Source organism: Euphorbia lathyris, chromosome 7 (assembly GCF_963576675.1).
Source record: "Euphorbia lathyris chromosome 7, ddEupLath1.1, whole genome shotgun sequence".
In the NCBI taxonomy this organism is placed as follows: domain Eukaryota; kingdom Viridiplantae; phylum Streptophyta; class Magnoliopsida; order Malpighiales; family Euphorbiaceae; genus Euphorbia; species Euphorbia lathyris.
Window position 1 is genome coordinate 29,905,446 of NC_088916.1, and position 72,089 is coordinate 29,977,534.

At 34.5% G+C, this 72,089-nt stretch overlaps 2 protein-coding genes, 1 long non-coding RNA gene and 2 pseudogenes across 9 annotated transcripts; 1 reads left to right on the top strand and 4 right to left on the bottom strand.

Moving 5' to 3' along the window:
* Nucleotides 1-13,860: 13,860 nt before the first annotated feature.
* On the bottom strand, nt 13,861-15,424 carry LOC136200870 (uncharacterized). The gene is made up of 2 exons (XR_010673578.1): nt 14,973-15,424; nt 13,861-14,110 (listed from the first exon to the last, which is right to left on the bottom strand). It is a non-coding gene; the product is annotated as an uncharacterized lncRNA (long non-coding RNA).
* A 6,896-nt stretch (nt 15,425-22,320) lies between these two features.
* LOC136200924 (pentatricopeptide repeat-containing protein At2g17140-like) lies at nt 22,321-34,159 on the bottom strand (annotated as a pseudogene).
* A 3,897-nt stretch (nt 34,160-38,056) lies between these two features.
* LOC136201282 (uncharacterized) lies at nt 38,057-49,909 on the bottom strand. Of its 7 annotated transcripts, none has more exons than XM_065991909.1 (16): nt 49,720-49,909; nt 48,902-48,988; nt 48,674-48,821; nt 48,307-48,434; nt 48,123-48,210; nt 47,586-47,737; nt 47,076-47,213; nt 46,899-47,006; nt 46,011-46,122; nt 43,751-43,897; nt 43,586-43,623; nt 43,409-43,501; nt 42,589-42,672; nt 39,783-39,923; nt 38,923-38,989; nt 38,245-38,384 (listed from the first exon to the last, which is right to left on the bottom strand). In XM_065991909.1, exons 2-15 carry the CDS (start codon nt 48,971-48,973, stop codon nt 38,924-38,926), a joined length of 1,515 nt encoding a protein of 504 aa, XP_065847981.1. In that variant the 5' UTR covers nt 48,974-48,988; nt 49,720-49,909; the 3' UTR covers nt 38,245-38,384; nt 38,923. The 7 variants fall into 7 exon arrangements, with proteins under 7 accessions (XP_065847979.1, XP_065847977.1, XP_065847978.1 ...); XM_065991908.1 differs by having other exon boundaries at nt 38,923-39,047; XM_065991907.1 differs by lacking the exon at nt 38,923-38,989 and having other exon boundaries at nt 38,057-38,384; nt 48,902-48,985.
* A 4,213-nt stretch (nt 49,910-54,122) lies between these two features.
* LOC136236057 (uncharacterized) lies at nt 54,123-55,066 on the bottom strand. Its single transcript, XM_066026167.1, has 4 exons — nt 54,962-55,066; nt 54,734-54,881; nt 54,367-54,494; nt 54,123-54,269 (listed from the first exon to the last, which is right to left on the bottom strand). The coding sequence occupies exons 1-4, from the start codon at nt 55,031-55,033 to the stop codon at nt 54,123-54,125; spliced, it is 495 nt and encodes a 164-aa protein (XP_065882239.1). The 5' UTR covers nt 55,034-55,066.
* A 6,218-nt stretch (nt 55,067-61,284) lies between these two features.
* Nucleotides 61,285-70,469, top strand: LOC136236058 (glutamate decarboxylase 1-like; annotated as a pseudogene).
* The last annotated feature ends 1,620 nt before the right edge of the window (nt 70,470-72,089 follow it).

Genomic DNA, 72,089 nt, shown 5'->3' on the forward strand with positions numbered 1-72,089 from the left:
TTAATTATTAAAATTAATATTTAATTAAGTTAAAAAAAAAAGGGTTTGGATAGTGAAAAAGACAGTTGAACTATCACAATAAGCAAGATTGGCCACCGTCGTGCATGCAAGCTATCACATCTTTATCCTCACTTTTAGTCTTTCATAATAAATAAATAATAATTTAATTTATACCATTTTTTAAAGAAAATAATCAAAATATTTCCCCTCGCCGGCTATATATTATTATATCAATATATTTATTTTATATAAGTCTTAAAATATCAACAAGTGTTACTGCAAATGAAGATATACTTATTTATACCAAAATCTTAAATACAATTAATATAACCCAATGAAGCTTTACAGCTATGCATTATTATTCATTCATTTGGAACATTTAACCAAGATTTTATGATATTATAATTAAGGATCGGTTTCATCTTCATAGCAATTATTTTAATGTATAATTTTTTATAAAATAATAAATTGAATATATTTGGAAAAACTAAATAAATATATAGTTTGAAATTTCTAGTGATTTTTAATCTAATATATCCCGCTCCCAACTACATAGAAAATTTTGAGAAATAAAAATTGAATCCCGAATTTAATTTGAAAATTTAGAAAAGTTAGTTCTTAAATGAATTTAGACGGAATTAAAGGATCGTTCTAAAAATTGGACTATATATAATAAATTTACATATAAGTTAACGTGTAATATATAAAAAAAAATTATAGTAACATACGGTAAGTTAGAGTAAATAAATAGAGATAAAAAACAGATGCATGCAATCCAACAAAAAGTATTTATGTATATTTTTTTTATATAAAAATGCATACATAATTTTATAAATAAAAAAATAGCAAGTCCAATAAAAAAAGTTAAGAAATAAAATATCGCATAAGATAACCAACAGAAAAACCAAAACGACAATCAAATTTAAAGACTAAACTGAAACCAAAAAAGATAAGTAACTCTGTAAATTCAAAATCAACCTAAAAATTATCTCTAATTTCTACTCGATTTGAGCTCCCATTTCTTAAATGTGTGATAATTACCCACAACCATCTCAATCTTTTCTCAATTTTTTAAGAATTTTTGAATTTTAAAAGGTATAAGGTGCAAAAATACCCCTAACGTTACATCCAGAAGCAATTTTACATCTGACATCTAAAATAGTGTAATTTTACCCATAACATTAGCAAGTTGGGTCAATTTAAGACATTATTATACAACACAGATTTTGTTCATTATTCTACACCAATTGCATATTTATTGTTTCAAAGAAAATTCATGCTTTTTTTATGATTTCATAATTGAATTAGAGATTAATACTTTTTCATAATTGAATTAGAGATTAATACTTTTAAATTTGGTGAAGTATTTGAATTTTTTTGTCCAACTCGTACATAATACAATATATTTATTAAATTTCTTTTGAATTCTTTTTCCACATCTAACCATATGTTTGTGGTTTGCTACTAATTAGTGATCAAAAAACGTATATATGAAACGTAGATGATAAGATTCATGATTGAGAAAACATTTTGATGAATTGTTTCTCAAATTGAGCAAATTTATCAATATTAGAGTTTAAATTGTTCTTACTGCCAAAGTTTTTTTTTTTTTTGAAGACAACATATCATTAATGAAGATCAATTGAGTCTACATCACGGCAAATTAAATGCCAAACAGGGGCAGGGCAATCCTCCATGAATATCATGGGGCTATCAAAATCCATCGCCCAACTAGCTAGTGAATGGGCTACCTGATTGCCCTCTCTATAAATGAAACGAATAGAGATGCTATTAAAAATAGAGAACCATGACGACACATCTTCATACAGGAATCTAAGAGGCGAGTTGGGGAAGCTTTTTGACTGAAGGCTTTGTACGACTGTTTGGGCATCTGTTTCGATTATTACTGCATTGAAGCAGCAGTCCCGCGCAAACAGAATACCCTCCATTACCGCAAGCAGCTCCGCCTCCTCCACTGAAGCACAGTCACCAATCGGAATCCCCGCTGATGCCATAATCTCCCCATGACAGTTCCGTGCAATCAGCCCCGCTCTACACGCATGGCCATTTTCTTCGAATTTGGCGTCACAATTGATTTTTATGACACCGCTCGGAGGAGGACACCATACTCTTGTAGAGGCATGGGTTGATCGGTTGGAAATAGTGGGCTGCTGGGAATTACTGTTTGTTGTAACTGCATCGATTTCGCGGAGGTAGTCCGTCGCCTTACTGATTAGCATCTCAGATTCTATCCAAGTGCCGTCGTGCACAAGTTTGTTGCGCCGGAACCACATCCACCACATCACAATAACTGCTAATCGTGTCTCGTTGGTGGATAATCTGTCAATTACATGCCTCGCCCAGCTTCCTATTGAGTCCACTCTCAGCTTGTCCATACGGGTTGAAATTGTCAACCGCTTCCACACCATCTTGGCTGCCTGACACCTGATAAAAATATGAGTTAAAGTTTCTTTGGAACAGCGACATACCTGACATTGGTTCTGAATAGGAATTCCCCTTCGTTCAAGCTCCGTTGCGCATGGTAGTAAATTTTTGGCTAGCTTCCAATAGAAATGTAGGATTTTAGCCGGCAACTTCAATCTCCAAAGCTTGTTGAACCAGCAGTTCGTGTTTTCGGAGTTTTCAGGCTTATCATTGTCAGCTATCCGAACGTTTTCTGCCAGATAGTATGCACTTCTAACTGTGAATCTTCCCGTGCGATCCGCCCCCCAATACAGTTCATCCTCCGGGCGTCTATAGCTCAGCCGGATTTTCTTAACTTCCTCCGCATCCGAAGGTATCAGATTCTCTTCAATCTGCCCGACATCCCATCTATTGCTGTGCGTATCAATTAACTCATGGACAAATTCAGGTGCAGGTGATTTTCTCATCAGTATCGGTCTCCTGCAATTCAAGCCCGGCACCCAATTATCCTTCATGATTCTGATACTCTTCCCGTCCCCAACCCGCCACATCATTCCTTTCTGAACCAGCTCCCGTGCCTTCCATGCACCTCTCCAAAAATAGCTTGGATTGGTTCCTAAGGTGGCGGACAGCATGCCTGATCCCGGAAAGTATTTAGCTTTCAGTATGCGCGCACACAGGGATTCCAGATTGGTGATAATCCTCCAACATTGCTTCGCCAGTAATGCCATATTAAAAGACTTCAGCCACCGGAAGCCCAAGCCTCCTCTCTCTTTCGCTTGACAAATGGCCTCCCAGGCAAGCCAATGAATAGCCCGTTTCCCTGGCTTACCATTCCACCAGAATTTGCTTATCATTCCCTGAATTTCACTACACAGTGAATCCGGTAGTAGAAAACACGACATAGTGTATTGAGGAATTGCTTGTACTACTGATTTGATGAGAATCTCCTTGCCTCCAGTTGATAATATTCTCTCTTCCCATCCATTCAAACGTCTATTGATTCTTTCTTTAATATTCCCGAACACTACTTTTTTTTATCTCCCAATTAGCGTTGGGAGGCCCAAATATTTCGGAAAGGCCCCCGTTTCTCTTACCTGCAGCATATTACAGATATCATTCTTCCTTATCTGAGGGACACCAGCACTAAATGAGATTTCAGATTTATCAAAATTGATAATCTGCCCCGACGCCTGAGCATATTCCCCCAGAATGCCTTTAATCTTACCAATTTCAGAGGTAGTAGCATTACCAAAGAGGATAGAGTCATTGGCAAAGAATAAATGAGAAATTACTGGGCTTGATCTGCAGGCTTTGACTCCGTGGAGGTGTCTCTGAGAAATGGCATGCTGTATGTTTGCAGATAAGGCCTCTGCACAAATAAGGAACAAGTATGGGGAGAGAGGATCCCCTTGCCTTAGCCCTCTAGCTGGCTTAATTGTCCCAGATGGTCGACCATTAATCAATACCGACATCGAGACTGAGGAAACACACATTAGAGTCAGCTTGATAAAATGTACAGGGAAACCCATCTTTGACATAACCTGTCTTAAAAAGCCCCATTCCACTCTGTCATAGGCCTTGCTCATATCAATTTTGAGTGCAAAGCTCCCCTTTGTACCCTTCAGTCTTGTCTTCATGCTATGGAATATCTCAAAAGCAATGATAGCATTGTCAGTAATTTGCCTACTAGTCTCAAGAATTTGAAGGATATGTTTCGTAACGCTCTCCCCGATAATATCCTAATAGGATTGGAAAAACAGTGCTGACATTCCGTCAGGCCCAGGCGCATTGTTGGGGTGCATCTGCTGCAGTGCTTGAAGAACTTCATCCTTGTGGAATCTGGACTGTAACATTCCAATCTGATCCTCCGAGAGCCTGGCGTCAACTTGTTGCACAAAAGCATCTCCTCCCGTAGGCTCAGATGATGTAAATAGTTCTGTGAAATAATTGATCGTTACTTGCTCAATCTGATCAGTATCCTCAACAATCATCCCATCTTCGTTTTGGATCGCAGTAATCCTGTTGTTCCTTCTTCTGGCATTGCACTTATCGTGAAAATACGCGGTATTTTTATCCCCGGCTTTTAGCCATTCTACCCGAGCACGCTGTCGCCATTTCTGTTCCTCCCAGAGCATAAGTTCAGCGATTTTTTTGCTCAACTCTACTTCCTGAACCTTGTTGCTTGGATTTGCGGCTTGTTGGATCTGATGCAGTTTCCTAGTGCATGCTTGTATGCGTTTAGGGAGCGCTCCAAACTTCTGTTTATCCCAGCTCGACAAAGCCCCCGCAACTATGTCAATACGCTGCTGTATCATATGTACCTCGTCGTTCGTACTATCCCAGATTTGCTGCACTATATCCCTACTTTCCGATTGCTGCTGCCATACCTGTTCGAATTGAAACCGTCTCCGTGTCTTGCTCATACACTGCTGCCTGGTTGAGGTATCCAGCAATATGGGATTATGATCCGAAGAGATGCGCGGAAGATGGCATACGACGGTAATTGGATGCAATACTTTCCAGGCTTCATCCGCAACAAATCTGTCCAAACGCTCCCAGATCGCGTCATTCCCGCTACGTCTGTTAAACCATATGAAACCACTGTCATCCGACCCCATGTCCTGTAAATTACAGCTCTCCAAACATTCTTGGAAATCACTCATTTCTTTGGTGTCCCTTACCCTTCCGCCTTGTTTCTCCGATGGCCAAAGTATCTCGTTGAAATCACCGAACCCAAGTAAAGGATACTGGTCAATGCTTTTAAGATATTGGATAAGGTCCCATGTCAACTGTTTATTTTGCCTCTCAGGCCAGCCATAAATAGCCATTCCTCTCCACAAAATCGCATCATCTTGAGCTATGAAGAAGTAAATACAGTGTTGAGAATAATGTCTGATCTCAAGGTTCATCTCTTTTCTCTAACCCAGAATTAGCCCTCCACTCTTACCAATTGAATCAACAGTAAAGAAATTAAAATCATGAAAGGTGTGACTCAGATAGCTTTTCTCCTTGTTCCTTATCCGAGTCTCCATTAGGAACAGGATGTCTGGGTTATTCTCCCTCACGACCTTCTTGAGGGCTCGGAGCGTCCAAGGGTTACCCAGACCTTGGACGTTCCAGCTTATGATTTTCATTGCTGGGGGCAGGGCTCCTCAGAGTCCCCCGCCCTTTTCTCACGCATTGTGTCTACACACTTCCTTTTCATCTCCTGAACCTCTGCCATGTCCACATCATCTGATATTCTTCGCTTGCTCATCCCTGCTCTTACAGAATTCTGATTGCCGCTAATCTGTTTGCGGCGCTCCCTATTAATTCGGACAGTGCAGGTCTTGGCTTTTGGTGTCTGGATTCCGGACTCTACCTGATCTGATGATATATTCTGCTGATTATTGGTAGCCGTGGTATTGTCATCTTTGGGGGTCTCCCTGCTTCCACTTCCTATTTTGGTCCCATCCTCCTGTAGTATCAGTTTTTTCCTGACACGTGGGATCCCAACTGAGCTTGCTTCTGTCCGTTGCTCGGAGTTCTGTCCCTCATAGGCACTAGACTTCGTCTCCCTGATGTTGTCCCGGGGACCTGTCGGGTTTGAGCTTTGCATTTTCATAGGGGAGGCCCTCAAAGAGGGTCCATGTGGCCAATCCTCAACTTCCGTCAGCTCCTCTGGCATCGTTTCGCAATCGTCATGTGTGTGGCCAAGAATACCGCACCAATAACAGTAATTCGGTAGCCGTTCATACTTGAAGAACACCCATACTGCTTCTCCGTTACTGTTTCTAACTCGGATCTTTCTCAGCAGTGGTTTGTGGATATCGATGTGTATCCTTAATCGCACATACTTCCCAATAGCCTTTGTTTCAGTATCAATTACCTGCATAACATTGCCTACCCTTGATCCAATTGCTTCAGCCATCTTCTGATTCCGTTGGTTAAGGGGCAAATCGTAAATCCTCACCCACATGGAGACGTGGGTTAGCGGTATTTCTGAAGGCTTCTCATGTCCGTGTACACCAGCCAGGAGGATCAAGTTACGTTCAAAAGTCCATGGACCTTCTCGCAGAATCCTATCTCTGTCCTTTCGAGTTTTGAATTCGCACACAAACCTCCCGTCTTCCCCTTCTTCGATTATAAACCTGTTTGTGCGCCATTGTCCTCTTAGTGCTGGCGTAAGAATGCGAACATTAAGAGGTTTCGGGGAGAGAATTCGCCCTGTGATGCACCATCGTTCATTCTGTGCCGTGTCATCCACGTTTTCTATGATGTCTTCCTCCCCATCGTTTAGCGTGACCTTTTCTAGCAGTCCTTCTAAATTTGCATCCATGATCAGTAGATTTTAACTAGAAAAATCAGGTTTTTTGTAGATCGGAATGGTACTCAATCACCAGTATAGAACAGTGATTGTTTTCGGTGTCCAGGATCGGCAGCACAAGACCATGAAGGAGGCGGCGGCTCTAACTCACCCTAGTCGGCTAGGGGGTAGCTCAGGGGGACCACTAGGGCGTCTCCTTACTGCCAAAGTTAAGAGTAAAATTACATCATTTTATATGTTAGGAGTAAATTTTTTTTTTTTTTTTGATAATTTGTTAGGAGTAAAATTACTTCTAGCTATAAACATTAGAGGTATTTTTACACTTTGTTCCATTTTAAAGCTTCAAACTTAGAAAAAAAAAAGAAATTTATGAATATACTCATATGAACATTAAAAGATATAAAAATCCTTGGCAAACCTACTAGACCGGAAATATCGTTTCCCCCTCTTATTAGTTTATTTTTGAATAGATGTTCTTTTCTTTTCTTTTGGTTTCTTCTCCCAAATCTCACGAAAAAAATTAAGAATTAAAATATAAAAAATATTACATGTTTATAACCACTCAAATCGCTTAATTTAACAGTTTAAGCACTTATTTTCTATATTAAATGTTTGATAACTTTAATTTGTCGACCACTTAAATTTTTTAATTAAATTTAAAATTCATTTTTTTTATAGTTTATTCGATTTTTCTCGATTTGAGGATCGTCATTTTAGGTGGATTCTCTCTCTCCCAATTAAAGTTTTCTGCATGCATTAGTACTAGAAATCTAGTTTAAGAGATTTGAGACTCTTAACCACTCAAGTCAACCTTTTTTTTATAATTTCATTAGATAAGAAAAGAAGTACAACAAGCAAAATGTAAGGAATAAAACCTTACATGATTACAGGAAACAAATACAATATCCATAAAGAGATGAAAATGACTACAAAGAGCAAGAAGACACCATAAAAGGCATAAAAAAACACAAAACAACAACACTAAATTCAGAACAGTAACATCATTTAATATTTTCAACATTTATAATATTTAACACTTAAAATTCAGTATTTATTTTTTCAGCACTAAATTTTCAGTTTTATTTTTCCACTTACCTTATTCCACAAAAAATATGGTTCTGTTTGGCAAATAGCTGTTAGTTGATTACCTTTTTGGTTAACTGATTTAACTAGCTGATTGTATAAACTTGTTTGGTAAAACTTAGCTGATTACTAATAACTGTTTGTGTAAAATAACAAATAAGGACATGATAAAATATTTATTTGAGGTTAAAAAGTAGTAATTAGGGGTAAAAATATCATTCAAAAGAGATAGAGTAGTAAGCTAATTAAAAAAACTTTTAAAATTAGTTTTTTCAAAATTAACTTTTTGAATCCAATAAACTCTTTTAAACCACTCTTCATCAAACACTAGAAGAGGTTTGATTATTCAAAACCTTTTAAAGTGGTTCAAATCTCTAATTTTATTCCAAAAAAACTATTTACCAAACAGGTTAGTATAACATGTTAATTGGAGATTAAAAAATATTAAATTACATTAACTTCCAAGATATATATTAAATAAAAAAGAATAATTATAATCACATGCAGACGCGCCTGCCAATCTGCAATGCAGACTTGGCTCAGGAATTTAGTTGAGCCTTGATGAGAATTTTTGCAACTTGACAAATATACAAGCGTAATTTATTTTAAAAAAATAAAAATGGAATATATTTTAAAACAATGATAAAAGAGAAGTAAAGATGCAGAGACAAAGGTCTGTAACGACTATTTTCGTAGTATTCTTTTCACATTTGTTCTCTCTACAACCATTTTTAATTTGCTTCGTTCGGCTTAACACATGCTATTCATTTTTCCTTTTTTTATTATTATTATTTAAACAAAATAGAAGAAGAATTTCACAAAGATTCTAAACATGTGAAGTGCATAAAGAAGCCCTTTTAAATAAAAAATATCAAAAGATTTTTTTTTTTTGGAAGAAATCTATCTGTTTCTGTTAAAAAATATCAAATGCGGAGGAAATTCACACCAGTCATTTCAATTTTCTTTGGAGTTACTTCCACTGCGGAAGGTTTTCATGACTTTGAAATTATTTTTGAGTAGAGGAGTACCCTCGCTGTTTCACACTGCGAAGGGATTGCAGGAACTCTAAAGATAATTGTCTTTGTAGTTTTATCATATGTTTAGCAGTTTGCTTTAACTGCGAAGTATTTTATGCTGATTTTGTTTCGCAGTGCGAAAGAGTTTATAACTTTGAAGTAGTTTTGTTTTCTTGTTTTCCTTACACCTAGTTCCATTTTTTCAATGATGTCAAGGTTTCAACCAAGGATGCTTCTAAAAAGGAATCCAAGAAGAGAAACAAAGAAGTACCTATTGATGATAGTCTTAAAGGCATCAAATTCAAGTATCCCTTCAGCTTAAATACAAAAACATCAATCACAGTGAGGGCTGACACTAAGTTAATGAATTAACTGAAGAGAAAATTGTCAAAAGACCAAATGCCATTATTTAAGAGGACTTCTTTCCGACATTTGGTGGATATGGAAACGTGCACATTATCTATTCCTATATGCTATGATGTAATAACTAGAAAGGTTACTCCACCAAACCCAAAACATATAAAGATGTGGTTCAACATCAAAGGAGTTAAACTCAAATTTGGAGATTGAGAGTTCAAACTAATCACCGGGTTGTGATTTGGCAATATGAAGCCAATTTTGCAAAGGATGAGTCATTTAAAGAAGAAGAAAAGATTGAGAGGTATGTACTTTCAAGGAAGTTGGAGCTTCACGCACAAACAAATATATGACGTTTTTTATAACATAAATTGGCACGACGAACAAGACGGTGAAGCAGTATCCATGGCGATGTTGTGTGTTATACATAAGATCTTTTTCACTACCGATCCATCTCATTTGGTGGATAACAATATCATCAACCTCATTGACTTTCCTAAGCTGTTTGATAATTTCCATGGGGAGTAATGGCTTGGGCAAAGGGCTATAATTGGTTTGTCTATAATATAAAAGTTTGAGAATTTCAGTCAAGGGAAGATCGATAGCGGTGTGCCCAAGGTTATAAAAAATGCTAGGCGCTAATCGGGCGGATTCTCAATTTCGAGCGTCTAGACGAGGCCTAGGCGGCCTTCGTTTCGAATACTGGGTATGCCATATCAACTAATTGGGTTAGCACAAGCATTCTAGGTATGTTTTGTATATATATTTGATTGATTTTAGATTTGTATCAACATACTTTAATTGAATTGAACTTTTGTACAATATTCTCCTTCTTCATTGAACAACATTCTCTTCATTCATAAGTCGTGTTAGTTGTGCATCTATTGCTCGTGGTTCAAAAGTAACATATAGTGAGATCACATCGCTTGGATTCATTTGGCAATACTCTATCAAGCACTCAACATCACTGGAATCAACAATAGGAACTACTATTCCAAGAACTTTGTTTGGACCATACATTGTTTCCATGGCCATACATAGGTCAAATGATGTTGAATCAACAACATATGTATAAGTGTAGACTCTCACTTGTAAAATTTGAAAGTTGAAAGGTGAAGCAACTTCGATTCACCATCCATGTATGTCATGGCTTCGCTCTGTTTTCCATTGACCGTTTCACGTGATCACACATAAAAATGATTGATTGGTATAATGTTACTCTTGAGAAACAAACACATTGTCAAAACAATGTTAAAGAAAAACAGTCAAAAGAAAATTGCTTCGCAGTTTAAACAACTGCGGAACAGGGTAGAAAACTGTGAAAGCTATGTGCTTCGTAGTACTTCGCATTTTACTGTAACTGAGAAGTCAATTTGTTTCGTAGTTCTTCGCAGTTAAGTTAACTATGAACCCTATTCTCATAAACCCTATACCTAATTGCGGATCACAATTTACAATTGTACGAAAGCAATTACTTTGTAGTTTATGATTCTGTGGAGCAAAATCATAAACTATGAACCCATCGACATTGGCAGAATGAGGAGGGCTAGCCGGGGCTGGAGCACCGCCTAGCTGCTGAGAACGTGAGAAAAATTATTAGTTTTCATGGAAATTTACAGAAACTTCAATACCCTAACCTTTCTTATGCTGAAGGCTCCATTGAAGAAGACAATTTATATTTAATTCCTGTCTTTTTTCCAATTCCTCACAAAAATGAAGCCGTTTCACTTAATGAGTAAAACGATGCCGTTTTATATAAAGGAATGGACAACAAAAAAACATAAATTATATGTTACTTTCCTAATTTCAATTGAAATCCTTCATGTTTTTGAAGCTTGTTTTCTTCACTTCTTCTCCCTTTTAGGAAAACATTTTCTCTCCAGGCAGCCACGACTGCCGCTACTGCTCCTCCCATCACAACCTTCTCTGTTCTTCGTCGGAGATTGGAATGATCTCCAGCCCGGTTAGTAATTTCAATTTAAGTTTTATAACCTAGCTATTAAAATTGAAATTTCAATTGAAGACTCTACTTCTCCCCTAATTTTAAATGAAGAGTCCGCTAAAACTAAACTGGAATTGTGATGTTGGAGTTTTTTCTCTTTGTTACCAAGCCATGTCAATCAAGATCTAAACCCATTTTGCATGAATCTTTATTTGTCTAAGTCCAATCTTCAATTTAAAGTGTTTTGCCAAAATCTAGTTTTATGGTAAGGTTTGTTTGTTGTAATTCTAAAGCAGACACCAAAGCCATAAAAAAAAAAAAAGCACTATGATCCTTGATATTAATACTCGATTATCTAGTTTATTGCATTTGTTACTATTAATGTCTTTACAGTTACATGGAAAGAAAGGTCTGAAATCAAATTGATTTGTAGAATGAATTGTAAATCAGTAGCATATATATAGCATTTTTTTTTCTTTATTAAAATTTTATTGTTAAATATTTGAGCCCAGGTTATCGGGACTCTAGTTCCACCATTACCTATCGGGTTGAATAACCCTCCAAATTTCAATCTCTAATATGTAAACTAATTCTAAAATACACAAAATTAACCAATATTAAAGGATTTATGTATGTAAAATCAACAAATTACTTACATAAAGAGAATGAATCTTGAATTGATGTATGAAATTGAAATTGGATTGTAAACGATAATATTAAGTGATAATATACTAACGGTATTTCGGAAAAGTTAACTTTAAAAATATCGAATTTGGCAAGAGATATTGTAATATGTGTAAATAGATAAATGATCCTCTTAATTACACCAATTTTGTAATTTATCCTAATTAAAATGGCGTTTCTTGCTGAAGTGGATTTGGTTGCATTTCTCAGCCAACAAATATGCTCAAATTCCAAGAAATTAGAAAATGAAAAGTAGTATTTGCAAATTGCATAGAATAATATGGACCTCTAGCTTTCCCAATATATTTTATTATTTATTATTTCCCAAAAAACCCTTCTGATTAATATGTTACTATATTTGTGGACCACATGGCTGACATAATGTTGAAATTTAAAGTCTCTTCATTCAGAGTAGAGATTAGATAAACAACAGAGATTATAGGGATATGTCAATATCCTTACTTCAAGAAACCATCATTTACTTTCTTTTTCTTATTAATATGCAATTTGATTTTATTCTGCTGCAGAATATTGACATCAAAATCTAGCAAGAAAACTTAATATTAACGAAAAAAAGGGCGACTGCTTTTATTATTATTATTATTATTATTTGTTATTTTGATGATAGAGATAAATGATTAATTTGACCTTAAATTTTGTCTAAGGATCAATTTGATCCAAAATAAATTTTAAATTTTAATTAGTATTTATGGTTAAAATGGTCCAAATAGTTGTGTCAGTATTTTAAACTAATATGTGTTATAAAACCATAAACTATACAGTATATTGATATAATTTGATTATAAATTAACTTTACAAACCAAATTGGTCCGGTTAATGACAATGTCAAAGAGTGTAGAGAACTTGAGTTAGATTTTCTTGGCAGATTAGAAGTAATTTTTTCCTTGTTATTTTATTTTATTTTGGGAATAAGGTAACAAAATAGGTCTATTGTTTTTGAAAAAGTACTGACTTAGGCTCTACGTTCAAAATAGTACCAATATAAACTTAACGTTTACAACATAACATCAATTTCGGTTTAACGTTTACAACATAGCATCAATTTAGGAATTACTAACAAAACATGACACATCATCCGTTAAGTCTGTCAACTCAGCGCCACGTCACATAAGGTACCAAAATAGACCTAAGGTTTGTAGAAAGTATCAATTTAGAACTCACGTACAAAATAGCACCAATATAAGTTCAACGTTTACAAAATAATACGAATTTAAGCTTAACGTTTACAAAATATATCCAATTTAAGCTAAACGTCACAATTAATCATATTATATTCTTTTTCTATTAACTTTATATGTTATCTTTTTTATTTAGTTCTATTTTCTTATTTATTATAATACAATTAATTATTATTCTTGTCCATTAAGCCCTTATATTTTTTTCATCAATACTTTCATGACTCCTAAATTCCATTGGCTCATGTAATATATACAAATTAAAAGTAATTGAATATACATAAAATTTTGAATACTAGTTAAAATGATATTGATATATGACCATATTGGCATACAAAATATCAATTGTCAACTGATAACTCTTCCAAAATGTATCCAAAATATTACCATACAGCCATACAAAATCCAAGGTGCCTAATATCAGTTCCTTAATTTGTACCATGCTAGAAAAATAAAAATATCTTTTTGACAGTTTTAATTGGATATATTTTGTAAACGTTAAACTTAAATTCGTATTATTTTGTAAACGTTAAACCTATATTTGTGTTGCTTTGTACGTGAGGCCTACATATATATTTTCTACACTTAGGCCTATTTTAGTACCTTATGTAGAAAATATATGAAGGCAGGTCGGACAATTTCGACGAACCCAATATGAAGGCAGGTAGAACTATACACACTTCTCATCATTTATTACGATCGTCGTAGATTAAACATAATAAAAAAAATCCCCACTTTACTTGAATCGACATCAGAAATCAGAGACAATGGTTGTAACCCCCATCCCGGGTCACATTGAAAACACACGGAAATCTAAGGAATTATCATAATTGAATGCAAACAACAACATAATCAAATAAAGCCTCCTTATTTATTATGTCTATCAAAAATCAATATTCAAAAGGTTCAATAACCAATAAAACAATGTAATCGATCAATAAAAATTCACTTAATCTAAACAAAGTAATCCACTTCAACAATACATTAAATCCTAATAAATGTCCATAAAATTTCTAATGAGAATGAGACGCTTGTGCTGGTCAGTCTGAATGCAGGGTAACCCTGAAATCTAGCAAATAGAAGAATCTCTTAACCTAGCCTGAAAATTTCAACGTGATAAGGGGTGAGCTGTCTACTCAATAAACATAATTAACTATATATATATATATATATATATATATATATATATATATATAATTAATTAATTAATTAATTTCATGCTTCTTAACTTAACATTTAGTAAATCAAACAATCAACCATCAATCAATCAAGAATAAGATATAAACGTATCATCTCGTATGTGACTCGATTTATCTGAAACAATAAAATTATAATTTATTATCTTTATTTTTAAGGGTCCAGCTAGACCTAAGTGAAATATACTCAATTGTCTTATGGTGTTTAACATCAAAATAGGTATGCGTTATCGTCTACTCTTGCAAGACACATATCCTTGAGACTTCATAATATAAGTACTTTTATAACGATACTGCTATCGTCTAATCTTGCAAGAAACAGTACCTCCAAAATTTAATAACACCCTATCGTCTCCTCTTTCAAGACAGGTGTATGCGATCACAGTATCAATAAACCTCCAGACCATTGTACATATCTACTTAAGCTAGCTATTTATGTTTTGTTCTAACTCAAACATAATCCAACACAATTTCATAATTCATAATCTTCTGAACTCATATACGTTCCCTTTCTACCATGGTATAATTTCATAACTAATTATCTTGATAGATAAATACATGAGCAACCCGATTTTAAGAGAAACAATACCTTATATTAATAAATTCAACTATACAGAGAACATTTAAAACTTCACTCCTTAAATCATAAACACAAATCAAATGATAACCAAATACTCAACATTTATTTTATTATTCTATGACAATATATCAATAGACAATCGCGTAAATAGATAAATATATATAAACACAAGCAATTAAGTTTACCTCTCGTCCCAAAACGCTAATTAATTTGTTCGGGTTTTAACTGACTCATTACTGGCTCCCCGGAGTTTCACCGGAGCACGGTGGTCAGTCGCCGGAAGTTCGCCGGAGATGCCGGAATCGCGAGCAGAGACTATTATGAGATAGCTAACGACCAGGGGAGTCCAAAATTGCACTCCATTCACTATTAAAATCGCCTAAAAGGCCGGGATCTAATACTTTCACGGTGTAAGATACCCGCTCCGGTCACCATATTTTTCAATCAGAAAAATATTAATAGTAGTCTCAAAATGTTCCTCACGAAATAAGGAATTTAATGATATAATTTTTGTCTCAAGAGATAGCCGAAATATGGAGTTATGAATGAAATTAAGGTAAAAAGGAAAAGAAATCGAATACTGCACAAGAAAGCATTTGTTTTTGTTCTGCACCTTTCCTCCGCCCAACTCCTCCCAATTCTAATCTAATTCTAATTGTTATTATAATCATAATAACAATAACAATAATAATAATAAATAATGAAATAGGACCCATTATAAATAATAACAATAATAAAAATCTGTTCAAAAAAATAAAAACAATAATAATAATAATTTTAATAATAATAAATTATTTCCAAATGGTATAATTATAATAAATACTAAAGTTTTGTTTAATAAAATACCCTTATATAAAACTACGGATGTTACAATGGTACAAATCCCTCTCCCCACAGGTCCGACCCTAAAGAACTAGTGGAATCTAGGTAGCAACCTAAGCTAAAAAGGCTAGACACAATGACCGTTAACCTGAACTTCGAGGACCATGTACTGATGGAAACAAACTCTGAGGACGATTCCATTTCTTTTTCGACAAGGCTAATGAAGAGCCTCCAAGTTCCACAAATATGGCACATGGAAACACAAAAGGCCATACAAGAGGACAATAGAAGATTATGGTATCTATTGAGACACAAAAACCCTCATACGCCAAAGGTCGCCCCTGTAGAAATGGGCAAGATACAGGAGGGAGGAGACCCCCCAATGGGAGGATAGTTGACAAATGAGCATGCTAGCCTAGACACTCAACGAGTGTTTAGAATAACTGAAAGAGTCACAAGCGATCAGAGGAAAGAATAGGAAGCGAGATTCCAGAGAGTCATTGATAAGAAAGGGTTAGGTGGAGCCATCTAGGGGGAAGTCGCATCTAATAGGACCCACCCTTATCTAGCATATCATTAAGGCCAGCTTCCCTAAGAACTGGAAACCCCTTAGGCTACTGACCTACACGAGTATTGAGGATCCAAATATGCACTATACTACCTTTATGAGCATGATCAATCTCTATTAAAAATATGACTCATTATGTGTAAGGTCTTTCCCACAACCTTAGTCGGTATAGCTCAAAAATGGTATATGGGGTTTAGAGCCTGAGTCCGTGGATTTGTTCGACCTACTGAAAGATTTGGTTGTCGTGCGATTCGTGGGGCCCATCAAACTTAAAAGAGAATCAACTCTAATTTGAATGATATAAAATACTGATCAACCGAACCACTATAAGGGTATCTTGCCCGTTTCCACCATATGTCTTCTCAAGTAAAATCGATGAACTTGGAGGTTGTCGTAGATGCTCTAGCCAAAGAAACAACCTGCAAACTGGTTAGGAAAATATGTTGCATGAATCCCTCCTTATCATTTTAGGAATTGATGGTCATCGGATAGAGCTTCATCTGTTATGATGACATCACAAAACTCACGAATTTTGAAGAAAGCGAGGAGGAAAAAACCAGAAAAAAGCATAAAAGGGAAGAAAAAGGGAAATCAATAGTAGAAAAAAATCCCCATAGTCGGAGGGATAATGGCCATATTTTTTTACCACCTTTGAAGAGAAGAAACCCAAAGGGAAACATGGGATGACAAAAAACCACACAATATCTCGGGAAGGGGCATCCATTATTTAAACAACCTATACCTGATCATAAGACATGATAATCTGATCGAACCGTAGTGTATCACCCTATGAGCACATTAGATCAACCTTCGTATGTGGCCCAGGGCAAAGACAAGTCTTGCAAGTTCCACAAGCGAACCAACCACAATACAGATGAAAGCAAGCATTACTCCCGTTAGAGCATCTCCAATAGAGGGTACCCAAAAGAATGTCAACTGATGTGGTATTAGATTTGTCAATTTTTAAAGGGTGCCCACTATTGGAGTGATTGTGGGTGCCAAGGAAAGTTGCCAATATTTGGCAACCTCTTGACAACCTTGCTTAACCATTTTTTAATATAAAATATGTGGTCCCTCTCCTAGAAATAATAAAATCAGCAGCCTTGTGTTTAATATTTATAATAAAATAATAATTTGTGGGACCATAATAGCAACTTTTCAAGCAACCTCTAATGGAGCATTTTTTAAGTAAAAGTTGCCAAAAATGATGTGGATGAGAGAGACAATAAAACACTATACTTTTGGATTATGTGTTAAGTTTTGGCACTCTTTTGGGCATCCTCTATTGGAGATGCTCTTAGTGCAAAAAACTATTGGTACATAGTTCCAACCCTTAAACTAGATAGGTCACAGCATCAAAGGGACCAAGTACCTCAAAGGGATGAGCCAAATCACCCCTGCTACCAAGGGGAGAGCTAATTGATCCGCGAAGAAGCTCTATCTCATGGGGGGACACAACATCAAAGAAGAAACAAAAGGGCCCGACAAGAGAGTTACTTTTGGATTCAAGAATATCAATGTGTTTCTGCATGCTCATCTCGTTGTGTGTCTCATTGTAAAAGACTAATATATCACTTTGTACCCTGATCTCTATTGGTATTACAGCTTCTGCACCATAGGCCAATCCCTGGTTGCATTTCTAAGAGTGATCTGGTAAGCCCATAACACATTGTATGGCTCATTGACTCGTTCCTTGTTATTCCCTTTCCATATTTTCTTCAATTTGATGACTATCATATGATTGGTGACTTCTATCATATCGTTCGTCTAGGGTGGGCCACTAAGGAGAATCGATTAACAATGAGAAAGGTGCATAAACTCTTGAATTTCTCAGAGTGGAGGCATATTGAACCTTGTTATAATGTTGTTTCTCACAAAGTCTTGTTTTCTCTAATGATATTTTAGCTAAGGTTTTAGCTTCAAGCCACTTAGGAAGTGATTCACTTCCACAATCAAGAACTTTCATCGTTTCGTTGATTTCGGAAAGGGCCTATACCAGGTTTATCCCACATGTGGAGAAAATCCATCATATGAGTATTCGATTTTTATTAGACATTGGTAGACGTGATATACTGGCATTATTCTGGCTGCAACATTGCTGAATCAGCTATTTAACGTCTTGCTCCATGTTTGTCTAGAAATATTCATTGAGTCTTGACTTTCACACCAATGTTTGTGATCCTTCACAAGATCTATTAATTCTCTCATGTAACTCCCACAAGACATAATTGCCTTCCTCTAAGATGATACATTTTAGCCACAAGTGACTGAAAGGACTCTTATAAAGTTGTCCTCTTAAAAATGAATATCTGGATGTTTTCCTTACCATCTGACTTGCTTCTACATGATCTTCATGTAAGATTATATTGACTAGATATTCTAAATAGTAATTCTCCCATCCTCATTGTTATGTTCAGCCGGTAATGATGCTTTCTTTTCCGTATTGGTGCCTTTTGAACTTTGAACTGACAAATTAGATGCTTCAATTCATCTTTACTGGCTACCAATTTGGCGAATTCGTTTGTTTTTGCATTTTCTTCCTTAACAATATGCCAATTGGTTCCCATTTCTTCCAACTTCTACAGTATTTTCCTCACCCTTTCAAGATACCAAATCCTGGAAATGTCATTGGTTTCTGTAATTTTTATTTATATGGTTCACAATCACCCTAGAGTCGCTAAGCGTTTGTACTTTTTTTTGACCTATCTCTTCGAGGATTCATGCTCCCCGGATGATAGCCTCATACTCAACTGCATTGTTTGTTATGGGGAAATCTAGTTTGACACTCTAGGAGATCCTTATTTTCGATGGACCTTTAATCCAGATTTCTAGTACATCTCCATCTAAGGAGGATGCTCCATCTACATACATCTCTTATCTGCCTCATTATTTGTCTTGTCTAGAGTCGAGAGATCACTCTTTGCCCTTGAAAAAATGTTCTATTTTGAAAAAAGACCTAATGAACTCATGAAGATTTTTCAGGTCCACGTTCACATATGTTAAAAATATCATTTGAGGGTCTGTCTTCGTGGAAGATCCGGTTTAAAAATTCTTCAAGGTTTTTATAAGACAAAAATTGGTTGGATCCCAACGAAGGATTCTTTGACGCTCAAGTTAGTTCTAATCTAAAAAAAAAGAGTAAAATAGAAATAATAAGAGTAATATTGTTGGAGAAGTATAAGTGTACATTTAGAGGGTGAGAAATCCTTTATATAGATGCGGAGAGTCATAATTTGAATAAGAATAAACTGACTATATTCTGTTTAGGAAATAATCTTTAAAGAAATATAACTGCTTCTATTTAGGAGAGAATTGTGTCAAAAAAAAAAACTCCACTTATGACTAAGAACATCTCCACCCCTCCACATATCGAGGGTTGGAAATGATGAATTGAGGAGAGTTGGTAGTCCAATCCTCCTTATTGTCTTTTCTAATTGTAGGGAAATTCTTCCTTACAAGTGGGGAAGAATCGATGGTTCCCTAGTTAATGGAGAACTATTAAAATTATAGTTTTATAAATTTATAGGTAAAATATATTATAATATTAATAAATGTTATAGATGAAATGGAATAAAGTATGTAATGTTTCTTATAGGAAAGAAATTATATTAATAGGTCGGAAAAAAAATAGAAATTGGAAATAAAAAAGTAAAGAATTTATATTGGAGATGCTCTAAGTTACTCTAACCACAAAAGGATTGTGCTTCTAGAAAACGAATCAAATATCTTATCTAAACGAGGAGAATCTAGTTAATAATTGTTTGAGAATCTTCCTAATCTAATCCAAATCTAAATGTTCAATTTTGTTATTAGTATTATATATTGATTGGTGGAGTGGGGCTTTTGTTGTGTGCAAGTGTGTGTAACATCAATCAACTCAATTTATTACCATTTTTTTTTTGACGTGGCTTAGAGCAAGTCTAATGGGTGTCACAAGCTTGTTATTTGTGACACCCAACCATTAGAATCCTAGTTACTTTATTGTTACAAAATTAGAAAAGTTACTTGTAGAGGCAACACCCATTAGGATTTGAGACAAATTGGCATAGAGAAAGATGTGAGTTTCACGCAGGCTTGTAGAGCACCTTTAATGGCGCGTGCATTACACAGGGACTTATTTACTTTGTAAATTACTCCAAAGTATTAGATAGTGGAGGGTCCCATTCATTTTTACACATCTATGCTTACATTTTTAATCTTTTGTCTAAAAATCAGCTATAGTGGGATGTTTTTTTGGATGTTTCCTATGCTGAGTTGTCATCACTTTGTAACATACCCATGTCACAACCATTACACTTGCTCTTAGAGCAAGTTTATGGATGTAACTTACTTTGTTACAATTAGGTGTCAGGTAGGCACAAGTAACACCCACAAAAAAAAAAACACTCCACTATAAAGGATTTGATATTTAAAAAAATAAAATAATTTATTTTTAATAAAGAAAACAAACCTTGTTATAAGAAGTAAACGGATGGATTTAAAAAATAAAAATAATTGGATATTGTTTAAAAATGGGAACAGTGGTCTGTCTGCCACTAATTGAAAATTTGGATGGCTTCTTGAGTGCTGTATATGGAGTGCATATTACACGCGCCATATTCAGCTCTCAAAAAACCTTCGTGGGTTTCACTTTCTACCTTTTATCTGTTTCTTTTTATTTTCAGTCCCTTACTTCTGTTGTTGCTTCAGTAAGCAACTTACTAATTTATGTAATAAGCTTGTGACTACTTGTAACACCCAGTAGATATGCTCTTATAAATAACTTCATGAATGGTGGTCTAAACTCTTCTTTTCCATGCATCATGCATGATGCATATCATAATTATAAGATTATAAGTTTAGGTTTTCAATTAAAATGATATGGAGAAAACAAATATCAAGAGAGGTCTATTTTTTCTATTTATACACGTTAAATTTTTGAAAATTATAATTTTAACACATTAAAATACTGATCAATTATAACTATATATATATATATATTAATTCCCTAATTGCTAAAATATGTATACATTCATTTAAAAACACGAGTAACTTCATCAGCAAGTGGCGATGACATTTTTTCATGTAGTTAATAAAGGAGATTTGTATTTATGTAATGGAAATACTCAGTATGTTTTTTTTATAATTAATACAATATATATGAATAAATGTGTTGAATTCAATGAATAAAAATAGAAAGGGATAAATTTGACTCTAACATTTTTAGTAAAGTGAAGATTTGACCCTAACATATGTTTTAATATGGATCAATTGTAACTTTATATTATAGAAAATTTAAAAAGGCTAGTTTAAATGTTATCCCATGTAAATTTTTTAACATTATATGTAAGATATTTAGTATAGGGATAAGGATAAAGGTTGGAATAGGGATTAAGATAAATGGTTGAGATAACAATATGATTGTTAAGAATTATTATTCCATGTTTGGTTGGTAGGATAGAGATAGAAATAAAATAACACATTTTACTATTTTAAAATTATTTAAACTACATAACATTAATTTGAAGGATAAGATAGACTTTTCCATCATATTAAAATCGTTGGAGTTTATCCCACCTCCTTATACCACCCCCTCCTAGATATAGGATTTTAGGGATAAGACTCTTATCTCTCTCTTATCTTCTCAACCTATCTCTAAAACAAACATGAGATAATTCATCTCAGTTTTTTTATCCCTATCCCTGTGTTTTTATCCCCTCTAACAAACAACCTTAATGTATTACAAATATAGTTACAAAAAATATCTACAGAATTATTTCAATTTATTGATAAATTTATTTGAAATGTATAATGTGAAGGTTAAATAACAATCAAATCAGTTTTTTTTTTTTTTTTTAATATATGACTAAAATTGATCTTAATTAAAAATATTAAAATTAAAAAAATGTGCAGTCAAATTTTTTGATCCTTGTCTCGGAATAAAAGAACGAAGAGCTTTGGGATGTCCATATCCAAATGACAATAATATGGATAACGAAATGAAAAATCCCTAGTGAAGAAAACACAGTGATTAATAGCAGTTGGTGAGGAATGGGGCCTTTTTTCTCTCTCTTGCCGTCCATCCTTGAATTGATTTTTCTATCTTCAACCCTTGACCATGCTTGACCATGAAAACTTCCAATTCCCATTATTCAATTGCTTCATATCCAAAATCAAATCTTCTTTATTAATTGTGACAAGATTATCAAAATAATAAATTACATGAAGCTAAGTTTTTGACTTTGTCCTGTGATTTCGAAAAGTTACAAATTTCTAGATGAAACTCCACCTTCCACATTCTCAAGTCAGGAATAAACTCAAAAACTTCAAGGGTCAAACCCAAAGCTGAAATAGGAGGTTATGTTTCATTAATGTGATGGCTGACTTGACTGGGAGGGAGTTAGTATAATAACTGCTTCAAAAAGGCTGCTAATTTACAACATTCAGTTATGAGTCAATACATACCCTAAACCTTCCATGATTCTCCCTCTTTTGCGCGGCTAACATCGGCCACGAAGATGCTACCCGAATCACACCATCCGCTCAGCACATCAGTGTTCGAACACTGCAGCACGCAAATAGGTTAGTAGCCATTTGTGTGTGTGTGCGCGCGCAAGCGAGTTCGATAGAAATGAATACCTTAGTGAAGCCAAGCCAATTTGAATCTCCTCTAAATGAAAAAACCTTTTCAGTCTTTTCCCAATTTCCACAGAACACCTGTAATTATTCTATTCTAGTATAAGTACTATCACATTAAGTAATTGTTGCAGAAAATCAATCACATGTAAGCATGACATATGTTACTCCATATATATATATATACATATATATATATATCTGACCCACGCTAATTAATTATCCCATGACTCCCCATCACCCCTTTTTCCAGCATATCACATGAATGCTAACCCCATTTCATATTCTTATTCTATGCCATGATTTGTCACTTTGACCCCCATATTTCAATTTTGGCACATCCAACTCCTCTACTTTAATTTTTCTCAAATTTTACCATTGCTTCAATTTTGTAACTGTCTTTGAATTTCAGAACCGTCAATGAAAGGTAACCCCAAAAACTTAAGTACAAGGGGGCCAAATTTGAAGTAGAGGGGCAGGCCTAAATGACCAATTATGCAAAATATAGGGGGGCCAATTTGACGCCCAATATTAATTTTTTGTCTATACATCAAAGTTTTGTTGATGATCTCCTTGAATGATTCAAGCATCTAGTGTAAAAGAAGAATATTTGATGAAAATTTCAACTGAAATTAATTAAAGGTTTATCAAAAGTCCAAAAGTAACTGATAATTGTACTAAGAGTAAAAGACACAATCCTGAGATAGGCTAAATTGAAACTGAAGAACAATAAGCATAGTTATTAAAGGCGCAAGTAGGAGGTCCTAGAGCCAAGGCGCAAGGTACAGGCACGCGCCTAAGCGACACAAGGCACACCAAAGAAATATATAAAATTATAAAATAACAACAATTAACATTTCTAAAATGCAACAAATAGTCAAATACGACATCATATCCGATTATCCATAATATTAATAACTTCTAGCATGAAATACAACTATTAACTCTTCCATAATCATAATTCATACTAATAGATTCTAAATCTAAATAATAAAGTTCAACCAAATCCTAAGTTAATAACTACTTTTCATCAAGACTCAAGATGCTAAAATCACAAAGGGGCACGCCTCTTGAACAGAGCCTACCTTTTGGCTTCTCAGGCAACATGCCTGAAGCCTAGCGACTTTTATGCCCCTTTGATAACTATGACAGTAAGTGCCAAACAATGCGAGATTAAAAGTATTAAGCAGAAGACACATGCAAAAAATAAGGTCAGCTTAATATACTTGCAAGGTAATCACCTCATAATCAACCCCTTGAATATACATGTAGTTCGGGTCCAACGATGAAAATGCAAGTCCAGTTATCTGCAATATCAGTAAAAAAAAAAAAAAAAGGGCGGCCCGGTCGCATTACGCGTCCCCGCTGAGCGAGGGTCCGGGGAGGGGTCCCACCGCAAGGGTGTATTGCAGAGAAAAAAATTAATTAAGCTGCAATATCAAAACCTAAAGAGAGACAAGTGTCAAGACAGGAGCTTCATAAAAAGGAGTGAGTATCCATGTACTTGAGCTAAATCTCAAAATTCTCCCTGGTTAATTTATACAATATGGTAAGATAAGCTAAAGTAAACTAAAATCTCATCTTTTAGTCTTGATATTCTATTAGGTTCTTTTGTATATTTGAGAGAAAAATAACATATAAAAAATACAAACGCTAATCACATAAATATGAACCAGAATGATATGTTTTAATGATGCAAGAAAACTAAAGAGGATGATAGACACATTTTAATGATGCAAGAAAACTCTTGCTATAGCCTATAATGTAAGACAGATGTACAATTGTAGATATTAGTAACTATGAAGTAAATTATAAACCAATTCAAAAGAACCAGGTCAGGTCTAATAATGAATTTCCAATTAATAAGAAATCATCATATGCTGCTACTTCTTATTCAGTTATATTGCATACTGATATTGAGCTCATAATCTCTATCGGCCATCAATCAACAATAGTTCTCACATGAGATCTGAGTACTGGGGGGTGATCTCAATGGACACGTGGGTTCTAGGCGAGATGGGTTTGAGAGTGTTCATGGAGGGTATGGTTTTGGAGATAAGAATGAAGCAGGAAATGATATTTTGGAATTCGCATCAGCCTATGACTTGAGTATCATGAACACATGGTTTATGAAGAGAACATCCCACTTAGTGACTTATCGGAGTGGCGGTAATGCGAGCCAAATTGACTTCTTCTTAGTAAGGAGTGCTTGGAGAAAGAGTTATATCGATTGTAAGGTGATCCCTGGTGAGAGTACGACAACCCAACATAGAGTAGTGGTGCTTGATTTTCGAAGTAGGAAATGTATAAGAAAACAAACACCACAAGTAGAGACTAAGATTAAGTGGTGGAAATTGCAAGGGGAGAATCAACAAAAATTTGTGGATGAGATGACCAAAAAAGATATTTGGACTTGTAATATGGATTTAGATATAGATTCGATATGGACTAAGATGGAGCATAGTATAAGGGAAGTAGCGAAGGAAGTTCTAGGGGAATCTAAAGGTAGCATGCCACCGGGTAAGGACACATCTTGGTGGACAGAAGAAGTACGACAAGCAGTAAAGAGTAAGCGAGAATCCTATAAAATATTGGAGAAATGTAGGAGTGACAAGAACTACGAAAAATACAAAGAGGCTAAAAGGGAAGTAAAGAAGGTCATACGAGATGCTAGAGCAAAGGTGAATCGGGATCTGTATACAAGATTGGATACGAAAGAAGGGGAAAGAGACATATATAGAATTGCTCGGATGAGAGATAGGAAGACGCGAGATCTCGGAAAAGTTAAATGTGTGAAGGATGTGGACCAGAAAGTCCTAGTTGGAGATAAGGATATCAAGGAACGATGGATGTCCTATTTTGATGACTTATTTAATGGAGATCGCAGACAAGATGTTGGAGATATAAGTATCCATCACGATATGATAAATCATGAATGCCTGCGGAGAATTCAAAAGGGTGAAGTCAAAATGGCATTAAGTAAGATGAAGTTGAAGAAAGCAGCAGGACCTGATGGCATCCCTATTGAGATTTGGAGATGTTTGGCAGAAAGAGGAATCGAATGGTTGACGACGTTCTTCAACAAAATTTGGAGAAACAATAAGATGCCATCAGAATGGAGGAAAAGTATGTCAATCCCTTTGTATAAGAACAAAGGCGATGTCCAAGATTGTGCCAACTATCGGGGAATCAAATTAATGAGTCACACTATGAAACTTTGGGAGCGAGTGATCGAACAAAGGCTAAGGAGGACGGTGAAGATCTCGGAAAACCAGTTTGGCTTTATGCCGGGAAGATCAACTATGGAAGTCATCCATCTAATGAGACAATTAATGGAGCACTATCGAAATAAGAAGAAAGACTTGCATATGGTTTTCATTGGCTTGGAGAAAGCATATGATAAGGTACCAAGGAAAGTACTTTGGTGGGCCTTGATAAGGAAAGGCATTTCGCGGAAATATGAAGGACATCATAAAGGACATGTATGAGAGAGCATGCACGAGTGTACGTACTAGTGTTGGGAAGACTGAAGAGTTTCCTATTAAGATTGGAGTGCATCAAGGTTTGCAGATGATATTGTGTTGGTTGATGAGACGAAAGAAGGAGTGGAGAGGAAGTTGGAACTATGGAGACAAACTCTAGAATCTAGAGGCTTTAAGTTGAGCCGAAGTAAGACAGAATATTTGGAGTGTAAGTTTAGCGGTCATAGGAGTAGGGAGGCAGGGACAATCACCCTAGATGGGAGAGTTGTTCAGGCCTCGGATTGCTTCCGGTATTTAGGATCTATTATCCAAACGGATGGAGAAGTAGATGGAGATGTTGCTCATAGGATTAAAGCGGGTTGGTCGAAGCGGAAGAGTGCTACGGGCTTCCTTTATGACCCCGGCATGCCTAATACATTGAAGGGAAAATTCTACCGGACGGCAATTAGACCAGCATTGTTATATGGTACGGAGTATTGGGCAGCGAAACACTGCCATATCCATAAGATGTCGGTGGCGGAGATGCGTATGTTGAGATGGATGTGTGGTCATACGAGAAAGGATCGGGTGAGTAATGAAATAATTAGGACAAAAGTAGGGGTCACACCTATTGAGAATAAAATGAGAGAAAACCGACTAAGGTGGTTTGGCCATGTGAGACGTAGAGCGCTTGATGCGCCGGTTAGGAGAACCGAAGAGTGGCAAAGGGATGTAGTGGTGAGGGGTAGGGGAAGACCTAAGCAAACTTGGAGGAGGGTGATCGAGAGTGATATGAGTTTACTGGGAATTGAGGAAAATATGGTAGTGGATAGGACGGAGTGGAGGGCGCGAATTTGTGTCGCTGACACGACTTGATTTCACGGTTTTATATGATGGTTCATGTTAGCCGACCCCGAATCATTTCGGGACTAAGGCTTTGTTGTTGTTGTATTACAGGTATCTCCATATAGATATTTCAATCAACGCAGTTAAGGGTTGGCTAAATTTCAGTCCAACTCGAAAGATAAATTATGTAGACTTAATATCCAACCATACAATAAATATGGAACCAAATTAGGTAAAATTGAAATGAAAGAGTAGGTATTATAGGTTTTTAATGAGTCAACACACAAGTCCCAATCAAAGAATGGATGATCAAATACTCTATCTTGCATGCAAGCTTATAGAAATATGGAAACCACCGTGAAGAATATGCAGATGGACAAAAATATGGCACCTTGATCATAATAAGAGCACCTTCCTACAAGCTTAATCCAGAATTTGTCTCAATGTATGCCTGCAGAATGTGATAGAGGACGAGCTAAAATCCTGGATCAGGCTCCTAATGGGAAGAATCTTAATGGGCCGAAAGTTATGAGGGTCTATGTGCATAAGAAAACAAAAAGGGATGCAGCAGAAGTTAAATGAGCAGTTAGTTATGTAAAGGGCTATTACAGGAATAAGTTTGTTATCCTAGGGGGTGAGCTGGCAGCCTAGGGGAGATTTCGGTTATAAGCTAGTAAGGGAGGGAAGCCTGGAGCAGGTTGTTTTGTGTATTTTTCTGCTGTTAGCAGGGCTCTGCTCTAGAGTAGAGAGGGAAGTATAAGCTTCCTGTGGGGTTTTTCTACCTTGTTCTTCCTTCCATTTTTGGTTCAATCAATACAATATATCCTTCATCTATTGTTCCATTGCTTATTGAGTGTTCTTAGTGCTTTACATGGAGAAGAGAAAAGTAAGATTACGTGTTTAAAGTTCGTAAGTGAATATCTTGATCATAGACATGAATGGTTTTGCAGAAGTTACGAGCTACTGCTGCCTGTACGCGGAAGACATCAAGGAAGAAAGCAAAAATCAGAAAGAGGAAAAAACTTCAACTACATGCATAAGGCCAAACCTTGAGATAGAAATATCACAGCTAGTAAAAATTTGTACAGAAAGGTAACTGGACATGAACCCATGGTAAAAACTAAAAAATTTAATATTAAAATAATCCACTAAAAGCAGTTACAAATTTGCAGAAATTTCAACAACTATCCTTACCAATGTAATGATAAAAAATGTCCAAGTAACCATTTACAAATTGCTATTATCATTGCTTGAAATATACTTTTAAAGTGGAATTAAAAGAATCATGCAACCCAATGAAGAAAATTGCAAGCAATTGCAATAGGAGCAATTTTATTACCCAAATATCTCACCCTCAAGTTTATCTATCATCTGGGAGACAATATCAGCACAATATTTTATAGATTCAGTCATATAGCTTCAGTGGTAGTATCCTTTTGATTTAATGATACAGATCCAAAAGATATTTGAAATGGCTAAACTGAATATCTACGAGTTCAATAAATGTTACTCCATTCCAAAATATAAGTCATTCTAGGTTGTTTCACATAAATTAAGAAATACAATTAATATAGAGTGAAATTAATGAATTTACATTGGTTAACTAAAAAAAAAATCTCTCTCATGTAATGATTGGTGAATAAGTCTTGTAATTTTGAAAAACACATGGACCGAGATAAAAAATTTAATGCTTGGACCGGAAAACTATACTAAAAGTTCTTAGAAAACTAGAAAGACTTATATTTTGGAAAAAAACTCAATTGCTAGAATGACTTGTAAAAAGGAACAGAGGGAGTACTAGAAAAGCCAAGTACCATTGACCATTGTCTTGGACTGAAACAGAGCCCTGCCCAGCTACCTTCTCCTACACCTGAGTCCCTTGGTAATACTGAATACGTGAGCCTATCAATATCTGAAAATTTCAGAAGACACATTATTAATGCAGCTCAATTAATGGAAATACAAGTGTTAAAGAGAGCCAAAAGGAAGACAGTATTTTCAATAGGCACACATTTATAGGTACTCCAAACCAGAAACCTTATCTCATACATAAAATCAGTAGACAAATTTTTTTAAAACTTTCCAAGGCTTAAAAATCAAAAGTTAGGAGTTCAATCCCCTTCAAATGTCATTGTGTTAGTTATTGTTATGAAGAACAAAAGGATTATTGTTTGGGTTATTGTTTGGCTGCCTTTTGCAGAGGCTCTACATAGTAGAGAGGGAACATTTCTCCTGTGGTTTAGAGGGTTAGCTCAATCCATTTTATCCTTGTTCATCTTTGTTTCCTTTTCTATTTCAATAGTATTGTAAGCTGTGACTAGTAAGATCTATCAATATACCAATATTTCTCCTTTATATTGCCATCTCTATGTTTGAGCCTTCTATCAATGGATGCATAAGTTTATGACTGTCCATTTGACTACTTTTAGCATGAAAGCAATGTGTGCCACTAGAACATGGTTCCTTACTAGACTACAATCACGACAATTGATATAAGAACTTAAGCTGGAAAGAGCAAACATAGAACTTTCTTGAATTCTGTGTTAGCATCCATGTTACAAATAAACAAAGAGCTGATGTTGACTGTGTGCTATCCCAAGTTCCTAACTTCAATTCTATCTTCGCGAAGTATGCAGTAACTGAAGTTTCCAAGCCATAAAATATAACCTTAGACATAAAAATATAGAAATTACCCGCACGTCCCCTTCTTAGATATTCTCGTCACATGATTACGCATAGGGAAAGTATTTAAGGCACCACAAACAAAGCAAAAATAAATAGGTCATTACCTTTACCATTGCTATCTAATTTTGAGATAATAAGATGACCATAACAATCTACACTTCCCAACACCAAGTATCCAGGGCCTGCACATAATTTGGTAAAACCAGAGGCTTCGTTACAATTGCACGCCTTCTACAGCTACAAAACCATAGTTCTAAGCATAATGTGTAACGACCCGGTCCGAAGTGGGTGGCGCCGGGGTAGAAGGCCTAAGCAAGGAGCGGCCCTAAGGGATGGCGATGGGGGCAGGAATAAACTGAATCCCACATCGGAAATGGAGAGGGAGTGATTAGGGCTTATTAGTAAGATGTGAATCCAATACATGTAGACGTGTTTTAAAGCCGTGAGGCTCAAGGTGTTGGATTTGGGCCAGCGATATCTACATAATATTGGACCAGGGTGTTATACTAAGTCTGCTCTCGCCGTTTGGCAAGTCCTCTCTCAAGTCGAAGACAGTCCATCATTTAGGTGGAATCTCAAGTGAGCAGTCAAAGTCTCATGATGCTGAGAGGCTCATGAAATGATAAGAGATACCAATTAAAATGTAGCTGCGCCAACACCAAAATTTAAAGCAGAGACTCAGTTTTAGCATTCAGAGAAAACCTTCGAGAGATAACAATACATTCTTTAGACGACAGAGGTTCCAACAACAAAATGTTTAACCACTCCCATCCCAGTAATCAAGGAACTCATCCTTCTGCTGCTTTAAACATGATATATTTCCCTGACCCCAGCCTTTTCAACACCCGTGTAAGAGCTTTCAATGCTATTCGACTGTCATCATCTCTGTGAAAGAGAAGGAAAAGGAAGCAAAATTGTAGGTATCACACGTTATAAAAAAAATCAAAAAGTAGAATGAATATTGCTTTAACTAACGTTTTGAAGACTTTACTCTAAATAGTGCAAGAAAACAATTGGGAAATATTCCACAGCTATAATAAAGTAAAATATGAATGAAAGAGAATAGCCTTGAAAACAGTATTCTGGCACAAACGCTCGGAACAATAAGTACTTGATAGATTGAAATATTTCCCAGCAGATTTTTGTTTTGTTTCGCACTCATCATATGGATAAATAACATTTATAAAATTACTTGCAAGTTGCATTGAGAAATCACATTGCATATTGACAGTACATCCATCTAAACAAACTTCGGTAGGAAATAGTTTATTCTGATTCTATGAACAAGTTCGTTCTTATGTTGAGATCACCTGGATGTAAAGGGGCTCATACACAGTGATAAAATCAGCAACTTAATAAATATTCTATGTCAATGAAAACCCAGTTCCTCGCATAGAAACGCAAGAATGGTAAGATATGCAGAATTACAACAAATGCTCAGATAAGAGTGCATTCCTAAAAAGACAGAGATAACACCATCGAAGTTGTGGATATTCATTATATACCAGAAAATTCAAGGGGTATCAAAGATTGAGCATATTGAAGTTGCAAGAGTAGAGAACATGTAGATATAAGCAGATATAGATGAGGTAGTGAAATAGATTTTAGCAAACTCTATAACTCTCTATGTATGCAGTCTCTAGGAGTATATAACTAAAAGGAATGAAGCAGTTTAATGGGCTCTTGTAAGCGGCAAAATATTTGAGGTTAATAGACCTCACCTATTTGAAGTTTAGCACCAACAAATCACAAGAAGTGAAATTAAAGAGAACCAAGAAGAAAGTACATGATATCCATCATATGCAATTAAAATAACTTTTATTGAAATACCTGTGCACTATGGTCTGCCAATTATTTCCTCCATCCTTATTTTTATTACTAGAGATGGACTTTCTTGCATAGTAGGTCTTATTTTCCACCTTAGTTTCTGAAGCCATTTCCATCATCCTCTCGGCAAGTTCATTTGACTCGTGCTTATTTCCTATTTTACTAAAGCCATCAATCACTGGCATGAATGATGCAGGATCAAACTGATATCCTTTGTCAATCAACTTATGTAAAACACCATTGGCAACTTCCAACTTTTTGTCCTTGCAAAGTCTGTCAATGAGATCTTTATAGAGAAAGTTCCCCACACAGAAGGATCTATCTAAGGCAGTTTCAAATATTGCCTTTGCTTCAGCAAACCCCTCCAAGAAGAAGTTCATTGAACATTAAACTATACAGGGCTTCCTTGTGGCCACACACATTTAGAGCTATCTCAAATACCTCATGTGCTTCTTTGAAATTGGAAGCCCTACAGAATGCTTTAATTAATATTTCAAAGGAATAAATGTTTGGGGAAATTCCCTTTTTCAGCATCTCATCTAAAACAGAAGGGGCATCTTTAATTCTCCCTCCTTCACAAAGACAGTTAAGAATGTGGTTATATGTATAAACATTAGGAGAAACCCCCTTTTCCTTCATTTCATCAATCAATCCGTAAATTTCAAATATTTGGTTTTTACTTCCTAAACCCAATATCAATGAATTATATGTTTGTAGGGTCTTGTTGCAGCCTTGTTTCTCCATGTCCTTCAGCACTCGAAATGCAGATGATATCTTCCCTTCTCTGCAGAAACTATGTACGAAGGTATCATAAACTGCTGAATCAGGCTGCAAGTTCTTCCCTTTCATCTCAATGAACTTCTTTTTAGCATCATCTAGCCTCCCAGCTTTGCATAAACCATTAATTATGGTTGAATATGTGATCAAATCAGGCAAGCATTTCTTTCTGCTATTACTATTATCAACTAGGCCAACAAATGAGTTCCCCAAATTTCCCAGAGCTGCACTTCCATGGATCCACATCCCACTTACAATTTCAATTGCCTTGTCCAATTGTCCATTACTGCATAGACCATCAATTACAATATTGCAGGTCACAGTATCCACACCATAGCCCTTCTCATTCATCTTTTGCAGCAACTCTTCTGCTTCTGATGTTCTGCCCTCCTTCCATAAACTGTGTAGCAAAATGTTACAGGTATAAGTATTTGGGAAGCAATGATTTCTTGTCATATCATGCAGAACATTATGAGCTTCTCGTACCATTCCCTTACTACAGTAGCCGTGAAGTAAAGTGCTGTAAGTTACTATGTCTGGTGATATACCATTAGGTACCATAAGACCCATAAGCATTCTTGCACCAGAGAGCGTCCCATTTTTGCATAACCCATCCATAATAATATTATAAGAATATATATTAGGAATCATGCCAATATCAATAATCTCTTTGAGAACTAACTGAGCCTCCAAGAGCTTCCCACTCCTGACCAAACCTAACAGCCAAATATTGTAACTCTCTAAGTCCATCAAGTGACCATTTCTTTTCATAGCATCAACCAAAGTATTGGCTTCCTCTAACAATCCTTCCTTGAAAAATCCCAACAGAATCAATTTGTAGGTTATGACATTAGGCCGAGGCAGCCCTAATCCCTCATCAAATTGCATATCTCTGCAAATTCTGGAGGCTTCAAGAATCTTACCATTTTTACAAAGAGATAATATCCTACAATTGAAGGTCACCACATCTGGAACCAAACCATCCTCTCTCATCATGTCCACCAATTTTTCAGCATCATGCGTCTTATCGTCACCACAAAAACTAGAAATCAAGGTATTATACACAACCCTATTTGGCAGAAACCTCAAAGTCCTCATTTGAGTCACAAGCTCCAAACCTTTGCTAGTAAGCCCAGCTCTGCAGTACCCACGAACCAAAATTCCAAAACTGAACTCATTACGTGTACAGCCTTTGTCGGGCATTTTGTCGAATAAGTCCTGTGCATCGTCCAAATGACCAGAATCACATAGCAAACCAATCAAAAGATTGAAAGTGTAAGCGTCAGGAGATACCCCAGAAACAAACAAATCTTTATACAACCACGACACAAAATCTAGACGATTATCTTTGATGCAAGTTTTGAAGAGAGCATTATATAAATATATAGAAGGCGGGTTTCCGGGGAATTGGTATCAGACGGACTCGAAGAGGGAAATAGCCTTATCAAGAAAACCGATTTAGCTAGAACGGCAACAAGGTGTTCGAGGGAAGGATCCAAAATTTGAAAAAAGTGTGAATTAAGAAGAAGTTGTTGAAGATGATCGAGTTCAGTAAACATTTTTGGCGCGAATGAGGATACGGGCAATAATAGGTATTGATTGAGAAGGGTGGTGGTTGATGAGATGGGTAGAGATATAATGCGCTTGAAAAGGTGCCATGCGAGTTTTGGGTTTTGGGTGTTTTTGAGGAGAGCTCTTCTAAGTTTGGTTGTTGAATCCATCTTTTCCTAATGGCGGGAGATATCATCTTCAAATGCCTTTTTTTCTCATTTCAATTAATTTTCCATTTTCGATCGATCCAGTGAATCAAATTGAAATTTTATTTTTGGGATCCCAACAATTAAAGTTTTCATAAACACAATTTTACTAAAACATGTTTATAAAATATTATTAACATATGACCATTATATATCTAGTTCTTTGCGTTATATCATTTTAATTTGCAATAAGGCACTTATATATAATTAGTATCTAAATATTATTTTACAAAAAAAAAAAAACTATATATTATAACATCTTATCAAAATTTAGCACAATATTTTATATCATATGATATTAAAAAAGAAACCTATTGATTTTTTTATGTGTTCTTAAAGAAATTCATTTAGAGATAATAATCTACATGTATAAGATTGTGGTATAGTTTTTCAATGAAGATAATAATAGCATGAAAATCAAATTTGAATGATAAGAAAAATTCATTAATTTCACATCTTGAAAGATAATCATTAGCTAGCTACTTCTTTTCAAATAAAAAAACTAGTTAGCTACTTTCGATATGCTTCGGAAAAAAAATATTTACAAGAAATAATGTAGAAATATTTCATATGTTGTGATGGTAGACAGTAATATCATTTTACACTAAAGGGGAGTACATATAAAATGAAAGAAGCATTTAAAATTTCCACAAGTTGTAATAGAAGAATATAATGCGACCGCATTTCAGTAACACTCTTAGGTGTGGGCGTCAATGAGCTAGAATAGTTCACAAACTATTCAAACTCAGCTCGATAAGGTTCTACGCGAATTTGGCATTGGTTCAAGCACTAACGAGTATGCGTGTGAGTTTCATTAGGTTCGACTTCAAAGCTCGTGAATAAACTCGATTATTTTTTAATTATCATAAGTATATTATTAGTTTTTAAGTATATATAATATATTTTATTATTTTTATTTTATTAATTGTTATTAGTTTTTCATCACAATTCACACAAAATTTGAACCGTCATAAAATAAAAATAAAAATAAAAAAGCTTTAGCCTTTAGGCTTTTAACTAGAAAATTAGATTTTGAGAAAGAACAAAATACATTCTGAATCTCCAACATAATTGCAGCGATAGTTCCATACAAACCAGTAGCACTAGCCGTTATCGTTTATATGCAACCCAATGTTATAGAAAACGCTAGGCACTAATCGGACGGATAGGGTCTTAGGGATTAATCAGGGATCAATCGGATTTATATTTTTGTATATTTTATTTGTTAATCAACAATTTGTTATATAAATTTAATTAAAATATGTATTACATTATCTAAAAATAATAATACAAAAAGTATTTAATATAGAAAAACATATATATACGTAACATATATCTTTGAAATTGTGCAAACATCAACATTTGAACAACAATGTCATTGAAACAACTTAAAAGTGAATTATAATAAACCAAAAAAATAAATTCACAAAAAAAAATGCTTTTGTTCATTGGTACCTAGGCGGCGTCGAGGTGGCCTAGGCGGAGGTTAAGCGGCTAAAAATCGCATAGGAGTCAGTAAAACACCTAGAGGAACTAATTGGAGAAAATCGGAACGGATTCTTAATTTCGAGTGCTTAAGCAGAACCTAGACGGTACAGGCGACCTTCGTTTCGAACAGTGACACAACCACAACGACAACAAAGTCATCTACGATTTGTGAGTTTATGTTCTCTTACCATGAATAGAATCTACTATTTTTAGATCTCAATCATTGACATGCGATTGTTTTTTTTAAAACATTTTAAACTCATATAGAGTATGTTATATGACTTTTTATCTCATACGATACTTATTCTATACATATATGATAAATCTGGTTAAAGCTCGATTTTGTCAAATTTGGTCAAACCTTGACTTAAGGTGACCCACTTGAAATATTAATAAGCCAATATCAAGCTTACCCATGCTCAATCTCGGCTTGGCTCTACTCTTAGGTAATGCAAAAAACGTTAGCGACATGAATGAAAAGGAAGGAGATAACATTAAAGACATGAGCCATGTGACATCGGATAATAAAAAGGCATAAAAACGTTGTTGAATTGAAGAGATGAGAAAAAAAATTAGAACAAAGAATATAAGACATACTCGATTATTTCAATGTAGCGAAAATAAACGGAAACGTTCTTAACAGTAGAATTGACATATTTTGTCAAAAAAAAAATATATTAAACAATTCAATTTATCTCTCCATTCTCTCTTCATGTTTTCTCTTATATGTCCCTCTCTCGCATGTGTTTTTATCTGGGGTTGTACAGTTGTTGATATGTTGTGATAGAAGGCGGTAATGTGACGTCATTTCAGAGAGTCTTAAGTAAAAAAAAAAACAGCAGAATGTGAATGAAAAGGAATGTGACAAGATTAAAGATGTGGGCCATGCGGAAGAAACTAGAGATTAATACTAATTGTGTAATATAACTTATGGCCCCCGTCCATCTAGTCCAAAAGCATATGATACGCCTCACGTCTAATCATGACATTCGAAGGGGAACTCCAACAAACGTATAAACCTTGCCTTTAAGCATGCACGAGGCACCAACTCCAATTGGATGCACCGATATAAACGGTCGATACAAAATACGAAGTCTGCACAGAGAAAGGTGTAGGCAAAGGAAATTCCAACAAAAAAAATAATGCACCAACCGATAAAACAAGATACATTAGAAAAACGCATCAAGTTACAAGCATAGGATAAACCTGAGCTACAAATAAAAGCATAAGGCAGAGATCACTAGGCATCATCGGGGTTCGAGGTTTGAAATCTCACCACAATCAATTATCAACTGCTACATATCCCTCCAGTCGCGGCACTCATCCGTATTATGACTAGTCTACAAGTGATACAAACATACAACGGCCCATTCCCATCCACATCTGACAGCGACATATGCTGCCCCTACCTCCTCCCACGAATAACATAATCCGCCAAAATGACACAAATACGGACATCCTCAACATTAAGACAAAGGGGGTGAGGCTCACCAACCAGCACCTCTCCTCCCCGTATCCTACGAGCAGGATGAGAATTACAAACGAATGTGAACACCCCCATCTCTTATGAGCCGAAAGCTCCACTTGCTCTCGTGGTCTCCTTCAATCCATACCTCCATCGTTTCTAGATCCTTTTAAGGTGTTGAAGAGACCCAACCTGCCTTTCAGCAAAGGATTGAGGTGATGCCATCCCATTTAACAAAATCATTAGCATGTCGCATGAGATTTAAGAACGTTTTAGGTCATTGGGTTACGAACCCATTCAACATGCCTTTGCTTCTACAATTGGAGGCCATGACATCAACAACTCTGTATACATTCAACTATCAAATTTGATTCGAGAAGGTCTTTATAGGGATCCTACACCAAAAAGTTTAAACTTTGCATGATTTTACTCTTCAGTATGGATGTAATAAATTGTTCTGACAAACTCATTTGCCATTTGATTAAAAATCCAAATACATCCAAGCAAGAGTAACCAACAATTCGAACAAAACTAATTAACAAAATTAGTCTCAATAAATAAAGCTTGATAACCAAAATTTCCAAATAAAAAAGTATGGTAAGAAATATTATAAATACTTTATTAGTAGAAAACAAAATAAAGTAAAGAATTAAAAAGAACAATGTACTTTATTTTACTTTTTACAAAAACCATATATTAATTCAAAAGAAGTATATGCATTTATGTTGGAACATATGACTAATTCATGACATTACTCCTCGAATTGTTCTCTATTATACTCTTCTATTATAAATTTTCTAGTACAGCTAGCCATATACGTACATACTATAACATTAGGAAACTGATTTATAATTTACAACCAATAACATCACCCATTTTAAAATTTCACATTTAGACATGCAAGCTTATTCGCTAAAAAACAAATAAATAAAGTATACAAACATTAAGGACACTAGACTAGTTTAACATGTTGGAAGGAAATTTTATAGTCATACCAAAATGAAGTAGAAAAGACAACTTAGTAGAAGAAGCAGCCAATAGTTGAGGTGGAAAAGACCTTTATAAAAACCTGCCTACCTTACACCAAATCAAGAAAAAAAAGAAAATAATTACTAAGATGGATAAAATAATTAGCTCGAACATACGGCAGATTAGAAGTGATGGAAAAGCATAATGGCATCATCAAGTTTCATCAACGACGATTCCATCAGAAATCTCATTTTTTTAAGGTTCTCATATTTATCTTTCATCGTCCCCTCCCGTCTATCAGCTGGAAGATTTAGAATCTGAAACAAGTTGATACAACTTCATTAATATCTTACATTAAGATTAAGATTAAGATACCCAAAAAAACAATAATATCATTCCAACTCAAAATCAAGCTTGGAAAATTCAAAAAGAATATCCGCAATTCAGATGAAATTCTAGTTACTGAGAAGAAAATTTTCGCCAAAACAAACCACATTATCCCGTCAATAGAGGCAATTATTGCCTCAATAAGTTTCAGTCATCGAATGCAATGCACATGCCTCATTCATCTTAAGATTCAAATTCTACAACCCAAACGCATTTTGTCTTGCTTCGGAGAATCTAATTATATCATATCAATGCATTTCACTGTTCATAGTTGTCAAATCGAGATTCGATTCGTGAATCAAAATCCTCATTTTGTGAATCGTGCCTCGTGAATCGAATCGTAAGATTTGGTTCAAATTCATAATTTTACAAAATAAAATATTGACCATGTTGAACTTATAATATCATCAAATATTAATCTAGAAATGCAATTTTAAAAAAAGAAATCATATCATCCAAGTACTTAACTCTATTTAATAATTGAGTGGAGATGGAGAGTCTGAGTTTCTGATCTGGTTTCTTGCCTTGTCGTCAACTTCATAATAATGGAACGGAACTAGCTTGAGTTGATAACTTGATAAATAACAATTGGACTAGATGAGAGTGAGTTTAACGGTTAGTACTGCTGAAGTTTTTGATGAACAGTGATGAAGATAATTTACTTCTGATTAACTGGTGTTGCACCACTACAAAGCAAAGTGCCATAGGCGCTTTCTGAATGGGATGAGATGAGACTCGCATACTTTGTTAAAGGATTAATTATAATTAATTTTATTTCTTATTTTTTTTAATTTCTGATTGGTTCTTTTCCACTAATTTATTTCCTCCCTTCGTTAGAGACTTCTAGTTTTCCTAAACTACAATTTGGAATCTGCTGCAGTTGTTATTATCATGATTTTTTAGTATATTTCCTGAATCGGTGGACTCGGCCGATTCACCACCGATTCCAACGATTCACATCCGATTTTCTTATAATTTAGATTCGTACTATAGATCCGGCTCGAAATAGAGCTGAATCGAATCGTGCAATTCAAATCGCGAAGATTCTGTTATAATAGATTCTGTTATAATTTAGATTCGCCCGATAGATTCGGCTCAAAATAGAGCTGAATCCTGATTACAGTTTCCTAAGATGCAGAGTATTCTAAAGCATAATAGACTAGAGTTTAATTCTATTGACTAGAACTTACAAGTCCCCACTCACAAAATACAAGGAAGACACGAATAGAACAAAAAAGGACCAAAACATATATATACACTGCCCAGAGTTGGCACTTGAGAAGCAAAATCAAAAGGAAATGGCATCAAAGAAAAGTAGTTGTCCGAACCTCCTTTCGCTGTTCCAGCTCATAAGACACTCGAAGACTCAAATTCAACGCAGCATGAAACATCTCATCCAGAACATGTTCCCAAAGCACATGCTGTTTTACCTTCCACAACAAGAATGTTGCAGTCCCCACAACTAGCTTCTGCAAAACGATAAAAAAATAATAATAATAATAAATAAATAAATCAAAATCGTAACCAATGACCTCTGAGAAGCTACTTAGGCTTTGTTTGGATGAGGTGCAGGGAGGGTTATTAAATGGAGGTAAGGGAAAGGTTTTGATGGGTAAGTGTTTAATCCTTCTTAACACTCCCATTTGGAGTGTTAAGATTTAGAAAAAAAAAAATTAACCTCCTAGCATAAATCAAAGTATAAAATAGAAATCACTGGAAGGCAAGCACATAACAATGAATTTCCGACATTTTTTACGCTGGGAAGTTATGTGCTGAAGTACTTTTTTTTTTTTGAAGAATGGATAGACATATGATAGTCAAGTCACAGCACAATAGTTGGTTAACATTATTCATCACAAGCACAAAGAAGTAATATGCTTACACTATTGCATGTCATTACAACATCTAAAAAACCAAGTTCAAACCTCTAGAGAATGTGGCTTCACACTTCAGTTTTATGGCATTTGTCAAAAATATTTAGATGTTACAAACATTTCAGTTAAGCTTTAATGTTTCATCACTCGGAGAGAACACTACACGCAACTCTCTCCATATTTCATAGTTCTCATGATTCAGATTAATAGACCCACAGAAGAGAGGAAAAGTCCCTCCCCAGAGAATGAGACTCCCCACTTTTTACAGGCTAGATGAAGGAGTCTGGTCAAGGCCGTGTTATGGCCCGAAGTCTGAGATCGAGTTATGGGTCGATTGTTTACTAGACTCCAATCTAAATCGGGTCTATTCTTCTTTGGTTTTCTCTCTTTGGAACCTATGTTACTAATAGATGAGGATCATTAGAAACAACCTCAGATCTCTGTACTTTTATTTTTATTTTTTTGTGAAAAGAAACTTAACAGTTGTCCCTTCAAACTTCATTAGATAAAAGTACAACTGCACGTCAAAAGAAACTGTCAAATAACTAACTAAAGTTATAGCAGGGCTTAAAACTAAAACACACCAAAATAAATCCACGCCACACACACAAGTTAAAGTTAAATAAATAACCGCCTTTTTCAATTTCTTGGGTCTATAACATTACTCCCCTCCTAGGTATGTAGCTTGTCTGCAAGCAAAAATGAAGGGTACTGTTCCTGCATATGAACAAAATCTTCCCAAGAAGCATCAGCTGGAGAAAGACCTTCCCAATGGATTAGAACCCGTAAGTTGCATAGTTTGATAATTAAGTAATCGCATGGATGGAAACCTTAGGATCAAAGTCCTCAACCGTCGTATCCAATCATCAGACTCTTCTATTCCTTCAATCCAATATAGCTTTTTACAACTATGTCCCAGAGAGAATTGTTCATCACAATTAAAACACAAGTTCTTAGCCTGACGCTCCTCCATCTCTGCCCTAGAAAGTTTCTTGATGGATTGTTGTTTAGGAAAAGTCACGTTGTTCTTCAGCCGAGAATCAGAACCTGACACTTCAAGCTGAGGCTGCCAATGTTTCCACTGTTCATAAAATCGAGCAAAATTCATTGCTGAAGGGTATTTGGTTGATGCATTTCTACCTCCACTACAATATAGTCTTGTAACCCACTAAGAAAGATTTCAATTTCCTGGCTGGCGATAACTCTATGCAACAGGCAGATAAGTGCTCAAACATGCGTTGATAGGCCTCAACTGAACCAGTTTGAGGTAATATAGATAATTCTCCCAAGTTTGTGCCATGTGAAACCACCCAAACCGTGAATGATAAACGGTTCTAAACTCATCCCACGTCAAATCAGGCTTATCTCTATCCAATTTCAAAAACCATAGTTGCGCATCTCCATCTAGATGAGATGCCACCATCAGTATTTTTTCTTCCTCCGGAATATGTTGATGACGAAAAAAAAATAATCACATAGACTTAACCAAGGAAGAGGGCCACAACTGCCATCAAATTCAGGAAATTCGATCCGAGGAATATCATGGACCCACTGTATTTCAGTCTGTGCGAGAAGAGGAAGTTTCGCTTGCCAAATCATTCATTTGACAAGTCAATTCTTGCTTTGTTGCCTCCTGCTCTGCGTGATCCCTAGCCTTATCCTCCCGATACGTAGCCATGAAAGCCTCCAACTGTTGCTGTAATCCATGAAGATCACCCATAATGTTAGGCTCTGATACCAAGTTGTTATGGCCCGAAGTCTGAGATTGAGTTATGGGTCGCTTATTTACTAGACTCCAATCTAAATCTGAGTCTATTCTTTTTGGTTTTCTTCCTTTGGAACCTATGTTGCTAATAGATGAGGATCATTAGAGAGAACCTCATATCTCTGTATTTTTTTTTTTACAGCAGGGCTTAAAACTAAAACATACCAAAATAAATCCAGGCACACACGCACAAATTAAAGTTGAATAAATAACAGCCTTATTTCAATTTCTTGGGTCTATAACAGGCGGCCTCCTCACTATTTCTTAACAGAATGGGCATTTTCCGAACTTCAATCATGGTCTTTCGATTCCAAAACAAATTTGCCACCATATCCAGGCTCGAAATCACAAAGCAGTGGCAAAATTCAAAAATGTATTTAATGATAATTGAGTTCAATTAAAAAGAAATAAGAATATCTGATCATCAAAATCAATACCATCAACATGTACATACACGCAGCATCCCATAGCACAGAAACATAAAGAGTTTTTTACCTCCATTTGCAAGTAGTCGTCCTGCCATAACTTGTAAAGAATTTTAGTTGTTTCCTTCTTCTCAACAAATACTGTATCTGAAATCTGAGGATAGAAGATAAGAGAAGTAGAATAATTATATGGTCAAAGCAACTGGCAAACTAGCCTAAATGAAGACACACAGAGAAAGTAAACGCAATACCAGGGGAAAAATCAATAACAGGCAAACTAAATAGAGCACCTAGAATGAAATGTGATTTTGCTGCGCCAAAGTTTTACTTTTTGTGCACAATCACGTATTACAAAGAATTTTTCTCAACTGTCTTAGTTTAGAATTAATACTTATCATAAGATACTGAGTACAAGTGAAATATACAAGACATCAAAAAATTTGAATGTTCAATTATTACCTCGTTTGGTAAATCTTCTTTATGCATATTAATTAACTTTCACTCCATATTTATTGTTTTAAACCTTACAATGTTAGTTGAAACCTATTTTGGTAAATAGGATTTAATTCAAAGTGTTAAATCATCCAATGTTAACTAACTTTAGTTAATCTGAGTAAAAATATGAGACAGAGGATTACTTTTCAAGTAACATAAAACATATAAATTTTTTATTTAGAAGTTTGGGAACTGCTAATTGAGTGATCCATTGAACTTTTGCACTAAGTTCATATTTGATTCAGTATAGAAATAAATCTTATATATGATTTCATTAAAGAAAACTAACAAAAATGGTAAAAACTATGATTTAATGGAAATTTTAAATTTTTGTTTTAGTATAATAAAGCTGTAGACCAAATCAAATTCATAGATCAAAAGTAAAAACTCATTACCTTATCAGTCTCAAGTAAGCGACCAGCCTTTGACAGCAACCTGAACATTCTATAAGCATCTCTCCCATATCTTTTTAACACGAGCGACTCAACCTGCAGCATAGGAAATGTAATAAGATATTACTCTGGTGACCTGAACACCGAATTTTCAAAGTTGAAAGAATAAATCAAACACACCTCATTTCTCTGGGCTTCTTCAATAATATGTTTAAAATCTGCACAAGAAAAGATACTGTGACTAGAAAATCCAAATATATTAATAAGCCAAAAAAAATGAGATGGAGTTCTATGGTTTTTATTTCAAGCAGAACAGAACTGAAAATTTAAAATGAAAAATGGTACCTATGCTATAGGAATCATCAATCACCATTACAAATGGTGGAGGAGAACCCAACTCAAGGAGGGCAGCTCTAATATGATCGAATGTCAGGTTACGGCCTTTTTCACTTTTAATTACTTCATCATAAATAGAGCTGATCGACAATGGAACTGCAAAACCAATTGTTGTTAGCAATATAAGAAAAAGAATTCAGAATTGCATGAAAAGTCAAAATGGTTTCTGTTATGTTTCTCTCATTTTTTTCAATTGCTCCTTAGACTAAAAGATAGATAATTATTAAACCCCCTTAGGTATGGCATAATCTATGCCATAGACTTTCGTAGTTAGCACTCTTGTTCCCAAACTAATGTTGACAAAAAGCTGCAACACTTCATCCCTCAGCTAGACAGACAGTTGTTAAACATCTGTCGACTTGAAGGCTTTCAACTCAGGCAAACGCTGAGGTATCCCATTTTGTGAGATGGAATAGCAATAGTAGCCCGCATTTATCTTTTCCTTTGTTTTGCAATATTTAAGATGCAAGAATTCCTAAGTTTCTTTTTTAATATTTCCCTTTGTGCAACTGAATTATTATCGTCTTACTACCAGATTTATCTCATAGTAACAATACAATTTGTGAAAAACTCATGTTAGAATCTTTTTTTTTAATAAGAGCAAATAGGTGAACCAACTAACGGCATCCCTCAGTCAAGTGAAAACATAAGGAGCATCCTTCCAAAGCAACACAAGTGGTTTGCAAAGGAAGTTTCTTCCTCTCTTCTCTGTCTCAGACACACAAATTGACAAACATACATGCACATGTACATAGAAAGAAAAAGTTAGCCACATCTACACACTCCAATTCCTATCAACACAAATAACATTGTTGACCCTCAAAACTTTCTTTTTCTCTCTTTCATCCATTAATACCAATTTAGCAACCTTGATTGCTTTTTGGTGCAATGAGACTGAAGTAGCCAGGCTTATTATAAGTGCCCATGCACCCTCTTCTTCAACTAGGGAAGCAATTACTTAAAGCTTTGGTACTCTTAGATTGCGGCTCTTTATGCTAGTAAGGATTGTAAGATATCGGATGGATTTTGAGTAAATATTGATGATTTTAGGATTAAAAACACATAAAAAGGAGAGAGCATGAAATTTTGGTGACAGCCTGGGTGCGTTTGATGGTCATCATAGAAGATACTCTACAAAGTTGGGATTTCTCAAGTTAGATTGTGACAAGAGAGAGAATATCCAACAGAAAAGATTTCCTCATATTTCACAAGTCAAAAACAAATTGCTTTGAAGGGTGAAAAATATTAAGAGTAAATGAGAATTGCACATGAAAAGTAAATGAGTTGCAGTTCATGTCAATCTCATATTTCAATTACATTTTAGTCTTTTTGTATCTAACCAAACAACAACCTAGGTAGACATGAAAATTTGATAATTGTAGAATAACAATAACCAAAGTGTAGATCATAAAAAATCTCAAGTAAATATGAACAAAAAGAATATTCAAACAGCAACAAAGAGTTTAGACATACATAGGACAAAAACGAAGTAAATAATGAAAAACATTTTGACTCACCACCATGTACTTACCTTTGTACTTAACAAGCAAATATTTATCTAGAAAAGACACATCCACTATATCTAATTGAAGGCCACTCTATTAATTAAAGGTATGTATATATTTCATGCCTGTTAGATATCCCACATTGCTTAATTAGGGAGCTATATCGCTCCTTATATGTGTAAGGCAATCCTCTCCCTTTGAGGTAGCTTTTAGGGTGAGTTAGGCCTTTGTTTACAATGTTGGGCCACCTTTTGATATTTGTTTCATGCTCCAAATGATTTGGGCATGAGGGGGTGTATTAGATATCGCATTGCTTAATTAGGGACTATATGACTCCGTACATATGTGAGGCAATCTTCTGCCTTTGAGTTAACTTTCAGGGTGAGTTAAGCTTCGTTTACAATGCTCATACTGGTTAAGCTTCAGCTGTACTTTGACCAAACCGCCATATGAGTGGAAAACACTGGACTCACAAATTTCTAGTTTGTGCCTCGTCCACGGCACAAGTTATTCAGTCGAAAGAGACATAATTCTTTTGCATCAGTACATAAACTCAATTGCTCTAACCTTTATTCTTCTCATTCTCAAAGCTAGACTTGGGAATCAATTGGTTTATATTAATATTATTTTTTTGACTATATCATACAAAAAAAATAGATCTAGCATCCATAATGCATTAATACAACCATTTAAGTAACGTTCACCTGAACTTGCTATTTTCACTTTTTTTTCTTCAGTTCTAGATGCTCCTAGCATTGAACTTATGACAATGGCAGCTCCATCATCCAGACGTGCTCTCACATGCTCAACGCAAGCCTAACATGTAAAAGGACAATAAACATAACCTGTATGTATATATATAAAAAGGGCGGCCCGGTCGCACTACGCGTCCCCGCTGAGCGAGGGTCCGGGGAGGGGTCCCACCACAAGGGTGTACTGGGGGGCAAGCCTTCCCCTGCCAATTTATTTGGCAAGAGGCCGCTCCTAAGACTCGAACCCGTGACCTCTTGGTCACACGACAACAACGTTTACCGTTGCGCCAAGGCTCGCCCTCTACCTGTATGTATATATATATTTCAAATAAAAAGAATATAAAGTATACACTAAGTAATCAGAGCATTTTATTACACTCATAGACTCACTAACCCTTTCCTCCAAAATTTTGGGCAAAGTTCCAATCTTGAGTTTGTTTTAATAAGAAGACGAACTTTCAAGATACATTGTAATTTCTATGAGTAATCCTAGTGAATGAGAAGGAAACTAGTTTTGCGTGCATCATTTGGATGCTTCTTTGACTTCCAAAAGCCATCTTGTGTCTGTTTCCTCATTCAATCAAACTTCTTCAAAAGAGAAGCTATATAAAGAGTTGAACAATGAATAAAAAGATATAGCCCTATTTGAAAGCCCAAAAAGAGGCAGCAACCAACAAATCTTCCACTTAAGGACCTTGGTTATTTTTGACATATCAGCAATAGAACCATTACAATTCTAAATCTAATTTTCAAACATTCTTTATTAAGCTCACAATTTAATTTTTTCATTAGCTTGCATATACAAGTAAAAAAGAGAGAAAATTATAAGTCTTAACCAACCTTATGTCTAAGCCGACGAATAAATTCTTCAAAATTTGCACGCCAAAGAACACATTGATCTTCTGCAACCTCACTATTTATATCAGGTTCTGAAGCATCAAGCTTCCGCTTTAATAATGATAACAAAATATCAGCATATAAGCATATTTCATAAATCGAAAATTATTCATATACAACCTTGTCTCCAGCGTGCTTTTCAAGGGAATCCTGGTCATTTTCTCCACCACTCTGTTCAATAGGCAGAAATCTTTTTGAATCCATGGGCACTGCAGCTGCCAGCACACGGTCTTCTAGAGTTTGTGATTCGACAACTATCTGCATGCATCAATTGAAAAAGAGGAAAAGAAAAACAATGATGGCTAATCAGGGAAAATGATAAATATCTCTAGACTACGAAGTTCAGAAAGTACATGACACAAGTTTGGCTAGTAACAGTTCTTGATAACCTATTTGATAACGTTGATATATCAATAGCTGTGTAGTAGTTCCTAACTAACTCAAGCCTCTTCTGATTTAGCAACTTGAAAGAAAACCTAACAGAACCTAAAAGCAATCTCATTTTCCTAATTTTCAAGGATTGCCAGATATAATAAAGCCTTGAAATTTATTTATTTATTTATTTGGAACATATCATGTCATTTATTAAGGGAGAACCTACAAAAGGATTTTATGCAAACAAGCAATAACCTTAGCAGACTTAGCACCTCTCTTCTTTGCTGCAGTTTCTTCTTCAGTTGGCGGAGCAACAAAAGGTTCAGGGTCTGGACAACGTTCAACAAAATGGTCCCTCAAAAGCCTACCAAGTTTTTCTTGTACAGTATCGAGACCAATACTATTTCCTGCAAAAGCTTTGATATATATATCAATATCTTAATTAACACAAACCCTTCACAGTTCAAAGAAGCCACTATAATTATATGCAGCTCATTTTCAATCCGGAAATCTCAGTTGGTTTGAATCATTCTAGGACACAAAGTATTCCTTACTAAGAAACAAGCAAATTATAAACATATTCTGGAAAGGTCAATAGCAGGGAAGAGTCCATTACAATTATTTACCCCTTTCTATTAAATGGCCACAGCAAAAGAAATTACATATGTATGAAGAGGACAACAATTTTATGTATACTATAGTCTTTGGAAGCAGACCAAACATGGTTAAGAGACTATGCAAACACACCTGATACATAATACAAAACATGGAAACATTTTACAAGATACTTGCCTTCCTTGTGATTTGAGTTAGCTCTATCAACTATCTGCTTCAATGAAAGCCTACCATGTTGAAGCAAACCCTCAACAATTTGTACACACTTCAAAAACCAAAGAACCAAAAGTGATTATTCCAACTATAGTCGATTCAAAAAAAAAAAGTTACTATGCTTCAAACAGATACTAAAACAACTGACCAATTTATCAGATTCAAATTCTTGAGTAATAATCGTCAGGAATTTTGGGAACCTCAGACGATGAAGTATGTTATCAAACAAGGCGACGTACTGAGTAGTTTGCTTTGGTGTAGCTTGAAAACCACCGCCTACAAATAATATCATTCAAAGATAGGCTATATGACCTAAGTACAATCATCCAACAATGAAGAGTTGAAAAACAATACAATGGAAGTAACATCACTCCTTGAGATTTAATCCAAATCCCAACCCTAAAATTTTAGCAACCAGAAAAAATAATTTGGGTAATCCCCTAGGTTTGCAATGTTTTGGGAATTCAACAAAGACCAATAGCTCTTGATCAAACTAAAGAAAACAAAAAGAGAACCTGATTCTTCCAGGCGGAAAGCTTGAACACAGTTGTGCTGGATTAAGACAAGTAGACTGTTTTTAACTTGCGTTTGAGAGAGCTCGGTGTAACGAACAATGTTTGGGAGGGTAAGAGATCCTTTGCGGAGGAGATATTCACAGACTTTCTGTTAAATAGAAAATTATTAGAACATATAGTCATATACTAGTATCAATGAATGCTGCACTAGTATAAAGAGAAACTCACAGCGACTAGATTGCCAAACTGAGTGGTGACGAGATGGACTGTATATTTGATGCCGTTCTCAGTCTTCACCATTTCGGTTGTTTGCTGCTGCGTGTGAGAGGCAAGGAGATGAATTTTAACCTAAATTTATAAGCAAAGAAAGCCTTTCACCTAATTGGAAATCCTTTTGTTGTGTCTAGAATTAGGAAGAATAGGTACACAATGAGGACTGGTGTTATGTGAGAAGTAATGAACAGGGAAATGGTGGTGGATTGGAATTTGGGCAGGGGGCGGGGGACTTCAGTTCAATATAGACCTCGGCATGGGCCGGGCCTGTGGGGCTTGTGATCAAATCTGACAAGCCCAAGCCCACACAAATATAGTCGGGCTCGGGCAGGCTCGGACCTAAAAAAGAAATCCCAAACCCGCCCGCCCGTCCAAGCCCATATTTATATTAAAAAAAATCAATTAAAATAAAAATCTAATCAAAATTTATAATTATCATATCACTTTATAATTATCATATCAATAATCTGAACAAGTAGAAGAACAAGAGATTAAAATCTCTTGTCTTGACGTTTTCAACAATTTATAATTATCACATATCACTTTAACACTTATTCACAACTCACAAACTATTCTTTACATGGATCCATCATTTTTTTTATTTATTCTATTCCTAACCCACAAACTTAATTAATATTTTAATTTCTGCAGAGCAAAGAAGATGTTTGACAGATATCAGAAGGAGAGGGATACAATCTGTGACACCAGAATCTAAAATACCATTCATCATTTTAACACTACTGTCCAGGTCGAAATAGAAAGCAATCACTCACAGATTTCTCGCGCGGCGGTTGAGGGGAGGGGAGCGATATGCCGGTCGGTTGAGAGGGGGTTGAGGGGCGGCGGTCGGTTGTTGAGGAGGGGCAGTGGTCGGATGTTGAGGAGGGGCGGCGGTCGGTTATTGAGTTGAGAGGGGCGGGATTTGTGTGAGGAGATGAGAGAGTGATCCTGATTGTTGTGAAGGAGGGAGGCGTAGAGTTAGATAATTAAGTTTATATATAAGACATTTAATTTAAATAATTAAATTTATATGGGCCGGGCCGGGTCGGGCCCGATGGGTATCTATATAGCTCAAGCCCGTCTATTTTCTAGGCGGACTTATTCGGGCTTGGGCCAAGCTTGACATTAATTTTACGTGTCTAGGCTCGGCTAAATGGGTCGGACGGGCGGATTCATCGGCACATGGCGAGGTCTAGTTCAATATGATTAATAAGAGCATCACAATGGTCGGTTACAACCCTTGTGGTTTTTGGAGAGTTAGTGATAAAGTTTAGTAACAACCCATTAGTGAGGTTGTTACTTTTAAATTTTTATAGTCAAAAAATAATAATAATTAATTATATATATTAAAACTATAATTATTTAAGGACCGAAAAATAATTTTACAATTTTTTAAAAGCTTCAGACAGTATCTGACGCCTCTGACACATTCCATGGCTTGAAATTTGTAAAAGTTTAGATTTTAGGGAGATAGAAAAGCTTGTTACCGAACTAAGTTACAAACTTAATTTAGTTATAACCACTCTAGTGGTGGGTTATTACTACACATGTGTTAGTTACTAAATTACCACCACTAGAGATGGTCTAAGGGGGAAGCAGACAACTGTAGGGGATTAAGAACGAATTTGGAGCAAAAATTTTTATTTTAATGGAAAATTAATTTTTAAATTAATTTTTTTAATAATTAATAATTTACTCCTATTAACTCTATATCTCTAACATCCAAAATGGGGTGGGGATTAATAGAGTAATGTAAACTTTTTAATAGTTTAATTTCATTAATTCTCATTTACATTCCATTAACTTCCTTTTTCCATTTCATTACCTTCTCTAACTCTTACCTCCGTTAATCTTCTAACTCTCAAACAAAAGTTTAGATTTAATTTAACTCAAATCAAATCGAAGTTTTGGTATAAAATATTATTAACTTCAAAGCTAAATTGATATTTAAACTTCGATTTAAATTAAACTGGAACATGTATGTTGACTTGATAGGTTAAATTGATCTTTAATTCAAAACTAGATAGTCTAAAATAAGTATTTGTATTTATTTGAGTAGTGGTATTTGGCTAAAGTTGCTTTCATTAATTTTGACGCAAGTCTTTCCGTTAGACTGAAATTACAATAACGTTATTAATTAAATTAGGTCTTAAAATGATTTTTTATGCGGAAAACTCTAAATTCTCTCTAAATTTTTGCAGAGCTTCATCTCTAGCCAAAAATCACAGTTGCCAAAAAACTTTTTCCAATTAGGGGTGGCAACGGTGAGGGCATTATCCGAAAACCGCGGGTATCCGAACCGACATGAATGGAGAATAATCATAAAAAGTGGGGATGGGGATGGGCGACAATTTTTTCCCAAAACTAAATGGGGATAGACATTGCTATATTCGCCCCGTTAACGTATAAATCCCGTGGGGATCCCCGAAAAATCTCCGAATAAACTTCTTAATTTTAAATATCCCTCAAAGTTTAATTGATTCAATGTATTTTTTTTTTAAAAAAAAACCCTTAAATGGTAAATGTTATTTGCCAGAGTTCAATATTTTAAGACATGTCTTTATGTTTTTATGTTTGTATCAAATACTAAAAGTCTTTATTGTTGAAAATAAGATAAGTAGTGTGTTGCCTTATGAACAGATGGAAAAGATTATGGTGCGATTTAGGTTGAAAGATGATAGTAATAATTATTGTGGTCACCATACGTAACAAATTAAGTGTAAAATTAAGTGTATTTGTTTAATTAATATTGTTATTTTATAGGGTATAGGGGAATCCCTTTTACCCGTGGAAATTCGCATGGGGAGGGGATGGGATGAAACAATCCCCCAATCATTTAATGGGGATTCCCCGAAACCATCCCCACAAACATTGGGGACGGAGTGGAAAATGCATTTCCGTCCCGGCCCGTATCGTTGCCACCCTAATTCCAATTAATGTTCTCTATTATCGAAAAATTTAATAATTGGCAGAAATGGATTAAAGACTAGCATGTTAACCGCAAACCACATTACCTCTTTGATCCCTTACCTCTTTAACAAGGAACTAAAAGAGGAATAACGGGAAAAATATGCAGTTTAAGTAACGGACAAGGCTGTTACAAACTAACTAGTTACTAAACTCGTTAAATAAGTTGTTTTTGTAACGGACGTGCCAAAGTACGCGATAAAAAAAAGACTTTGCAACATGCTTCTTTTGTGCCCGTTATATATTGGTAATGTCATTGTAACACGCTTGTTTTATACTTGTTACATCTTCACATATTGTTAAGTTCGCCAGAAGTTAGTAATGCAATTGCAACACGCTTCTTTTGTGGCCGTTACATATTAGTAATGTAATTGCAACGTGCTTCTTTTATACATTTTGCATCTTGACAAAAAGTATTAAGCTCGACAAAAGTTAGTAATGTAATTACAACGTGCTTCTTTTGTGCACGTTACATATTGGAAAAATTGCAATCCGCTTTTTATTTTAGCCTGTTACAAAATATATTTATTCTCGAAAATTGCAATCATTGTAATACTACCTTGATGTTCCAAACAAGTTATGTATTAAAATCTCCATTGTAGGTTACTCATATTCCTCTATTGCAACTTGCTCATATTTTGGGCTAATTTGTCAAATATTGCCAACTTTAAGACTGGGTTGATACGTAAACTTCGATTTGAACTAAACTAAACATGTATGTTAAATTCATAGGACAATCTGGCCTTTAAAAATAAGACTATTTAAAATAAATGTGTATATTTATTTTAGTAGTGATATTTGGCGCAAGTTGCGTCAATTAATTTTCACGCAAGTCTTTCCGCTCAACTGGAATTACAATAATACTCTTAATTAAATTAGGTCTCAAAATGGGTTTTTTTTTTGTACGGAAAACTTTAACTTCTCTCTCTAAATTATTGCACAACTTCATCTCCTGCCAAAAATCACAGCTGTCAAAAACCTCTTCCAATCAATGTTCTAATTTGCCACGTGGCGTGTAGAGGCCTGAACTAACTCTCAAAGATAAAGCTTATGCAACATCTCATCAACAAAATAAAGTAATACGACTGTATATCAGGGAGTTTGATTCGATTGGCCTCACTATACCTAGTCAAGGATATAGTCATTACCATAATCAAGTCTGATCCCAATAATCATATGTCAAATGGTCTTGAAGGATATCAGACCTCGGCATCTAGGCACACTTCCTCGTATTAATATGATACACGTAACCCACCCTGCTCCATAATCCATAAACTTCTTTTATAGTTCGACATCAGTATAAATAGAGTAAGCTCAACTCAAGGTACACAAGTTCATTCATTCTATTAAACTTGCATTATAGCTTTAGTTTACTGATTGTGATCATCCTCAAGTTCTTTCATAAACTAACTTAGGCATCGGAGCAGGTTTGTCATACAACGGTAACCATTTGACCTTGCTTTTGTGTAGCTGCATGTTGACATGTGGACTCCCAGGATTCAGCTACATCATTTATTATTGAAAAATCTAATAATTGGCTGAAAATGGATTAAAGAGTAGCATATTAACCCAAACCCTCATTACCTCTTTGAGCCCTTACCTCCTTAATAAAGGATTAAGAAAAGGAATAATTATAAGAAAATGGTGTAAGTAAAGGGCGAGGCCGTTAAAGTATGAGATGTTACTAAACTTGTTAAAGTTACTTGGTTTTTTTTGTAACAGGTGTGCCAAAGTACGCGATATAAAAAAATAGATTTTGCAATGGGCTTCTATTGTTCCCGTTATATATTGGTAATGTTATTGTAATACGCTTCTATTGTATCTGTTACATCTTGACAAAAAGTGTTAAGCTCGCTAGAAGTTAGTAATGTAATTGCAAAACGCTTGTTCTATGGTCGTTACATATTGGTAATGTAACACCCGTATTTTGTACATGTTACATCTTGACAAAAAATGTTAAGCTTCACAGAAGTTAGTAATTTTATTACAACGCGCTCCTTTTGTGCCCGTAAAAAAAATATTTGTTCTCGAAAATTGTAACCATTATCACAAAACATTATGCATGCTTCATCATGAATGAACATTATTGTACCAACAAAGAATTGGAAGACCAAGGACATTGCACCAAAAGAAATTACATATGTATGAAGAGGACAACAATTTTATGTATACTATAGTCTTTGGAAGCAGACCAAACATGGTTAAGAGACTATGCAAACACACCTGATACATAATACAAAACATGGAAACATTTTACAAGATACTTGCCTTCCTTGTGATTTGAGTTAGCTCTATCAACTATCTGCTTCAATGAAAGCCTACCATGTTGAAGCAAACCCTCAACAATTTGTACACACTTCAAAAACCAAAGAACCAAAAGTGATTATTCCAACTATAGTCGATTCAAAAAAAAAAAAGTTACTATGCTTCAAACAGATACTAAAACAACTGACCAATTTATCAGATTCAAATTCTTGAGTAATAATCGTCAGGAATTTTGGGAACCTCAGACGATGAAGTATGTTATCAAACAAGGCGACGTACTGAATAGTTTGCTTTGGTGTAGCTTGAAAACCACCGCCTACAAATAAAATCATTCAAAGATAGGCTATATGACCTAAGTACAATCATCCAACAATGAAGAGTTGAAAAACAATACAATGGAAGTAACATCACTCCTTGAGATTTAATCCAAATCCCAACCCTAAAATTTTAGCAACCAGAAAAAATAATTTGGGTAATCCCCTAGGTTTGCAATGTTTTGGGAATTCAACAAAGACCAATAGCTCTTGATCAAACTAAAGAAAACAAAAAGGGAACCTGATTCTTCCAGGCGGAAAGCTTGAACACAGTTGTGCTGGATTAAGACAAGTAGACTATTTTTAACTTGCGTTTGAGAGAGCTCGGTGTAACGAACAATGTTTGGGAGGGTAAGAGATCCTTTGCGGAGGAGATATTCACAGACTTTCTGTTAAATAGAAAATTATTAGAACATATAGTCATATACTAGTATCAATGAATGATGCACTAGTATAAAGAGAAACTCACAGCGACTAGATTGCCAAACTGAGTGGTGACGAGATGGACTGTATATTTGATGCCGTTCTCAGTCTTCACCATTTCGGTTGTTTGCTGCTGCGTGTGGGAGGCAAGGAGATGAATTTTAACCTAAATTTATAAGCAAAGAAAGCCTTTCACCTAATTGGAAATCCTTTTGTTGTGTCTAGAATTAGGAAGAATAGGTACACAATGTTGAGCTACAAACAAACCATAAGCAATAGGCAGGCGACAGTACTGAGGAATCGAAGAATGTGTACAAAGTCAAAATATTGAAACTGCTAAACTATAAGAAGCACTGAATTGATGAGCATGAGGACTGGTGTTATGTGAGAAGTAATGAACCGGGGAATGGTGGTGGATTGGAATTTGGGCCAGGGGACTTCAGTTCAGTTCAAACTTTGGGCTGAATGATTTTAAGGGAGAGGCAGACAACTGTAGGGGATTAAGGGTGAATTTGGCACAAAAGTTTTTATTTTAATGGAAAGTTAACTTTTAACTTAACTTTTTTGGGAGCTTATCATGGAGAGTAAATAAAAGTTAGCGGGAGTTAATAGTTTACTCCTATTAACTATATATCTCTAACATCCAAAATGAGGATTAATAAGAGTAATGTAAACTTTTTAATAGTTTACTTTCATTAACTCTCATTCACATTCCATTAACTTCTTTTTCCATTCCATTACATTCTCTAACTCTCACCTCCGTTAACGTTCTAACTCTCAAACAAAGGCTTAGATTCAATTTAACTCAAATCAAATCGAAGTTTTGGTATAAAATATTATTAACTTCAAGGCTAAATTTAAATTAAACTGGAACATGTATGTTGACTTGATGGGTTAAATTGATCTTTAATTTAAAACTAAATAGTCTAAAATAAGTATTTGTATTTATTTGAGTAGTGGTATTTGGCGCAAGTTGCTTTCATTAATTTTGACGCAAGTCTTTCCGCTAGATTGAAATTACAATGATGCTCTTAATTAAATTAGGTCTTAAAATGAGTTTTTTATGCGGAAAACTCTAAATTCTCTCTCTAAATTTTTGCAGAGCTTCATCTCTAGCCAAAAATCATAGTTGCCAAAAAAAATTCCAATTAAGGGTGACAACGAGGAGGACATTATCCGAAAACCGCGGGTATCCGAACTGACGGGAATGGGGAATAATCATAAAAAGTGGGGAGAGGATGGGGACGGACGATAATTTTTTTCCCAAAACTAAATGGGGATGGGGATGGGCATTGCTATATCTGCCCCGTTAACGTATAAATCCCGTGGGGATCCCCGAAAATTCTCCGAATAAACTTCTTAATCTTAAATATCCCTCAAAGTTTAATTGATTCAATGTATTTAACAAAAACCTTGAATTGTAAATGTTATTTGCTAGAGTTCAATATTTTAAGCAATAGGTACACAATGCAGAGCTACAAACAAACCATAAGCAATAGGCAGTCGACATTACTGAGGAATCGAAGAATGGGTACGATGTCAAAATATTGAAACTGCTAAAATATAAGAAGCACGATGAATTGATGAGCGTGAGGACTCGTGTTATGTGAGAAGTAATGAATCGGGGAGTGGTGGTGGATTGGAATTTGGGCCAGGGGACTTCAGTTCAGTTCAGACTTTGGGTTGAATGATTAGTAAGGGAGAGGCAGACAACTGTAGGGGATTAATGGTGAATTTGGCGCAAAAGTTTTTATTTTAATGGAAAGCAAACTTTTAAATTAACTTTTTTCAGAGCTTATCGTGGAGAGTAAATAAAAATTAACGGGAGTTAATAGTTTACTCCTATTAACTCTATATCTCTAACATCCAAAATGAGGATTAATAAGAGTAATGTAAACTTTTTAATAGTTTACTTTCATTAACTCTCATTCATATTCCATTAACTTCCTTTTCCATTCCATTACCTTCTCTAACTCTCACCTCCGTTAACGTTCTAACTCTCAAACAAAGGCTTAGATTCAATTTAACTCAAATCAAGTCGAAGTTTTGGTATAAAATATTATTAACTTCAAGGCTAAATTGATATTAAACTTCGATTTAAATTAAACTGGAACATGTATGTTGACTTGATGGGTTAAATTGATATTTAATTCAAAACTAAATAGTCTAAAATAAGTATTTGTATTTATTTGAGTAGTGGTATTTGGTGCAAGTTGCTTTCATTAATTTTGATGCAAATCTTTCCGCTAGACTGAAATTACAATAACGCTCTTAATTAAATTAGGTCTTAAAATGAGTTTTTTTATGCAGAAAACTCTAAATTCTCTCTCTAAATTTTTACAGAGCTTCATCTCTAGGCAAAAATTACAGTTGCCAAAAAACTTTTTCCAATTAGCGGTGACAACGGGGAGGGCATTATCCGAACCGACGGGAATGAGGAATAATCATAAAAAGTGGGGATGAGGATGGGGACGGGCGACAATTTTTTTCCAAAACTAAATGGGGATGGGGATGGGGATGGGGATGGGGATGGGCATTGCTATATCCACCCCGTTAATTTATAAATCCCATCGCGATCCACGAAAAATCTCCGAATAAACTTCTTAATTTTAAATATCCCTCAAAGTTTAATTGATTCAATATATTTAAAAAAAACCCTTAAATTGTAAATGTTATTTGCCAGAGTTCAATATTTTAAGACATGTCTTTATGTTTTTATGTTTATATCAAATACTAAAAGTCTTTATTGTTGAAAATAAGATAATTAGTGTGTTGCATTATGAATATATGAAAAAGATTATGGTGCGATTTGGGTTGAAAGATGACAGTAATAATTATTGTGGTCACCAGACATTACAAATTAATTGTAAAATTAAGTGTATTTGTTTAATTAATATTGTTATTTTATTCACTACACCATAAAACTCCCTACTGCAACCAAATTTATATTTGTTGCTTGCAATTTGATGCATTAGATGGATCGGTTTTGTTTTAGTTCAATAATGTTGCATTTTTGTTGCAATAAGTTTCAATTTAGCCATATGAGAAAAAATTATGCAACAAAATTATTAATTGTTGCTTCAGATGTTGCAATTAAGTAAAATGATCCAACAATTTGTTTAAATTGTTACAAAAAATAAGGTAAAACCGACAAAGCAACAAAATTATAATTGTTGCATTCACATTTGAGTAATCCAGTGCAATAAATATAAAGAAAAACTAAATACTAATTTTTGAAAATAATTGTAATTAAAATAACTTATTATTTTATTACTATATAAATATTAAATATTAATTTTTGAAAACAATTATATAATATTAAATATTAATTTTTATTAATAATATATAAACTTTCAAAAGAAATTTTCTAATTTTTGTACATAATTTTTTTTAACCAAATTAAATTTGAATTTGTTCACCAAAATAAATTTCTCTAAAAATAAAATGGATAAGGTGCAAAAATACCCATAACGTTTATAATTTGGAGCAATTTTACGTCTAACGTTTAAAATTTTACAATTTTATCCCTAACATTGATAACTAAGAGCAATTTACCCTTAATGTTTACAACCAGAAATAAAATATATGTATTTTAGACTTCATTTGCGGTTTGCATATGGTATTTGTTTATGGTTGCAAATTTTGATATGTGATTAGTTTTTCACTACAAGAAAATGGAGTATTAGTGAGAAAAATTTAAGGAGAATAATAAAATATTCTTATTGAAAGCATACTCTCAAAAATTTTGTGAGAATAATTTACATATTTTAATATTAATAACAAAATAATTTATTTATTATATATATTTTTTATTCTCACTAATACTTATTATTGTTTACCAATTTATTAGATTTCATTTTTATTATTTTATTATTCTTATTTTATTTCATTTTTATCATTCTTATTCTTATTATTTTATTTTATTATAATATTTGTCGCAACCGGATTTTCCCGGACGTGGGCGCTGAGCGTTAAAATTTTAGTTAATAGTTTTCCCATGTTTAAACTATTTTTTAGAGTCGCTACCAATCAAAATTAAGGTGTGATTAGACATCGAAATTGGAAAGATTTTAATGGACATATAAATTAAGGTGTGATTGCTACCGAATCAAAATTAAAGTGTGATTATACAGCGAAATTGGATAGATTTTTACGGACATATATTATTTTATGTAATATAGACATATAAATTAATTCAAACAATTTAAAACCTTTATTTGATTTTTTTAGCTTTATCATTTTTATAATTTTTATTTAACTATTAAAAATTCAACTATATTTAAAAAGATTTATTTTTCTTAATTTAAGCTTAAACAACGGGGTGGGCTTAATTTGTATACTTCTTTTATTTGAACCCAAGCCCATCTACCTAACATTTTTACCTTAATCTTCTGAACCTAATTTTCAACCCTAAAATCTCACTCTTGCAGTCACCTCTCTTCCCTCGAAGAAACGAAAGCTCCTCCTATCTAAGAAAACTGAGAAGAACCTAAAATGTCCTCTAGGTTGCTGGAAATCCGACGGCTTTCGTATTCTCTGTTATCGTGGCGCCGGCGGCGATCTACTCTTCTCTCCGTTCTTTCCCGATGCTTTTCTCCTGTGCATTTTTAACAAAAGCGGTTCACTTAGGTAAGGATCTTCTTAGTTATCTCTTTCCTGTTTCTTGAATTCTTCTTATCTTTTCTAATTTCTCTTTTTCTTCTCCTAAAACAAACGATTCAAGCTACGTTGTTCAAATTTTGTTATATTTTCAGACTCAGTTTTATTATTAGCGATTTTCCATGGTAAATTTTCCCTTTTTTTTATCTCATGTGATTTCGTTTATTTGAATCTTGCTCTCTTTTTGTTAATGCCAGAAGAAGCCGATAGGTTCGTGAATTGAAAAGAAAGAGCCAAGGGCTGGATTGGGGTTGCGATTTTGAGTGGGTTGGGTACTATTCTCTAGAGGACTCGCTTATTTTAGATGCTACTGTCAGTTTGGTAAAGTTGCTTTTCTAATCCTTTTAAAGTATACAATTCGGGAAATTTGAGCTCTTGTTTGTTTGCTAAAGCAAAATGACAGCAACATGAAATTGAAACAGAAATTTGTGTTTATCAGCCTGATGGTTCTGGGCTTGTGATCTATGAGTGAGAAATCTTTAATTTTCAGATTGTTTTTTATTTGGCTTCTAAGAACTAGCCAAATGCTTTTATTCGTGTTAAATGAGATAGGTCCATGTGCCGAATTTCTACCATGTGATGCGTTATTTGTGTAGAAATTAGTATTATATAGCATACATCACTACGCCATAAATGGTCTATAACAACACAAAATAAATGTGTTGCCGCAAATGTGTTGCAATTTATATGATTAAATCTGATCTATTGCAACACTATTTGTAAAGTGTTGTAATTGACACATAAAACTAATTTAACTTTCATAAATGGCAACACTTGTGCAAAGTGTTGCAGTAAATATGAGAAATTTGCAATATTCTGTAATTAATAAGCTTGTTTTAATTCTCAAATGCAAAACTACGTCGTTTTGCATCTAAGAATTAAGAAAAAAAATATATAAAAGAATAAATTTTTGGGGTGGGAAATTTTTGTTTTGGAGGGAGACTCTAATTTATTTCCCCCTTCTTTTATTATTTCCCCACTTATCAAAAAAGAAAAAGAACTTATCGCCATGGATCTCTTTGGGCAGAGATACATCAATATTAGTTCCCCACTTAACCAAACACAACCATCGATCTCTTTGGTAAAAAGGATTCATTGCCATCGTTCTCGTCTCAACAGTTATTGCTATCGATCTCCTCCAAGAAATCATCGCCATTGGTCTCGTGCGCTCAGTCTGTGCTGACTCGCCTCCATCTGCTCTCCTCTGGTGCTCAATCTGGTAAGACTTTTTAAATTTCTCCTTATTTTATTGTTCTCTTCTCTATTGATCTGATCGGTAAATCATGTCAAATTTAGGGTTAAATTTATTTATGGTTATTAGAGATTGTTCCTCCATTAGAGTTTTAATGGCAACTGGCATTACATGGTTCTTAGTTTTAAGGTTGTATCCTAATGAGAGAGATAATCCGCCTAAATTGCTATTAACCGCTTGATAAACTTTGGTTATGGTGACTTTGATTTAGGTTGTTTATTTAGTTGATTTGAAGAAAACTTTGGTTGTGGTGATTTTTAGGGATTCAATGTGATATATACGCATGAGTTGGGTATAGAATTGAGTGTGAAATTAATTAGTGTTTGATGTTTGATTAGGCTAAATATCTTTATTTCAACTGTTAGAGATGATTAATTTCTTGTAAAGTTAAAGTGACCAAATTCCATGAACTTGGTGCATAATTGATGCCATGAAAATATTGGTTCACAGTGCAGAGGATGCCAGTAAACTCAATACCAAAGACTGCAGCATACGAGATCATAAATGATGATCTTATGTTGGATGGAAATCTAAAGCTCAACTTGGCTTCATTTGTAACCACTTAGATGGAACCTGATGTGATAAGTGTATCATGTCTTCCATCAACAAGAACGATGTTGACATGGATGAGTATCCTGCCACTACTGAATTGAAGGCATTCTTTCTCTTCCATCGTGTGTGTGTGTATCCTTATCCAGTTTTTTTTTGTTTATATCTCTGAATTTGCAATTTAATACATTGAGTTATGGATTAATGATAATTACACACATTTAGCCTCTGATTATCAGGAAAGTTTCATTTGAATTGCATTACAAAATGTAATTTGAGACAGATTAAATAAGTAATACTCTTTTAGGTGAGTTTGACATGTACAACTAAGGACATGTGGAATTATAATTGATCTAACAGTCATATATCTGTAAAATCCTGATATGTTATATATTTTAAAATGAAAGAGAATATGTCTGTAAACATGATAGCACATTTATTCAATGCCCCACTTAGAGAATCAGAAGCAGCAGTTGGGGTAGGAACAATGGGATCCTCAAAGGCTATAATGCTTGCTGGATTAGCATTTTTAAGAGAAAGTGGTAGAAAAAGAAAAGCTCAAGGGAAATCCACTGATTCTCCTAACATTGTAACTGGTGCTAATGTTCAGGTATCTATAACCTAACCTTCCTCCAATATATATTCTAGAATTAGAAGCTTCCTTAAATTGACATATATAATTTTATATCAAGGTATGCTGGAAGAAGTTTGCCAGGTACTTTGAGGTGGAGCTGAAAGAAGTGAAGCTAAGTGAGGGTTACTATATGATTGGCCCTGAAAGGCCGTGGAACTGGTGGATGAAAATGTCGCGCCCGTGCCCGCGGATCGCGAACTGTTTAATATCTCGATATACTGCTCCCGCTCTACTGGTTTTCAACGGTGCTGGATAGTCCCTCTAGGGAGACTATTCAAAGGGTTTTTGAGTCGCCACCAATCAGTTTGACGGTCTGATTGGACACCGATTTGATTCCAAATTGACCCATTCGGGTAAGTTCGGATAAGGTAATGGTCTGCGATGATTCTAAGTTCGGTTTCCAGTTATGCGTAGGGAAGAGACATAATCTCACCCTACCCCGCCCGATAAATCGGTACTGTTGTACTTCCACGTGCTTGCTCTATGTGTTGGTGTTCACTATTTCTTTGAAGGGTCATTAATTGTATATATTCAAGCCATTGACAACGCTTGCAAGGTTTTCGTCGTATGTTCATCGGGATCACCATCTAGTGATCAACATGATATGATTGTTATATAATCGCTATACAATGATCAAATATTAAATATAATAATGTATGGTTTATCAATTATTTGTCGTTTATTTGTTTAAATCATTATTCAATGATTTAGATAATCGGATTTTATAATTGCTATTCAGCCATTAAACCCGATGAAATAAAATTATATATCATTATATTTCATAAAAATGAATATAGAAAGATTATTGTATAATATATGATCTTATTATTTATCCGGACCATTATTTAACGGTTTGGATAATCGAGTTAATTTATAACCGCTATCCAGCAATTAAACCCGATATATACTAAAATTATCATATTTTATTAGTGTATGGTTTATTAATCGTTTATCGCGACCACTATCCAGTGATCCCAAATAAACCGCTCACGTTATTATCGTATTATAATTGCCATACAACAATTTAAATCCGATAAATGAGATTAAAACACAAATTATTAAATTATTTGAATAAAGATTATCATTGTCAAAAATAAATGAAAGACTAACTAATCTAATTCATTTGAGTTCAGACTTAAGAACAATAATTAGCTAACTAAACTTAGCATACAAAAGATTAATATATTATCAGTAAGAAAATGAAACGAAATGAAATGGGCCCAATTGAGGCATGGAGGGACTTAATTGAATCAACTTAAGTGATAGGGATTAGATTGAAAATAAACAGGGATAAACTAGGTATTACGGCTAAATTGGGGATAAATTTGGATTTTAGGGTTTAAGATCTATTTTGAACGCAGAAGCCATACCCTTATCTCAGCCATTTTCTCTCCTCGCGAATCTACTTCCGTAAAAAGAAAGGAGGAGCATCCATCCGGCCAGCCACTGCTCACTGCCTGCCCTAATTCCAGTCGAATCCGCTGTCCGCCGTCGTCACGACCTGCCGTTTGCTTTGCCACTATCCCATTCACACGGCATCCATCTTCTTTCTCTTTCCCAAAGAAACCGATTTCGTGACTCCTCCCCATGGCTGCCGGCGACCCCCTGTTCAGCGACGACAACCTTCTATAGAGGATGAGGAACCCACGGTCTCCTCACGGTGACGGTGACCACCTCCGATGCGTTAGATCGGACGGCTAGAGGCGATGTTGACGACGCAAGTAGCAGAATAAATCAAAGTGAGTATATCCGTATCATTTCCTCTTGATTTCTCAAGATCTAACTTTCCTGCTTGTGATTTTTGTGTTTGGATTTGGGGTTTTTTGTAGTGCTCCTTGTGTTTGGATTTGAATTTAAATGATAGTGAAAGTAGAAATTACATGTGAATGGTGTTTGAAACATTAAGAATCTTAATCTTTGCAGGATATGAACAATAATGCAAAATGAAGAAATTACAACAATGGAATAAATGACTCAAATGTATAGGCGAAGGAATTTGTATTGATATTTTTGCTTGTTACACTTGATTTTGTTTGAAGCAGACACGATTCTGCTTTCTGAATCTACATTGCTGATTTTTTTCAAAGACTCCTCTCTTCTCTTTTGTTTTTTTTGCTCTAATGTTGTTGCTAATCTCTCTTCTTCTCTCTTTTTTTCTCTCGTGTTGTTCCCCCTCTAGATATGAGTGGTCTGTGCCCTTTTAAAGATGATGGAGCCTGCTCTTCATTGGCTGAAAATCAGCCCCATTTCAAGGTTGCTGACAGAAATCACGGGCTCTCTTTCTTTCCAAATGGATGCTCATAATGGCATCTTTTCCTGCTTCTTTGCATTGAAGACCGAAAATCACATAGTCCCATTAATTTGTCCTTTATTATTTTTGTTGATTTCCGTCTTGGGAGTTGGCTTTTTTCTCTTGGTTGAAAACTCCCAGTTTTGGACATGTCTGGTCAATTGCTTTGAGATTATTTTCAGGATTCATTTGAGGCTTGATTGGAGCTAGATTGGAGAGTTAATCTTATGTTGATCTGCAAAACAAAAGATGTAAATTGATTAGTTCTTATTAATACAAATTTTATTTCAAAAGGGCACCTTATTCTATTTTTGTTTTATTATTTTTAATAGATAGAGTTTATTTTCTGAATGTTAATTCATTCCTAATTAATTGGTTCCAAAAATAAATTATGTTCTAAATATGATTTTATGTAAAAAGAATTATCTTTAATAACAAAAAAATCATATCTAAAACTATATCTATTTCTTGAACATTAATTATAAAATGAATGAGTTAAATTCGTGACATTAACTTAATTATCAAACAAAAATTGAGTTTAACTAACAATTTGAAATATAACAATTTCAAAATTATATTCACAAACAACACATTACATCTCACATATAATTTATAGCAAGATGGAAGATACTTTTGTTCCAAAGAATTATATCTTGAATGTGACTTGGTAATTGTATTAAGATATAACAAATTGGTGTACAAAAGCCTCATTTCTCGAATAAACCATATGTAAGAATGAAATGCTTTATTTCTGATATAATACATAAATTTGTTGAAATTTCAAACATTGTCAGTTAAAGCATAAAAATGTCCCGGACAAAAATGGGTATCTACAGAAAATACACTTTGTGTAGCAGCTATTCTGGGCTCCACTCTTAATGGTGAATTTGATGATCTTTAGTTGACAAGAACAAGGAGACTCTCGGTACCTGCTTTTTTTTCTCTCTGCTGAGGTAGGTTTAAACTAGAGATAAAGATTTTGAATTAATTAGAGATGAAATTGATTTGTGTAGATGGGATACTCCAATCCATATGGATGCAAAAAGTGGTGGGTTTATAGCACCATTTTTATATCCAGAATTGGAGAAATAAATAGGACTTGCCTGAAGAGCTTATCTTCCATATTAATTAACTTGGTGCTGATCAGCCTACCTTTACTGACAACTTCTCCAAAGGTACACATATTTACAATTTTTAGTAGTCCTAAATGATAAAATCATAATTACTGTTGTAATTTCAAATTATTAAGTTGTAGTTCTTGTAATTAAGTTTATTTTACTGCTACTTTATGCTTACTGCTACTCATAATTTGAAATTATTAAGCTGTAGGTGTTGTTCTTGTGATTAAGTTTAATTTGAAATCATAATTACTGCTACTCATGCTTTAGAGGCGACCATGTGAAATTAATTCTTTTTTTTTCAATTAAGTTAATTAATTGCTCTTGTGAAAAATTTGCTAATCTTATTAAGCCTTGAGTTTTGTATTGTCCTGGGACAATTAATAACTATCTCAAATATGGACCTGAAATAAATAATAAAAAATAAAAGTTGTGGTGGTAAATTATGCAAATGGTAATGTCATATCTTAGATTTCCAATTTCTCAATCCACTAAGGCAATTCATTGTCATAATTAGGCACTAGGATGAATTATTTGGCACGACAATTGTTTCTTAATTAATTAATTTGGTTTTGTTTTCAAGTGATGCATTATTTGTTATTGTGATAATTTGAAAAGTAAAATTATGCATTTTTAGTATGAGCAACGTTTAACATGTGCTTCTTGCTCTATTTTAACATGAGCTCTAGAGTATGTACAACATTTTAACTAGGCTGATTATTTTTTGGACGGAGTTATTAAGTCCAAGTCATAAGCTTTCATAGGCAGGGGCCCATCGACTATATGATTAAGAGGGGCCTTGGCCCCTCCTAGCCATTTTAAAAATACATTTTAATATGATTGGTGAAAGATTTTAGCCTTCATAAAATCTCAGCTGGCTTCCAGCCGATCGCCCTTTAAAATTTTGGTCCCTCTTATAACTTTATCCTAGGTTCACTCCAGTATGTAGAAACACTAGGGTCACTATTGCCAATTATTTTCTGCACTGAGTTATTTTTTTCCTGCTTTCAGTTAAGATTTTCATTGACAAACAATCTTCATAAACCCTCTATATTAGGATCAGAATAAGAAAGTTAATATCCCAAGATGTTAGTCCAAAAATTAAGAAATTGTTATTAGGAAGATATATTTATAATTTAAAGTCTTTGAGAAAGGTTAATTATTTAACACCATTTTCCTTGTCTCACATCATCGGAGGACAACAACAAGTTTAGTATAACGGTAAATAGTATTTGAAAGTTTATAAGATATAAAGCAGATTGAGCCGAAATGTTTTGAGTATTAGAATCTTTTCTGTTGTGTATGATACATATAGATAGGGAAAAAAAATTTCTATACAAAATGTGTGTTGATCAACGGTTTGATCATAGCTATGAGTCTAGTGATTTTGAAGGCATTAGAGTCCATATAAGAAAAGTCACAGAACAAGTCAACTTTAGCATACATATAGTTGCACAAGATGACTTTTAAGTCTATATAAAAAATCAGGAAATCTAAATTTTAAGGTATGGAAAAGCTAAATATATATTTAAAATGCAGTTATGGGTTCACTAGGTCAAATAAATTGGGCTGATTTTTATGGGTTCACTAGGTCAAATAAGATGCAGTTAACGTTATTTATTCATTTATTAATTTGTATTCACATATAAAGCTAAACATATTATATTTTGCAGATTATATTATTCCTTCTATATCATTACGTTTTTTTCCTTTTTCTGTGCTAGCAAATTGAAAAGCCAAAATGAGGAGGAACAGTCAAAAGCTGAAATTTTTGTTATAACCTGTAAACGTAAGAAGGGGTGTAAATACAAGTCGCCAGTTGAAGTACTCAAATATATAATTGTAAGTAGTTTACTTCAATAAAAATATTATTTAAAAAAATTATATTAATTTTCTCATGTGAATATGCATTTAACTCATGTTTTTATAGTCAATAAAACATTTACTCCTCTGGACTAAAGTGTGAGCGTGTTGAGCAATTTATTTATGGTGACCCAGCATACATATCCTTTTGGTTTGTTAACAAGCGTGCAGTCCCTAGAAAATCGAAGGAACAGTCAATCAGGAACATTTCTGACTCCTATGTAGAGGAATTGACAACAAAGATAAGATACCAACTTCAAGAAAAAAATAGATGAGAAAATGAACTAAAAAATGTTGTGGATGATGAACAAATTCGAAGAAGCTAATTCCAATCTCAGGATATGGAAGAAATTTGCAGTGACATATCAAGTGAAAATGACAATGTTGTAGTCTCTTCTAACAATAGTGCTTCAGATGAAGAAATGGCAGGCTAAGCTATATTATCTTTGTTTGACATTATAATGATTTTAGTTTGTTTTTTTTATCATATGACAATGTTAAATTTTATTGTTCATGTATTGACCTATTACGGTACTATATAATTAAGGATATTGTTCACATTTAAATTAAAAATGGCTTTTAATTTTCTTTTTTATGTCGCATGAGTTAAAAGAATGTGTTACATATATTAAGATGGTATATGAAAAAGTATTACAACACAAAAGAAAAAGTGTTGCTTCATGTATCATATGTTACATAAGAAATTGTTGCAATGGATAGAAAATAGTTGCTTCGAACAAAAAATGTTAAATAAAAAAGTGTTACAATTGTGAATAAAAGAGTTGCATCGAAAAATTTATGTTACATTTTAAAGTGTTGCTAAAGTGTACAAAAGAGTTGCTTCAAAAAATGTGTTTGCATAAAACAGTGTTGCAATTATGTAAGAAAGTGTTGCTTAAATTTTTAGGACAAAAGTGTTGCATCGTCTATGGAAATGGCAACACTTATACTATAGTTGCCTTAGGGTATGAAAAATGTTGCTATTGATATGTATGGTAACACTTATATTGGTGTTGCTTCAGATACGGTCAAGTGTTGCTATATACATCTATAGCAACATGAAACAATGCAACACAATTTTTTTTGTATAAAGTGTTGCCAATTTATCAAATGCAACACTTTTATAGTCTAAGCCAACACTTAGTGGGTGTTGCTATAGACCATCTATGGTGTAGTGCATGAATCTTTAATCTATATGCCATATTGCTTCCATTTTCTTGAAATTTTCATTTCGAGTGCATGGTTACACATACCAGCAAACATATCTTATTATAATGGCCATGCTCTCCAGATCTGTCTGCTGGCACTAAAAACTAAACTCAGAAACCCCCTCATGTTTAGCAACAGGAAAAAAACAATATTAAATGATGCACATAATTATATGCTAATGTTATTAGTTTTAGTTTTGAAATTACCATTTGTCAAGACAATTGATTGTGTTGATTGGAAAAAGGTAATTCCAGATAACATATGGTGCACTTGATTCATATGGACAACTAGTAGATGGATTGACTTGTTTTGTTGTAATGGTTTTCAAACTAGCTGAAATGGTACTGAGCTGGCAACTAGTTTTTCTGTCTATTACTGGTTGAATATATGCACGTTTAGGTAGTATCATGGAAGAGTGTGACCCTGTGGTGTTTTTTGTGCATTATGACCCCTAGGCTATAGATATTGGTTTGTTAGTATGAAACTTCTTTAGTGAATAGCTTATTTGTTATAGAATCGTATAATATTTCTATGTAATTTAAGGAGTGACTGGTCATTATTAGGAAATTGAACGAAAGGGGATTGGACGTTATCGAGACTTAAGAGTTGAAGATGGCCTTTTGGTTTAGCTTTTAATGTTATTAAACTGTGAAGGTGGGGTAGAGGTATCCTTACTATTTGCCCCCTTAATCTTATAGTTTTTCTGTTAGTGTTATCTTTGGATCCATTGATTTCAATTCAACAGCATGTCAAAATCGAGATAGAACTGTGCTCATCATCAAACTTGTTCTTAGATTTTGATGTTTGGTATTATTGTTATGCAGGATCTGATTCATTGGAGTTTACTTTCTGACACTGTTGATGGGTATTCTCCTACGTTGCCACATCTCAAAGCCCTTCAAAATTGTGATACTGCCAAGTATTGTCCTTGAAATTGTGATTTCAATAAGGACCATCTTCTTCTTCTGTTGATGTATGCTTGGTTTAAAGTTCTATCTTTCATTTTACTTTTCATCCCTAGCTGATGACTTTGCTTAGAAATTATGTTTTCTTGGCCATTAAAGAAAGGTGTGTTTTTTGTGGAATTGAATCAAATTAAGATCGAAAAGAGCAGAAAAATAGTGAAAGTAGCTAAGAAAAATCACAAGTATTAAATAAAATGAAAGAAGTAGAGAAGCGAAGAAGAATTACCATTAGTGAATTATGTTTCCGAGCAGAGAGAGATTTATATATGTAAAAATGCATGAGAGAGCGAAAGAAGAGGCCGGCGAATACGAATCTCTTTTACAAAAGCTACATGATAAACTTCTGTTTTTATTTTTTCCAACTTTAGAACGTTTTCTTCCAGCTCTTCTCCCTCTAGTGCATTTCTATTCACAAACAGAGACTCTTTTTCATTGATTTTTGTTTTTATTTTCCTAATATCCAGTCATATTAATTTAATTTAAGTTCATTTTCAATGTGTTTTTGTGTGTATGTATGCACGTAGGAGTTTTACGTGTTTGATCAGGGTTGAGGCCTTGGAGAGTTACGACTAGGATGAGTTAGGAATTTCATTGGTTATCTGCCAGGTGTTTTCTTTTGACACCTGGAATTCACATGTGGTAGCTACATATTGAAACAATGAACATGTGTGGTTTCATTTTACTTTTCATCCCTAGCTGATACTCTGAATTTATTTTAATAATTGTTGGTTTTTTGTTCTAGTAATTGAGTGGTTGGTTTGACGATGTACTTGAGGCTTGAAGTTGTGATGGTGACTATAGAAGCGGATTAAATTCTCTAGTTGAGAACTATAGGAGAGAAATTCTTGGTTTCTCATTGTCAAACAAAATTCAGAGACTGCAACTGGTAATTAGCCTTTTATAAGCATGTTTCTAAGTTAGCATTAATGATTACTTTCTATAATTATGGTATTGTTTTTTCAGAAATGGATATACATTTGGGAAGACAGGTGATGATGTGGAAGATGACGAGTGATATCAATGAAAGATTGTGGTTTCTTAGAATTTGAAAACTATGTATTGGACATATATTACTCTATCTTATTTTGTAAGAGATTGTGTATGTATGATTTGGATCATTGGTTAGAAGTATATTTATTGTATTTCAGATTATACTTTCCGAAATTAGTCAAAATTTGCATTTATTACATGTCTAAATTATTTAAAAGAAATGCAACAAAAAAGTGCAGATTGCAACTGTTGCAAAATTCAATTATAAATGTTGCAAAATGCTATAAAATATGTTGCAGGTTCCGGTTAAAATTGTTGCAAATGCTAATAAATATGTTGCAGATGTCAGTTAAAATTGTTGCAACCTCGAACTAAACTTGTTGCAAATTCATAAAAATTGTTGCAAAGAAGTAATGTAAATGTTGCATTAAAAGCAACATTCGTGTTGCAGAAACTATTAAAATTGTTGTAAAAATTAAATAAATTAGTTGCATTAGATATAATGCAACAATAATAACATGTTGCATTATTTTGTAAATTTGTTGCTTCTTTCGAGATTTTGTTGCAACTAATTAAAAAATATCCAACAATTGTTAATTGTTGCTATTGTTTACAAATTGTTGCATTTGCAAATAATGCTATAGGAGCGTCCGCAACAATTGGATTTTTGTTGCATTAGGCCTATTTTTGGCCTACTGCAACTCTAAAAGGGGTCTAAGCCAACAATTTCACTTGGTTGCAGTAGGGGTTTTATGGTGTAGTGATTGGGTATGGGGGATCCCTTTTACCCGTGGAGATCCGCATGGGGAGGGGATAGGGATGAAACAATCCCCCAATCATTTAATGGGGATTCCTCGAAACCATCCCACAAACATTGGGGACAGAGTGGAAAATGCATTTCTGTCCCGGCCCGTATCGTTGCCACCCTAATTCCAATTAATGTTCTCTATTATAGAAAAAATTAATAATTGGCAGAAAATGGATTAAAGACTAGCATGTTAACCGCAAACCACATTACCTATTTGATCCTTACCTCCTTAACAAGGAACTAAAAGAGGAATAATGGGAAAAATATGCAGTTTAAGTAACGGACAAGGCTGTTACAAACTGACTAGTTACTAAGCTCATTAAATAAGTTGTTTTTGTAACAGATGTGCCAAAGTACATGATAAAAAAAGACTTTGCAACATGCTTTTTTTGTGCCCGTTATACATTAGTAATGTCATTGTAACGCGCTTCTTTTATACCCGTTACATCTTCACAAAGTGTTAAGTTCGCCAGAAGTTAGTAATGCAATTGCAACACGCTTCTTCTATGGCCATTACATATTAGTAATGTAATTGCAACGTGCTTCTTTTATACATTTTGCATCTTGACAAAAAGTGTTAAGCTCGACAAAAGTTAGTAATGTAATTACAAGGTGCTTCTTTTGTGCACGTTACATCTTGGAAAAATTGCAACCCGCTTTTTATTTTAGCCCGTTACAAAATATATTTATTCTCGAAAATTGCAATCATTGTAATACTACCTTGAAGTTCCAAACAAGTTATGTATTAAAATCTCCATTGTAGGTTGCTCATATTCCTCTATTGCAAGTTGCTCATATTTTGGGCTAATTTGTCAAATATTGCCAACTTCAAGATTG

Coding starts and splice junctions, on each gene's coding strand:
- LOC136201282 (XM_065991907.1), bottom strand. CDS start 48,973: ATGGTGAAGACTGAGAACGGCATCAAATATACAGTCCATCTCGTCACC. Junction 47,738..48,122: donor TAACTCAAATCACAAGGAAG/GCAAGTATCTTG, acceptor AAGCTTTTGCAG/GAAATAGTATTGGTCTCGAT. Junction 47,214..47,585: donor GAGGTGCTAAGTCTGCTAAG/GTTATTGCTTGT, acceptor TGATGCATGCAG/ATAGTTGTCGAATCACAAAC.
- LOC136236057 (XM_066026167.1), bottom strand. CDS start 55,033: ATGGTGAAGACTGAGAACGGCATCAAATATACAGTCCATCTCGTCACC. Junction 54,882..54,961: donor AGTTTGGCAATCTAGTCGCT/GTGAGTTTCTCT, acceptor TCTATTTAACAG/AAAGTCTGTGAATATCTCCT. Junction 54,270..54,366: donor AATTTGAATCTGATAAATTG/GTCAGTTGTTTT, acceptor TGGTTTTTGAAG/TGTGTACAAATTGTTGAGGG.